We start from the raw sequence: 72,089 nt of genomic DNA, 5'->3' as shown, positions 1-72,089 counted from the left end.
GCAATAATGATAACAGAAAAAAATACCTCTTGATGCCTATCAAGTGTCCTTGCTTTCTTTTCATATTAAAAATGATCTTCCAATCCAAGCTAATAGAAAATGCTGATGATGATGAAAAACTCACACCGTAGTCTTCCAAGCCTACCTCAAGACTCAAGGATTAGTGTGGGCTAATAGGATTCACAAAATTATGTGTTCTTATTTTTGTCTCAACTCATGAGCAAGAATAATAATCAGAGAGGAGAGAAATAATTCGAATAATCTTTTTAGGTTTCCTTAATGTATCGATATATAGATTTAGTATTATACCGGTATAATTAAATTAACCCTATAAAATATTATTTGGGTTAAGATAATAAGATTTAATAAAGATATTTATTTATTTAAACATTAAATAATCTATTATAAAGATTTAAATAAATATCTTTAACTGATTCTGTTATAGATATTATTTCAAATTTAAATATTTAAATAATTAAATATCCACTAACCGAGTGAGAGAATATCTCAACCACTAGAAGAGAATCTCTCAACTACCTTTGAGAGAATATCTCAACCACATTAAAATATCTATAACTAGCTTTTAAATTTAAATTTAAATAAATATTCTATTTTTGAATTAAAATAATTATCGAAAATTAAATCCAGTGAGCTCCACCCTATGATTTAGGTGCCCAACATTATTCTTACATATTGGTTGGCACCAATGTTGTTCTCCAAACAGCATAGGTGGCGCACCACCTTGTCTAGACGGACATAGGTGGCGCCAACTTCTGTCTTGTCCAGACAATGGTGTTCTTCTAAGTTATTCAATATTAAAATAATTAATTACTATTTTCCCCTTGCAGTATAAATTCTCCTTTCTCTTTTATTTTGTGGCATTAATACCCTTGAAAGCGTGGTATAGAGGCGACTCAGGGACCATGGACCTATAACACTAAGCTTCAATAAACCAGATTATTTATTGAACTCAACAATACAATAATCTTATTTATTAATTCCATTATTATTCCACTATTAATATGGAACAACACTCTTAGTTATTATAGAATTATATTTACTAAGTTTATTAGTTGTAGTCCATTGTTATAATCAATACTAGTAGTTTGTCCTCTTGTCATCGGTTCATAATTACGATTGGTCAAAATTACCATTTTACCCTTCTAATTATCTCTTTATCCTTTATGTTGGCACAGTTTTTCGCCAACAGTAGATTTAGAAATATAACAAGAGTATTAGTGCTTATTTGCAAACCGTAATGAACTTATATGGACTCTTTCGCATACACACAATTTTACGTGGTTCACCGGTTAAAATCCACCTAGTCCAAGAGACAATATTATTGCTTTCTCTCACAATTTCTGCAGAGTTTCAGTATTACAAAAAGTTAGTCCCTTTTCCTGTCCATTATCCATGATATTTATAGTGGAATTTCCTAGACAAGTTTGGGTAACCATGTGCATAAATATGGTATACATTTAATACATATAATTCCCATTTACATAGGGATATGATTGCCTAATAGAATATACTCATGTTATCTCGGACAATAAATATGCAATACAGCCTGGTCATTAATGAGCGTATAGAGTGCCTCCGACTCTCTCGAGATCCTTCTGTATGCATCATCATTACCAGGTTTCCACGAGTTGAACATATTCAGAGTGCCCTAAAGGGGATAAGGCCGCTACATGTCTCAAACTGGGTTGTCATCCTAAGAGGTGACCTGCCAATTACCTGAATGTCGGGTTGTCAAGTCCTAACTCTGTACCCCTAGATGAGTGATTAAACTCGTGCTAATTTTTAGGATACAACATTTATCACCCGAGCTCCTGCCCGTGCTTGACGTCATCACTTTCTGACACACACAGTAGGGGCTTTTAGGCTTCTGTCATGTAAAATCATGGCTGCCTACTACTCGTGTGTTGAACACGTGGCCGTCTGTAATTGGGTTAAGTTCGGGTTTCAAGGACTTTGACAACTGTCCTGTTACATTTTTGCCCCTGCACGGATCATTTAATCTTGGCTTGTAATGCCCTGGATAACCCAGACCGTTACACAATGTATTTTAAATAGTGTAAGACTTGCTAAGATCAATTACTAGAAATGTGATCCTAAGATCATTTGAATAGTAATATGATCCTAAGGTCAATTACCAGGTTAGGTTTAAAAGATTTTGAACATAAACGATTAATTTTCATTAAAATATATGTTTGGTACATGGGATCCTAAAAACAAGGTTTAAGAGACAAATTTACAATTCTCAAAAGTTATATACAACCAGTGGCCACTATTATGGCAAAATAAAAATTTTAGGCTCTGTCCCTATACTTTCCCTCGGTCATGGCGGACAAGCATCTGACAATGTACACCTCGCCCCCAGAGCTCTCCAACTCATGGTTGGTCCAGCTTACCCTTGCATTTACCTGCACCACGTAGCACCCGTGAGCCAAGGCCCAGCAAGAAAACCATAACAGGAAATACATAACAAGTAATAGCATCCAATCAATCATAAGATAGTCATTGAAAAGGCCTACAAATCATAAGCATCAATACGACAATAGTAAACATGTACATTCAGTAATATATCTCAACCAATATACAAGTACTCATGGTCAGCATGCTTAGGTCGAGCCCTCTGTTTACTCAACTGACTCCCGTTCGCTTAGGGCGAGTCCTTTGTTTATCTAGCTGGCCCTGGCTCACAGTAGCCAAACCACGTCCTATGCGCAAATCATCAGCCCCGACTCTCTTAGGCAGTTCATTTCATGTTTCGAATAACATTATCACAGTTACACAACACATATACTAAGATACAGGGAATCTCAGTCCCAATATAGTCACACAAGGGTGCAGTTTTCTTACCTTGAATTCCATGCGAAGGATACAGAACGGCCCCGAGCACGATCCTTAGTTCTGAGACTTGGCGATAAACCTAGTAATAGTGGCCAATGAGTAATCATCAATTTCTAATCCAAATAAATACTTAGGAGGCAAAAACTAGCCTCCAGGACCTTGATTTCTACTAAGCTGGTAGTAGAAATCATCCCAAGCGCCTAGGTTCGAACCCTCGAGCCTTACCAATCCTAGAAACCAACCTAAGGCAAAAACCCCTAGGCGAGACGCGACCTGACCCTAAGGGTCGTGATGTGCCCCAAGTCAGAAGCTCAATCCTCAAGCTTCAGGGGTGGCGGGCCGTGATTTTCCCCCTAGGGTCGTAGCGCGCCCTCAAATCAGACAGCACACCCAGGCGTTCTGGGTATATGGGTCGCGGCGCGCCCCCTTTTGCCCAAAATTTCTGGGTTTCCCCAACATCTTTCCCAACCAAAACCGAATAATTTGACTTTAATAAACACTCTAACTGAAAACCAAGCTTAGCTATGAACTTAGGACATTTAAACACAAAACCTTAACAATCCTACTGAAATCACCATCCCAAATTAGTAGAAATTCATCACCCAATACTCAGCTTAACTTCAGCCTAATGATCTAAATTCTCTAACATAATCAAAGACATAAACTCACCTTAATTGGCTGATAGACTTCTCAGCTTCAATCTTCCAATCCCTGAGTTTAAGTTCCCAAGCTTTCCGCACTGAATTCCTTAGCCTTAACCTTCAGTTCAGCAAGAACTCTTCAAGCATGAGAGAGAGAATCGTATAGAAGGGGCGGGAGAGAGAGTGTTCAAAGCATCTTTGTGTCTAGTGGATTCTGACATCTTCTAGTACCTTTGCTGATCACATCCCCAACAACAAAATGACCAAAATGTCCTCCCCTAAACTACTTAGCCATTTAATTACTCTAAGGGTAAAATAGTGTTTTCTTTCCTGCTCCAGCTAACTCGTCAAATGTTTCTAATACCTACCAATTAATCTCGTCATTCAATTAACTACCAAATACCTATCCCATATTTAATTAATCCAAAAATCTTCTCCAAATTCCCAAATATACCCCTAGGCTCCCCTCGAGCCGGGTATTAAACCCCGCTGTGACTATTCGCTAATTCGCTCAATAGGATCCTCTCGAGCCAAATGCTGCAAATATATCCAGATTATAATGTGATCCCAACCATTTTTCACATATAATAACATTTATGCCCAAAACGGGCCAAAATTTCAAATATGCCCTTATAAGCTATAAAGGGCTCACATGCATATAACATATATTCCTATAATCATATTAATCATGCATGCCACATAATCACGCATGTAATGACCCAAAATCACTAATAAGTCTTAAGGTCCTTTATTAGCATGTCAAAAGGGCATAATTGGTATATGTATGATTAAATGGTTAAATGCATGATTATGTGGCATGCATGATTAATATGATCATATGGATATATTATATGCATGTTTATGAGTATTAAATATGCTCGGGGGCCTTTCTAGCTTTTATGGGCATATTTGTAATTTTGGCCTGTTGAACGCATAAATGTGATTATATGTGATAAATTGTTGAGAGCACATTATTATGTGGATATATTTGCAGTATATGGCTAGAGACGGCCCTAGTGAGCAGATTAGCGAAATAGTAACAGCGGGGTTTCGTACCCAGCTCGGGGGGAGCCTAGGGGTATTTTCTTATAATTTAGGGAATACTTGGGATTTATTGAGTAAAGAATAAGTATTTAGGAATTAACTTGTAAATATTAGGAACATTGGAGGAATTAGCGAGAACTGGGGAAATGATCATTTTATCCTTAGAGCAACTTAAGGGCTAAGTAATATATGGGAGGGCAAAATAGTCTTTTTCTAGGGGTTAAATGATATATCTCTTTTGATTCTAGACTTAGCCAAAAATTACTTGGAAGCTCTCAGCTCTTCCTTTCTCCCTCCCTCACGATTTTACTCTTTCTCTCTCTCTCTCTCACTTGTGTTTTGAAGCTAAGGGAAGGAAAGGGGTTGATTGAAGGTTAGAGCTTGAAGAAGTTCAGCTGGTGATTAAGCTGGTTTTGAGTTGGTTCAAGCTGAGGAAAATCTTAGGAAAAATCTGAGGGGGAAAGCCTTGAAAAAATTGAATCCACAACCCAGGGACTTTAGCTAGGGTATTCGAGAATTGAGCTGTGATTGAAGTAAAATTCTAGATCTTCATCTTTGAGTTTCTGGTTGGATTTAGATAGAATTATAGGTGCTTGGTTAGTTCTGATTTGGGTGTTGATTTCCACTGAATTGGGGTATTGATTTTAGTATAATTGTTAGGAATTTTATAAATAAAATATGTGATTAAAGGTCCTAACCTGTAGCTGGGCTTTGTTGTGGTTGGGAGGTTCTTTTGAGTTTGAATTATGGGAAAATTGGCTGTGAGAAGTTTGAAGAAAACCCAGTATTTCTGGGTTCGAAGGGGGCGCGCCACAGCGCGTGTGCCCATCAAGCCCTCGGTGTGCTCTTTGTTTGCGGGCGGGCCGTGACCTTGGGGAGCAAGTCGCGGCCCACCTCCCCTTGAGGCTTGGGGTTATAGCCTCTAACTTAGGGGTAAGTCGCAACCCTTGGGGCTAGGTCGTGGCTCGCCTAGGGATTTTTGCCTTAGATTGGTTTCTAGGTTTGGTAAGGCTCGAGGGCTCGAACATAGGCGCTCAGGATAGTTCCTAATACCCGGTTTAGTAGAAATTGAGGTCCCAGAGGCAAGTTTTTATCTCCTAAGTATTTATTTGGATTAGATGTTGATATTTACCCATTGACCACTATGACTAGGTTTATCGCCAAGGCTTAGGACTGAGGATCGTGCTCGGGACCGTTCTATTATCTTCGCTTGGAATAAGAAAACTGCACCATGCGTGGGTGTGAACGAGACTGAGATTCTCAATTATTGGTTGCTTGTAATATATGTTTGTAAGATTTGTTTGTCATAAAAGAATAACCAGCCTAAGGGATTCAGGGCTAATGGTAAGCATATTGAGCGCGACCCAGCCTAAGTGAGTTGGGGCCAGCTTGATCGTCAGGGGGCTCGGCCTAAGGGTGCCAACTTGATTTCTTGGGATTATGTGATTGACATTGATTAATTGAATATCCGTACTCTACTTTATGTTTATATGAGATAAGCTTGATTGAATATCCTTATTGCTACATGTGATTGTTGTTTTGGTTTTCTTGCTGGGCCTTGGCTCACAGGTGCTACGGGTGCAGGTGATAACTCTAAGATTTAGAGTTATTTTTATATCTTTAAACTTAATTTTCATACCAAACAAAAGAGTAATGCATTTGTATTTCGTGTAATTGTGTATAATTTAGTGTGCCTGTGTAGCTAGGGACCTTGTGTTTGCATTGTCATATTTTTTGAGTGATTTATGTAGTTTAGTGTATGTGTTAAACAGGAAAGGAGGCTGGAATAGGTGATCGGGAACTTTGGATCAAGAAGGGTAACAAATCTGGAAATAACATGTTGTTGTTCTATCAATGCTGTAGCAACCACAACGTAGCAATCGGCAGGGACCAGTGAAGAAACGTGACAAATTCCAGCTGGACTTAATGAAGAATAAGTGATGCCTAGGTGGCGAGAATGTTGTACAATGAGTCAGCTGGATGGTGTGGCAGAGGACAAGAGGGCACAATTGACTTTGACATACTAATTAGGGTAAACCAAGTACCCTAAAAAGGAGGCAGCCCAAATATTGAAGGACACCCATCATCATTGAAGTATTCTGGATATTTTTCTAGAGAGAAGTACAGAGAGAAGAAAGAAAAAAAATAGAAGAAAAAGTACCAAACAGAGGAGAAGAAGGCAGACGCTCTAAAGGGGGACTTGAGCTCATCACTCATCTTTCTCTCTAATCTTCACCTCTCATTTTGTATTAATTTCCTATCTAGTTTTTCTGCTCATACTCTATGGAACTTCTAAGTTCTAGTTATGTCTTTATAATTTCAGTTATGAACTAAGCTTTTGAGGATTTGGGTGGTTATGAACCCTTTGTATGAATTAATATTTTGAATGCATGGTTAAGGCTTTGATATCACTGTTCAATTGAATGTGCTGGAATGTTAATTGAATGTTAATTACTGGCCATATTTAGCATTTATTGAGCTGGATATTACTTGGAAAAGGGATATCCAGCTGAACCCATTCAATTGATGCAAGAACTACCTAGTTTTAGGTAATGTTGAGTAGTGGAATAGGAATATTTTGCTGCCTTGTATAACTGAAGATTTGGTGCTTGATAGATTGTTTATAGCCTGATTTAATGCAGGAATATGTTGAGGGGGTTATAGATAATAGAGTGTAAGTTTTGGGAAAAACTTGCTGGGCATTTATGAAATCTGTTAACTGTGATATAATTGCTGAGCCATTGCTGTAACAACTAGAACGAAACAGAGGGGAATTAACCACCCAGATCTATTTTTCTCGTATCTGAAATCTACACAGAATTCCTTCATTTTGATCTCTGATTTTTAGTTTAATTAAATTGCTCATTTACATTTATTTTCATAATTAATCACTCAAATTTTCTCTTGATTTGGTCACTGAATTGTAAACTGTTTTTGGTTGATATTTCATTTATTTAGTTTAAAAGTCCCTGTGGAGACGAACTTTGATACTCTATCACTGTATTACTTGTTGTCGATTGTGTATACTTGCGCATATTTTAATCGTTAGAAAATTCACAACAAGTTTTTGGCGCCGTTGCCGGGGACTGTAAAATTAAATTCTGTTTTATCAACTATTTTACAGTTTATTTTCATTGTTTTTAACCTTGTTGGTTCAGGTTGTGCAATCTCAAGTACCTACAGTGTATGAACCAGCAAGAGGACATTGAACTTGCTCTTATTGACCCCGAGATCGAACGCACTTTCAGAAAAAGGAGGAAGGCTAAAAAGGCTAACAGCCGAGGCACTATGGCTGAGCAAGTTGATGAAGAGGGGGATGGCCAGCAAGTCACTAATCCCATTGTTTTGGTGGATGACAGAGCCAGAGCAATACGGGAATACGCTGCCCCCATGTTTAATGAGCTAAATCCAGGCATTGTGAGGCCAGAAATACAAGCAGCTCAATTCGAGCTCAAGCCAGTGATGTTTCAAATGCTCCAAACCGTGGGGCAGTTTAGTGGGATGCCAACGGAAGATCCTCAGCTCCATCTTCGTTCATTTTTGGAGGTGAGCAATTCTTTCAAGCTACAAGGAGTGAGTGAAGAAGCATTGAGGCTGAAGCTATTTCCGTTCTCTTTAAGGGACCGAGCTAGATCATGGCTCAACACCCTTCCTCCCGATTCGGTTACAAATTGGAATGACTTGGCTGAGAAATTTCTAAGAAAATACTTCCCTCCCACTAGAAATGCAAAGTTTAAAAGTGAGATTATCTCGTTTCAGCAGCTGGAAGATGAGTCCACTAGTGACGTGTGGGAAAGATTCAAAGAGCTTTTAAGAAAATGTCCACACCACGATATCCCACATTGTATACAAATGGAGACATTCTACAATGGTCTCAATGCAGCCTCTCGAATGGTCTTGGACGCTTCAGCCAATGGAGCCATTCTTTCCAAGTCTTACAACGAAGCATTTGAGATTTTGGAAAGGATTGCAAGTAATAACTATCAATGGTCAAACACTAGAGCTCCTACAAGTAGAAAGGTGGCGGGAGTTCTTGAAGTAGATGCATTAACGGCTCTAACAGCTCAAATGGCCTCAATGACCAACATCTTGAAGAATATGAGTTTGGGAGGAAATATTCAGCCAGCTGCTGCCATTCAAAGTGCAGAAGTATCATACTGTGGGGACGGGCATACTTTTGAGAATTGTCCTTCAAATCCAGCCTCGGTTTGCTATGTGGGTAATCAGAATTTCAACCGCAACAACAACCCATATTCTAACACTTACAATCGAGCGTGGAAGAATCATCCTAATCTGTCATGGGGGGGTCAAGGAGCAAGTTCAAGCACAGCACCAGCACAAGGAAGACAAGCATATCCACCAGGTTTTTCACAGCAGTCGAGACCTTCACAACATGTTCAAAACTCCCAGCCGAACTCTTTGGAGAATCTAATGGGGGAGTATATGGCTAAGAACGATGCAGTAATACAGAGCCAAGCAACTTCTCTTCGTAATCTTGAGATGCAGCTCGGCCAGCTAGCCAATGAAATGAAAACTAGGCCGCAAGGATCTTTGCCTAGTGATACAGAAAACCCAAGGAGAGATGGGAAATAACACTGTAAAGCTATTCAGCTGAGGAATGGTAAAAATCTGGGAAATTCTGAGGAAATACAGGGTAGTGGAGAGCCCACTTGAATCCAAAGCGAAGGAGAAACAAGTAACAAAACTGCCCAGGAAATTGCTGAAACTGGCCCAGTTGCTACAGCAAAGGGTCAGCAAACTGCTCCAGTAAACTCTGGTCCTAAACCTCCCCTTCCATTTCCGCAGTGATTTCGCAAACAACAATAGGATGGTCAGTTCAGAAAGTTTTTGGATGTACTGAAACAGTTGCATATTAATATCCCCTTAGTCGAAGCATTGGAGCAAATGCCGAATTATGTCAAGTTCTTAAAGGATATCTTGACAAAGAAAAGGCGATTGGGGGAGTTTGAGACTGTAGCTCTCTCAGAAGGATGTAGCGCGATGTTGAAAAGCAAGATCCCTCCTAAGTTAAAAGATCCTGGCAGTTTCACGATTCCGTGTTCTATTGGAGGTAGAGATGTTGGAAGAGCATTATGCGATTTGGGCACTAGCATCAACCTTATGCCTATGTCAATCTTTAAAAAGTTGGGTATTGGTGAAGCAAGACCCACGACCGTTACATTACAGCTTGCCGACAGATCCATGGCTCATCCCGAGGGCAAAATCGAGGATGTTCTAGTCCAATTTGATAAGTTTATCTTTCCGGCCGACTTCATCATTCTAGACTACGAAGCGGATAGAGAAGTGCCTATAATATTGGGTCGGCCCTTTCTTGCTACAGGGCGTACTCTCATTGATGTACAGAACGGAGAACTTACTATGCGGGTGAATGACCAGCAAGTCACTTTTAGTGTATTCAAAGCCATGAAGTTTCCGGATGAAGTTGAAGAATGCTCTAGAGTTGATGTTATTGACACTTTAGTGGCTGAAATAATCAGTAGAAGTGTGGAAAAAGCTGCTATGGGTACCCAGATTTTTGTAGATGAGGAGGATTATAGTAGTGAGGAAGAGCAGATTATTACATGGGTGGATTCTTATCAACCAGTAAAGAAATTCAATAAAGTCTTTGAAGCTCTAAATCTGCCAGAAAAGCACTTCCAGCCACCCAAACCATCTGTTGAAGAGCCACCCCAGCTGGAGTTAAAGCCACTGCCTAGTCATTTAAAGTATGTGTACTTGGGCGACAATGATACTTTGCCTGTAATAATTTCAAGCTGTCTGGAGTCTGTTGCTGAGGAGTCATTGCTGAGATTATTGAAGCAGCATAAAAGGGCAATTGGATGGACAATGGCTGATATTCAAGGGATTAGTCCAACATTGTGTATGCACAAGATCTTGCTGGAAGCTGATTGTACTCACTCTATGGAGTAGCAAAGGAGGTTGAGTCCAGTGATGAAGGACGTGGTTAGAAAAGATGTCATTAAGTGGCTTGATTATGGGATAATCTATCCGATTTCCGATAGCACTTGGGTTAGTCCTGTCCAATGTGTTCCGAAGTAGGGGGGTGTTACAGTAGTTACAAATGACAGCAACTAACTTATTCCTACTTGCACAGTTACTGGGTGGCGGGTTTGTATGGATTATAGAAAACTGAACAAAGCCACTAGAAAGGACCATTTCCCTTTGCCCTTCATCGACCAAATGTTGGACCGCTTGGCGGGTAAGGAGTTCTTTTGTTTTCTTGACGGGTATTCTGGGTATAATCAGATATCTATCGCGCCTGAAGACCAAGAGAAGACTACTTTCACCTGCCCATACCGCACATTCGCTTTTAGGAGGATGCCCTTTGGGTTATGTAATGCACCAGCCACATTTCAGCGGTGCATGATGGCTATTTTCTCGGATATGGCTGAGAGTATCTTGGAGATATTCATGGACGATTTCTCTGTCTATGGGGATTCTTTTGAAGTTTGCTTGGAGAACTTAGAAAAGGTCTTAAAGAGGTGCGAAGAAACCCATCTAGTGTTGAACTGGGAAAAATGCCATTTCATGGTGCAAGAGGGCATTGTATTGGGGCATAAAGTGTCTAGCAAGGGGATAGAGGTTGACAAAGCTAAACTGGAAGTTATTGAGAAACTACCAGCCCCTACCACGGTAAAAGGAATTAGAAGTTTCCTCGGCCATGCTGGCTTTTACAAGCGTTTTATAAAGGATTTTTCAAAGGTGTCCAAACCCTTATGGCGCTTGATGGAGCAAAATAGGCCTTTTGAGTTTACTGATGAATGTCAAGAGGCATTTTTGAGATTGAAGTCAGCCTTTGTTACAGCACCAGTGATCACAGCACCCGACTGGTCATTACCTTTTGAACTTATGTGTGACGCCAGTGACTTCGCGATTGGAGCTGTTCTTGGGCAGCGAAAGAACAAAATTTTTCATTCTATTTACTATGCAAGCAAAACATTGGTGGACGCCCAGATTAATTACACTACAACTGAAAAAGAGCTGCTGGCCGTGATTTTTGCCTTTGAAAAATTTCGATCCTATCTTGTGGGGACTAAGGTTATTGTGTACACGGACCACTCTGCTATCAAGTATTTGATAGCCAAAAAGGATTCTAAACCGAGGCTTATACGTTGGGTTCTATTGCTGCAAGAATTCGATTTAGAAATCCGAGATAGGAAAGGCACTGAAAATCAAGTAGTGGACCATTTATCAAGGCTGGAAACTCACAATAGCAGCAGCAAATCAGAGGCAGAATTGCAGATTCAAGACTCCTTTCCTGATGAACAATTACTAGTTGTGGAACAAGAGCAGGTACCATGGTATGCAGACATTGTAAACTTTTTAGTTGGGGGCGTACATCCACCAGATTTCAACAAACAGCAGCTAAAAAGATTCTTACATGATGCCAGATTTTATTTCTGGGATGAGCCATACCTGTATAAGCAATGCCCAGACCATATAATGAGAAGATGTGTCTCAGCAAATGAAGTTTCCAGCATCCTAGAACACTGCCATTCAGCTCCTTATGGCGGTCATTTTAGTGGGCAACGCACCGCTGCCAAAGTATTTCAGTCAGGGTACTATTGGCCTTCTATCTTTAAGGATGCCCACGATTTTGTTCAAAGATGTGATCGCTGCCAGCGAGTGGGAAATATCTCAGCAAGGAATGAAATGCCACTTAATTACATTTTGGAGGTGGAGTTGTTTGACGTATGGGGCATTGACTTCATGGGGCCTTTCCCTCAATCTTTTGGGAACCTCTACATTTTAGTGGCTGTGGACTATGTATCGAAATGGGTGGAGGCAGTAGCTAGTCCAACGAATGATGCCAAAGTGGTAATGAAATTTCTGCATAAAAATGTTTTTACATGATTTGGGACGCCAAGAGCACTAATCAGTGATGAGGGGACGCACTTTGTCAACAAGGTCTTGGCTGCCTTATTAGCTAAGTACAGTGTAAAGCATAAAATAGCCACTGCATATCACCCACAGACTAACGGGCAAGCGGAGATTTCGAACAGAGAAATTAAGGGAATTCTTGAAAAAGTGGTGCATCCCAGCAGGAAGGATTGGTCCCAACGATTAGATGATGCACTCTGGGCTTACCGTACAGCTTTTAAAACTCCTTTAGGCATGTCTCCTTATCGCCTAGTTTATGGGAAGGTGTGTCATCTTCCTGTAGAATTAGAACATAAGGCATTTTGGGCGTTGAAGAAGTTAAATTTGGATATTGTAGTTGCTGGAGAAGCAAGAAAGCTGCAGCTGAATGAACTGGACGAGATGCGGCTGTTTGCTTACGAAAATGCAAAGCTGTACAAAGAAAAGATGAAGAAATGGCATGACAGCAGGATCAAGGAAAGAGTATTTGAGAAAAATCAGCAAGTGTTACTGTTTAACTCCAGGTTGAAGCTATTTCCTGGAAAGCTTAAGTCTCGTTGGTCTGGACCATTTACTGTGATGGAAGTGTATCCATTTGGAGCTGTCCTGGTGAAAGATGAAAAATCGGGAAGAGAATTCACGGTTAATGGACAGCGGCTGAAACGTTATTTGGGTGGGGTGGTTGACAGAGAAAAGACCTCCGTCAGTCTGAAGGATGCTTGAAAGAGAAAGACTATGGGTTGCCATGCATTTCTTGTGTCACACTTGGGCAACCCATGAGTGAAAGAGACAGTTGTAAATAAATAATGTATGTAACTAAGTTTGGGGTGTATTACCCCTTGAAAAAAAAAAAGGAGAGCATAAAGAAACAGGTCAGCCAGGAGTTGGTGAAGCTGGGAATAGGCTAAGAATAGAAGTCTGGGCAGAGGCGTTATTTTTCTGGAATGGTGGATTGCTATATCATTGCTTCAGCATTTAGCAGGGTCGCAGGGGAAGAATGTTATGCTATAGCATTGCTATATCAACTGGGAGCAGTTTTCTTCTTATCAATTTGGAGGCCTTTTATGAAGAAAAGGACAAAAGCTAAAATAGATATACCTACCCCCAAGCTTATTAGCTTCTTCCCAGTCTCGATCCTTACCTCAGCCGAATTACCCAGAGCCCTCGCTCTCACAAGTCAACCTCTCATCACATCATTAATGGTGTACTTTATATATGTATATATATATCTCTTTATAGCTAAAAACAAAAACCCCTTTTGTCATATAAAAAAAAAAACAAAACAGAGAGAAATTTATTATTTCGGTTATATTTATATATTATATATTTACTGTTTTTTTATTTTACTTTTTCGTTTATTATATATCTATATATATATATATCTTTTCCTTTTCTTATATATATTTTAGTATATTCCGTTTATGATATATATATATATGTCTCTAAATTTAATTATATATATATCGTACACCCTCACAACACTCTCCAGACCCCTCGTCGACCCAAGCCCCTGAAACCCCAGAACTCCCTCAGCCGACACTCGCGACCCACCCTCGTTGAGACACCAGTCACCGCCGTACCACTTTGAGCCTTCTCCATTTCACCTAGCCTCGCCCAAACCACCCAGCTCCGCCCCACACCGCCTCTCCACCTCCAGCAAGCCCACGGCCGAGCCACTTCCCTACCATCACGCAGCGACCCAGCACAACCGAGTGAGCCACGACCCCTTCGTGTGTCTCCCCAAGTGCATCTGACAGTCCCTGCCTCATATTTGGTCAGCCGAGAGCCATCTTTCTCCAGCACCCCTGCTCCGTGTATCCTAGTCGAGCGCCGCTTCTCTCCGCCAAGGCACTCTCGGCTAAGTGCAACCATTTGGGGTACTAATCCTTTCTTCAGATATACATTTGTGGCTGTTGTTGCTCTTGTTGGGGGCTTTTGGTTTCTCTATTCGGGTATATTTTTGGTTTCTCTTCTTGCTGTCATCCAGAAATTTGCACTCCAGATTTCAACCATGCCAAGAACCAAGAAAGTGGCACATAAAGTGAAGAAGAAGCCCTTCCATGAGGTGAAGAAATTCTATTGTCCAACGGCAGAGGCTAAATACAACAATACAGTGGTCAATCGAGATTTGTACATGGAGCGGGGTTTGGTGGCTGATAAAGCTGGACTGGATGAGTTGCCCGAGTGGTTGAGTACCAGAATACGTGATCGGCATTGGGAGAACTTCATGGTGCAACCCGAGCCAGCAGTCATTGAGCTTGTCCGAGAGTTCTATGCGAACTTTCTCTCTCATGAATGGCCCACCGAAGTCCTTGTGCGAGAAGTTGAGGTGCCCTTCAATACTGAAGCAATTAATCATTTGTTTGAGCTGGAATCAGTTGAGTGCTCTTTTACCCCAAGCAAAGGGCAGGTGACAGAGGAAGCACTAGCCGATATTATGGAATCAATAGCTCAGGCCGACTCTACCTGGGATGTGGATGACCATGACAACTTGCGTTTTCGGAGGACGGAATTGGAGCATGACCTTAAGTGTCTGTATTCGTTTGTCCAGACCACTCTCTGCCCCACCTCGTATGATTCCACCGTGAGTCGCGATCGTGCGTACATGCTCTTCTGCTTGCAGCGAGGACTACCTGTTGATGTTGGGACCGTATTGGCCCACGAGATCTTTGACTGTGCCCACCGAGGCAAGGGAAAGTTGTTCTTGCCTGCCACCATCACTGCCCTTTGCCGCAATGCTGGAGTTCCTGTGTGGCCTGAGGAGGGATTGCTCCATGCTAAGGCGCCTGTCAGTTTTGGCCCATCCTGAGCTGCCAAGGCCACTCGAGCCCCTGCCTTCTCCTCGGCATATGCTTCTGCCCCAGTTAATGATGCCCTCTTGGAGCGGTTTACTCAGTTCGAAGTGATACAGCAACAAATGCATCACCGACAAGCAGAGATGTGTAGCCGTTTGCAATCCTTCTGGCAGTATGAGCAGCAGCGCGATGGCATCATGGAGCGCTCCTTCAAGAAGTTCACTCCGAGAGTTGTTCCCCAATTCCCACCGTTCCTGCAGCAGATTCTTGATCCTTGGACTGCGTAACCAGCGCCTGAGCCTAATCCGGATGCTCCTAACGAGGACTCCGAGTGAAGGGGGTTTCCTTGTCCTGTTAACTATTTTAATTCCTGTTCTGTTTTATGTTATTGTTGTTAGTTTTTTTTTATGTTATGTTTTAGACTATGTTTTTCGTTATTTGTTTCTGTGTGGTTCTGTTGTTGTTTGTTTGTTTGAGTGTGTCGTTGAGAGATTTGAAAATATATTCCTGTGGCCTAGTGTTCTGCTCGATGAGGATATTTTTTCCATTCGCTCCTTTCATGTAACTGCCTGGCTTTATATGTTGCTTCTGCCTGTTTAATTGCTGGATATTATGGATGTTTCTCTTTAGTCTCTTTTCAATAGTGTATAATGTTGTTTTCCCACCATACTTTGAATTTTTTCCAATGATTGCTGAGTATATGCTATTAGCATCTAGAATTGGTTAGTGCATTTCCTTGAGGCGAAATCCTAGCTAGACTTATCCCTAAGACATAATTTAGGCCATCTTTGGACATTTGAGCCTTTCTAGCCTTCCTTATACGAATATTTTCCCTTAGTCACCCAATTTTTGAGCCGATTAGCCTATTGTTGTTGTTCAACCCGATCTTGCATACCCATTACCCCTTTAATACACTTTCCATGCATGTCCCAACTTAATTGCTCTCACTTGTCAAGAACCGATTCTTTGCACTAAGTTTGGGGTGAGTGTGGTGAGTGTAGCTTGTGGCGAGCTAATTCATGATTACCATTTTAGCCACATATAATATCAAGCATAGTCTCTTGCTATTTATCATATAGTTTTCTCTTTTTATTGTGAATTTGTGTAGTTCTAAAAAAAAAAACATATATATATAATGGTAGTAAATGAAATATCAGAAAAAAAAAAAAACAAAAAGAGATCAGAAGAAACAATAGCAAGAGAATTACAGTACAATAACATGTCCTTGTGAGTAGAAATAATTATAGGGAAGTGAATCAAGAGAGATAAATCATGAGGGAGAGGCTCGGTTTTTGACAAGTGAGGTGATTAGGTTTAAGCTAGTAAAATATATCCTTTACCATACCCTAGCCCAAGCCTTACATTACAAGCTCAGTAAAGTCCTATTGATCAAGGGGATAAGTTTAGACTACATTAGTGGAGAGGAGTGCACTAATCCAACTTATGGAGCTATAATGAATGTCAAAATCAAAGGGTAGTTGTAGAGAAATTCAAGTTTTTGGTGGGATGCACTTGTATACACTATTGATTAGGTGACTTTGAGGAGATATTAGTGATATCCAGTGAGCTAAATTTGAAAGGGCAGCATATACGGTTAAGGCAGAAACATTTCTCTATTCCGCTTAATTCCATTTTTCTGAGAGTAACATGTTCACTAGGCCATTTTGAATCTTTTGGATCTCTCATCGGTTAAGTTGTGTATTTTATTTTGTTTATTGTGTTTATTTTTGTGTCATCATTATTCGAGGACGAGCAATAGGCTATGTTTGGGGTGTTGATAACTCTAAGATTTAGAGTTATTTTTATATCTTTAAACTTAATTTTCATACCAAACAAAAGAGTAATGTGTTTGTATTTCGTGTAATTGTGTATAATTTAGTGTGTCTGTGTAGCTAGGGACCTTGTGTTTGCATTGTCATATTTTTTGAGTGATTTATGTAGTTTAGTGTATGTGTTAAACAGGAAAGGAGGCTGGAATAGGTGATCGGGAACTTTGGATCAAGAAGGGTAAAAAATCTAGAAATAGCATGTTGTTGTTCTATCAATGCTGTAGCAACCACAACGTAGCAATCGGCAGGGACCAGTGAAGAAATGTGACAAATTCCAGCTGGACTTAATGAAGAATAAGTGATGCCTAGGTGGCGAGAATGTTGTACAATGAGTCAGCTGGATGGTGTGGCAGAGGACAAGAGGGAACAATTGACTTTGACATACTAATTAGGGTAAACCAAGTACTGTAAAAAGGAGGCAGCCCAAATATTGAAGGACACCCATTATCATTGAAGTATTCTGGATATTTTTCTAGAGAGAAGTACAGAGAGAAGAAAGAAAAAAAATAGAAGAAAAAGTACCAAACAGAGGAGAAGAAGGCAGACGCTCTAAAGGGGGACTTGAGCTCATCACTCATCTTTCTCTCTAATCTTCACCTCTCATTTTGTATTAATTTCCTATCTAGTTTTTCTGCTCATACTCTATGGAACTTCTAAGTTCTAGTTATGTTTTTATAATTTCAGTTATGAACTAAGCTTTTGAGGATTTGGGTGGTTATGAACCCTTTGTATGAATTAATATTTTGAATGCATGGTTAAGGTTTTGATATCACTGTTCAATTGAATGTGCTGGAATGTTAATTGAATGTTAATTACTGGCCATATTTAGCATTTATTGAGCTGGATATAACTTGGAAAAGGGATATCCAGCTAAACCCATTCAATTGATGCAAGAACTACCTAGTTTTAGGTAATGTTGAGTAGTGGAATAGGAATATTTTGCTGCCTTGTATAACTGAAGATTTGGTGCTTGATGGATTGTTTATAGCCTGATTTAATGCAGGAATGTGTTGAGGGGGTTATAGATAATAGAGTGTAAGTTTTGGGAAAAACTTGCTGGGCATTTATGAAATCTATTAACTGTGATATAATTGCTGAGCCATTGCTGTAACAACTGGAACGAAACAGAGGGGAATTAACCACCCAGATCTATTTTTCTCGTATCTGAAATCTACACAGAATTCCTTCATTTTGATCTCTGATTTTTAGTTTAATTAAATTGCTCATTTACATTTATTTTCAGAATTAATCACTCAAATTTTCTCTTGATTTGGTCACTGAATTGTAAACTGTTTTTGGTTTATATTTCATTTATTTAGTTTAAAAGTCCCTGTGGAGACGAACTTTGATACTCTATCACTGTATTACTTGTTGTCGATTGTGTATACTTGAGCATATTTTAATCGTTAGAAAATTCACAACAGCAGGTAAAGGCAAGGGTAAGTTGGATCAACCATGAGTTGGAGAGCTCTGGGGGAGAGGTGTACATTGTCAGCTACTCTTCCACCACGGCCGAGGGAAAGTACAGGGACATAAGCCTAAAAATTATATTTTTCCATTAGAGTGGCCACTGGTTGTATATAACTTTTGAGAGTTTGTAAATTGACACTCAAACCATGTTTTTGGGATCCCATGTACCAAATATCTATTTTAATGAAAAATTAACCGTTTATGATCAAAAACCTTTAACCCTAATCCAATTGTTGACTTAGGATCACATTTTGAATAAAATGACTTGATTAGCAAGTCTTGCACTATTTTAACTACACACTGTAACGATCTTGGTTATCAAGGGCGTTACAACTTGGTATCAGAGCGGTCTAGGTTTAAGGGTTCCTGAAGACTGGGTGGACATGTACACTCGCCGCTAAAGACAAGCTTAACTTAGGGTTTGATAATTGTATACATGCGATTATATGCATAAATGTTTGAATTAAATATAAATGTATTACTACATGATTAATAGGGAGCATGAGATACTGATAGGGCCTAGCCCTTGACTATTGTGTGATGATATTAAGGCGTGCTTATTTGCATTTCTGTTGCATGTGAATGAATATTTGATTAATTTTTTGCATCTTGACTATTTGTGGTTGGTTAAGTTCCAATGGTGGACTATGGAAAGATTGTTACCCTGACATCATTGTTTGACCGCTGATTTGTTGATTACAGATAAACTTGGATAGTTATGCGCCCTACGACTAGCCGACACAGGGTCTGAGGCTAGAGATGATGACCAGGGCCAAAACCCTCTGCCAATCCCTGAGAACTGGCAATAGATACTTACAAACATGCAAGCCTGGTTACAGTGGATGAGTATGATTACTTCTATCTAGGATTTTATGAGGGTGGAAGGTAATGACAGGGTGGCCTGTGCCACCTATATGCTTAGAGATGATGTCTGTATTTGGTGGGAAGTGGCATCATAGACTAGAGATATTTTTACTTTGAGTTAGGATGGGTTCAGAGATATGTTCAACCAGAATTATTACAATGTTGTCGTCAGGGTTGCGAAGATAAATGAATTCACAGGACTAGTACAGGGCAGCATGACTGTTACAAAGTATGCCCTAAAGTTTGATAGGCTAGCGAAGTTTACATCGGACATGGTGCCTACAGATGAGGCCAGGAAAGACAGATTCGTCCGAGGGCACAATGCTATGATAGCCCGGGATGTGAGGATTACTTCGGTACCAGGGCAAACCACCTATGCCCAGGAATTTGAGAAGGCACTTACTGCTGAAGAGGCATAAAACAAGATCTGGAGGGAGAGCGCTGTGAGACGGGTTGTTCGTAGGGCAATGCCTCCATCCACAGGGTTCGGTAGGGGTGGAGGCCCCAGTGATTTGAAGAGGAAGAACCCAACACTTCGACCACTACTGGTCCTAATAAGAGGGGTCGGGTATTCAGGGTGGCCGCCAGGGAGGCGGTGACACATGGAGGAGTTACCCTGAGTGCAAGAGGTGCAGGAAGCGCCATCTGGGCGAATTTCAGGCAAAGCCTTGCTATCTGTGTGGGGTGGTGGGACACCTCAAGAAGGACTGCCCAACAGTGTAGAAGAAGGAATCAATGAAGATGGAAAACTTGACTCTAGCTCGAGAGTTCACCTTGACGCAGGCGGAGGCCGAGGCTAGTCCCTCGGTAGTGACATGTTAGCTTTCTAGCGCTGGCTCTTCTTATACTATATTGATTGACTCTGGTGCTACACATTCATTCGTTTCTAGTAAGGTAATTGATAGATTGTGTATACCTAGTGAGTGTTATGTTGCGAGGTTTGAAACTATACTGCCTACAGGGGAACTGGTAGTTTCTAGGAGATGGATTAGAGCACTGCCAGTGATGGTAGATAGTAGGGAACTATCAGTAGACTTGATCGAGTTGAGTATGGATGATTTTGATATGATCTTGGGGATTGATTGGCTGGTCAGATATGGGGCTACTATAGGCTGCAAGAAGAAGATGGTGACTTTTGAGCCTAAGGGAGAGGATCCCTTTGTTTTCGTGGGTGTTGTGCATGGACCCCGCATTCCCATGACATCAGTATTGAGGGCTAGGTATCTATTGCAGGGAGGTTGTATAGGTTTTCTATCCAATGTGGTGGATACTACTAGAGTCTTGCCAGCAGGGCCGACAGACACCAGATTTGTACGTGAGTTAGCACCGGGGACAGAGCCAGTGTTGAGGGCGCCATATAGGATGGCTCTAGCAGAATTCAAAGAGTTGAAGATACACATGCAATAGCTTCTTGATTTGCGGTTTATTAGACCTAGCTATTCGCCATGTGGTTCTCCGGTTCTATTTGTGAAGAAGAAGGACGGGACTCTGAGAATGTGTATCGACTACAGGGTACTGAACAAGTTGATCATAAAGAAAAAAATACCCTTTACCAAGGATCAATGACCTGTTCAATCAGCTGCAGGGAAATACGATGTTCTTAAAGATGATCTTCGATCTGGTTATCACCAGCTGAGGATCAAGGATGAGGATATACCAAAGACGACCTTCCGAACAAGGTATAGGCATTATGAGTTTCTGGTCATGTCGTTTGGTTTGACCAATGCCCATCAGCATTCATGGATTTGATGAACAGGTTGTTCAAGGACTTCCTAGACCAGTTTGTGATTGTCTTCATCGATGATATCTTAGTTTACTCCAGTTCGTAGGCAGAGCATGAACAGCATCTCTGACAGGTCTTGTAGAGATTGAGGGAGCATCAGTTTTATGCCAATTTTAAGAAGTGTGAATGTTGGCTATCAGAGGTAACATTTCTTGGACATATTGTCGGTGAAGATGGAATTAAAGTGGATCTAGCAAAGGTGGAGGCAGTGAGAGATTGGCTAAGACCAAGGAATGCCTCAGAGGTTAGAAGCTTCCTTAGGTTAGCAGGTTATTACAGATGGTTTGTGGAAGGGTTTTCAAAGATTGCTGCACTGATGATAGAATTGACACGGAAGAATCTGAAGTTCGTCTAGTCAGACAAGTGTGAGAATAGCTTCCAGGAATTGAAGCGACGGTTGATTACTGCTCCGATATTGAGCCTTCCTTCGGAGGGAGGGAAGTTTGTAGTATACCGTGATGCCTCGAGGTTGAGTTTGGGATGCGTGTTGATGTAGAATGAGAAGGTGATTGCTTATGCGTCACGACAGCTGAAGGAGTATGAGCAGCGGTGGTATTCGCACTAAAGGTTTGGCGACACTATCTATATGGGGAGAAGTGCGAGATATACACCAATCATAAGATTTTGAAGTACTTCTTCACACAGAATGATTTAAATATGAGGCAGATTCGTTGGCTGGAGCTGGTAAAGGACTATGACTGTGATATCCTTTACCACCCAGGGAAAGACAACGTAGTGGCGGATGTGCTGAGCCGGAGGGGCCCGAGCAGTTGTTTAGCTCTGCACAGATAACGAGAAAATGGGTAAAGGAGATGACTAAAGCGAGTATAGAGTTTGTTGTAGGCCGGTTGGCCAATATCACTTTGCACTCGACCCTTCTGGAAAATGGTTGGAGCTATCATCAACGTCTCTAGCTCATGCTGTAATGTTGGCGAATATGCTCATATATGCTTTCAGGGACTCACCAGGTTGTTGTTTTATGTTGGCCAATGAGTCAGCCTCTACACGAGTTTTCTTTGAAGCTCAGAACGCTCTCTTGAACTCGGAGGACAACTTCTTCCAATAACTCATCGAATGTTTTTTTTACTTTTTGAACAACTCGCTGGCAGGTTCGATCAGAGTCGTGGGGAACAAAATACATCTTAGGTCGAACCCGACATTAAGGGCCATCACCAACGTATTTAACATCCCGAGGTGGTCGGATGGATTTGCGTTTCCATAAAATGTTGGCATATTCGGCATCTTGAAGCCAATAGGATACGTAGCTGCTACAATGTTTGGGGTGAAAGGCTCAAGCTCCTCATCGGAGTCACAATCATCAATCCCATTTCCAGACAATAGCTTCTTCATTTGCTCTTCCATCAAGTCCAATCACTTGAGGGTTGGGTCTTTCGCCTCTAGGTTAGCTGGAAGCTGCTCACCAGCTCCCACCCTATTGTACGCATTTGATGGGTTGTTTTCCCTCCAAGTTTGAGCTTCATTAGGAGAGACATTCCCATTGTCGTGTACGATAGATGGACCTCCCTCATGTTGACTATAACTCATATCATTAATGCGAGCTGGATACCTCCTTTGTGAATTTAGATGATCACACAAGTCGGGATATGGATCGAAATGAGGACTTTGTGCTGAACTAAGATGATTCCTTAGGTCCCTCTCAGACCTGCCTCCACATTGGCTCCCTGTTCAGTAACTTCCATTTGTGAAACTTTCATTTCGCAACTGAGGTCGAGGACCTGGATTATCAGCATGTGCCCGTGAGACGTAAGTGTCTACTGATGCAAGAGGATTTCTCCTACTATTTCCACGAGCTGGAGCGTCTCTTTGTGGGCATAGTGGTGTAGGGTGTCTAACATGCGATGGTGGATGTCTTATCAGTGAGGCTATCCTCGTTCCATCAGGACGAACTAAATTAACCTGCCTCGGTTCTACCCCGATGTCCCGAGTTCTCTATGATTGGGGTTCCGATCGCGATGTAGGAGGATTTGCTAGGGTGTTTTGTCTCCGTGAATTTGTCTCTGCTCACCCTGGTGGGTTGTTATGGGCATTCCTGGGAATCTATGTGGAAGGCACGAAGCTGGGGGTCGCAGTTCTGACCGACCAACTGACATGCGAATGATGGTTCCTGTGATGGTTAGTGGGCTTAACACTTTGGTGATTTCACTCTAAAGGTACAGAGCTCGAAGTTCTGATAAAATTACTGAGATTGGACCGGTTGTTCCTGTGGGACTTATTGGACCCACTTTGCCTCTTCCGACAGTAACATCGGTTGCAAGAGGGGGTAACCGAGCCAGGACCTCCTTGATCTGTCTATTTTCCCTAGAGATATGGCTCTTTAATTGGGCATTCTCCATCTTGATGGCTATTAGATATCCTGAATTAGGATTTGGTGGGCGTGACGTTGAACTCCCGGTGTCATCTTGGTCCAGCGGTTGCTTCCCAGGACGTTGCTAAACATATGTGCTCTTTTCAGTGGGAACAGTTGTATGATGCACCTCCTGCCCACTAGGTTGTTCCATTTTTTGTCATGCATCAATCGAGTAACCACCATGATGACTTTCGAATGAAACTTGTAAAGGATTAAGCACTAATAAGCTCTCAACAAAAGCACCAAACTATTGACGCGGTTTGTCGCCAATAGTAGATTTAGAAAACCTTAATGAACTTATACGAACCTTTTTGTGCACACACAATTTTACGTGGTTTAGTGGTTAAAATCCACCGAGTCCATGAGACAATATTATTGCTTTCTCTCATAATTTCTACAGAGTTTCAGTTTTACAAAAAGGTTGTCCCTTTTCCTGTCCATTATCCATAATATTTATAGTGGAATTTCCTGGACAGTTTTGGGTAACTGTGTGCATAAATATGGTATACTTTAATACAGATAATTCTCATTTACATAAGGATATGATTGCCTAATAGAATATATTCCTGTTATCTCGAACAATAAATGTGTAATACAGCTTGGGAATTAATGAGTGTATAGAGTGCCTTCGAGTCTCTCGGGATCCTTCTGTATGCATCATGACCAGGTTTCCACGAGTTGAACATATTCAGAGCGCCCTGAAGGGAATCAGGCTGCTAAAATGTCTCGAACTGGGCCGTCATCCTAAGAGGCGACTTGCCAATTACCTGAATGTTGTGTTGTCAAGTCCTAACTCTGTACCCTTAGCTGAGTGATTAAACTCATGCTAATTTTTAGGGTACAACACTTTAGTACAATTAATTAACCAGCGAAAGTTAATTTAGATCAAATCTAAATTTGTTCACAACTTTTCAGTTCCAGAATTAACACTGTAAGGGAACCAATATTTGATCTGTTAGGAACGTAAGGATTTCATCTTGTAAATCATGTTCCCAGCCATCCATGTTACTCAATTCCCGAAACAAAAGTTGCAAGCTTCATTAATAAAGAAACTTTAACAAGTGAATCAAAGAACTTAGTAAACATGAACACAAGTTCATGAATACTCGGGATTTAGACTGATATACTAATTGATCATCTAAGTGATATTAATTAAGTCTTTATAATAAACGACAATTTCTATAAAGAGATTAATTCATATCGGTCCAATCATATATAATCGTAATTATATACAAAACTTTTACTAAGATGTCTATCTACATCAGCAATCTGAATCTAAATTGCTTGCATTGAATAACGTGCTTAGTAGACCGTACTAACAACCATTGATTAAAGATTACATACTTTAATATGTTGCTCACAATTTTATTCATTGTGTATGATCTTAATTCTATCGTACTCATACAAGATCATACCCTCATAAGTGAATATGGAATTTTCTGATATTCATATACTATAAATTATTTCAATAATAATTTAATAATCAAACATATTTAAAATTTTCACATTATTTAATATTGAAAATGTCTAATACAGCTTTTTAGGGCATGACCCCTAATAGATGCATGAATTGTCACGCTCTGTTAATGACAAATTCAATATCAGGTCACATCAAGGTCACATATTGCAAGGATCCAACTACCCTGCGATACTCCAAAGGATCATATAGAGGATCACCATTAAACTGAGATAAAATATTGCCAACAGAACCAGGAATGGGAGCTTGTTTTGAATCTGTCATATTAGTTTGAGTAAGGATATCCTTGATATATTTCTAGTGAGCAAGATGAATATGTCTAGTTGACCCATATCACATATAGCAAACTGTGAGTGAAGCAATGAAACAAACTTATCAATAGAGGTTGAGTTGTTGCCCGTGGCAATAATGCAATCCACATATACCAAAATATAGATGCAAACGCCATTAGATTGAATAGTGAAAATGGAATTGTCAGATCTAGAACACTAGAATCCCCAACTTAGTAAGGTAGTACTTAGCTTGGAGAACCAAGCTCTTGGGGCTTGTTTCAGTCCGTATAAAGCCTTTGAGAGTTTACAAACATGAGATGGATTAGAAGGATCACTGAAACTAGGGGGTTGTGCCATATATATGTCTTCGGATATTTCACCATTTAGAAATGTATTGTGGGCATCCACCTGTCTAAGAGACCACTTGTTGGATAGAGCGAGAGAAATGATGACCCAAATAGTACCTGGTTTTACAACTGGACTGGACATATCAAAATAGTCCACAACCGTTGTTTAAGTGAAGCCTCTAGTAACCAGGCGTGCCTTATGCCTATCAATGAAGCCATCCGGGTGATATTTAATTTTGAATAGCCACTTGCAGTCAATAATGTGAGTAGTGTGCGGTTTAGGTAAAAGCTTCCAAGTTGCATTCTACTTGAGGGCAGATAATTCAGATTCCATGGCTGATTTCCAATGAGGAGATTGAAGAGCCTGTTTGTATAAGGTAGGAGTCAATGCAAAAGAAGGAGTGCACTTGGCAGCAAGGGCTCTTGGCTTGCGAATCCCACATTTGGCTCTACTGAGTATCAGATGGACATTAGCACTAGTAACATTCTATACAACATCATGGTTGCTAACACTTGAATGCTCAACTAGTGTAGGGATCGATATAGAGGTAGGTGTAGGTATAGGTGAGGTTAAATTGTGATCTAAATGTGTAGAGGTATCTAATGTGATGAAGAAGAAGTACATAGTGTAGGTGATGGTAAAGTTTGAGTGACTATGAGAGTGGGAAGGTTGGTTGATGGGAAGGTTGGAATGAGAGAAGGGATTATAGCTGGAGTGTGTGAGATTGATGGAGATGAGGATGCAGTAGATGAATGAGAAAATAATGGAAATGATGATTCATCAAAAATAACATGTCTATTGGTATATATTCTATGGTTTCATGGATCAAGACACAAGGAACCCTTGTGTTGTGTACTATATCCTAGAACAAGGCAAGAGGCAGATCTGTATTGCAATTTATTATTGTTGTAAGGCGTTAGACATGGGAAACATAGACAAATACAGGTGCAAAACAAAGAATAGTCAGGTGATTGATTGTAAAGAAGCTCATATGGTGATGTATTATGCAAGAGTTTACTAGGTAACCTATTGATGACATAGAATGCTCTCCTAAATGCAAATAACAAGTAATGCAAAGGTAAGGAAGCATAGGCTAATAATGCAAGACCTGTTTCGAAAATATGGCGATGCTTCCGTTTAGCTCAGCCATTATGAGCTGAGGTATATGGACAAGAGAAACATGGTTAATGCCACATTCTTCTAAAAAAAAGGTATGAAAGCTTTAATTCCCGACCATTATCAGATTGACCTTCTTTTATAGTTGTGGAAAATTGATTTTTAGTTAAAAGTTTAAACTTTTAAAATCCAGATAGAGCTTTTTAACGCTCTGAATAGTTAAGACCATTACACCATGTGTTAAAAATAGTGCTTAACTCGTTAAGCGAGTCATTTGGACTTAAAAGTGTGATTAAGGTTACACGATAGTCTAGTATTAAAAGATTTGGTCAAAAAGTTGAACTTTTCATTAAAAGGTTTGAATAATTCAAAGGGATACCAAAAGTGTCTAAAAAAATACAAGTTTAACACAAATTACAAACTTAGCCGACCTAAGCGGAAAATTTTCAACTAATGACTCTTGTTCCCCAATCTCGACCTTGGTGACCGAGCAGGCTGAGTATGTACAGGCCACCCCTACAGCTCTCCAACTCATGATTGGTCCAACTTTCTTTTGCCCTTACCTGCACCATGAAGCACCCTTGAACCGATGCTAAGCAAGAAAACCTAAACAATGATACAAATAATCAAATAACATTAACATGTATTCCATACTCTATAACCACAACCGATTTGCATAGATTTTCAATACAATATACTTTTCAAACAATATACAACTCATGTCGAGTAGATGGATGCCACATCTTTACAATTGCCTCACCACTATGGCGGATATCACATCCGCATTATGGCCCTGCCACTACGGCATACATTACACTTGTAATACTAGTAACAACCTCCCGACCGATCAATTAGTACAAACAAGTATATCAACATAAAATCAAACACAACAGACATTCAACTATTAACGGTTTCATGACACAGTCATTCCCTTGCCCTATAAGTGGGGCGCACGCCCTATACCCTGTGCAAGAGACGATTTTCTTACCTCAAGCCCTCTATGATAGGATAAGGCGACAAGGAGCACGATCCTTTCCTTCCCGAGCCTTGCGCTACCCCTAGCCACAACACAATAATGGATATCCATCGAGAACTAAACCAATTATAAGCTTCAAGATTGATTTCCTAGCCTTTGAGACCTCAAATTCTAGAAAATCGAGTAGTAGAATCCTTCCCTAGCCTTTAGGTTTGGGATCTCGTAATAAAAAATCCTATTTGGATAATTTTTCCAATTTGAGTTGCTGCGCCCCTCAATAAGGGTCACGACATTATACAAGTCAGAGAGCCCCCAAGCCATTTCCCTAGACAGGCGTCGCAGGAAAACCCACTAAGCGCGGAAGCACCAAGGCGATTTAGAGAACTGCCCCAACCTTTGAGTTCATGCGGGCTGCAGTGCACTAAGAAGAGCGCCGCGGCACAACCCCGTGAACCTAGAATTTCCAACACTTTCCTGCCATTTCCTCTGAACCAAAACCTCCAAAAATTGTCCCAAAGTTGCCAAATGAGCCTAGAACTCTACTAACACAACATAAGTAACATTTATACTCCAAAAACACAACCAATTGCTTACGAAAACTCAAAATCCATGCTAAAGTTAAAACTCAGCTAAAACTTAAACCAATTAAAAAATTCATCACAACAGAGGAGAATTCTTACCTCAATTAACTAGCTATGACCTTAAGCTTCCTTTAACCCAATCCTAACTCCAATTCACAGTTATTCTCTTCAAAATTCAAAAAACCTCCACCAAGCTTCAAGAGGGAGAGAAACGAAAGAAGAGAGAGAGTTGAGCTGCTGAGTTTGTTTCCCTTAGTTTCTAAGGGGTTCCAAGGCTAAGTCTATCTCCCTTGATACAAAAAGACTAAAAGGCCCCTAACATTTATTTAGTTTTTTATGGCCCCTAAGGGAAATATCGTCATTGCCACATTTTCCCGCTAAACCTCAAATTCCCCCAATTAATCTCACTAATCTTCCAAAAACTAATAATTTCCCCCAATTATAACTCATACTCTAATATCCGCGGTAATTCGCCAAATTACCAAAATACCCCTAGGCTTGCCCCGAGCCGAGTATAACTTCGTGTTGTGACTTTTCCACCAAATTTCTCACAAGGATCGCCTTGTGTTACACATCTCAAATATATCCACATAATAATGTGTTCCCACACACAAAGCACATATAATTTACAATTATACCCTCAACGGGTCAAAATTACGAAAATGCTTTTTTCGCCAAAACGGGCCCACAATCACATTTCATGCACATAAGCATGCATAAATAGTCATATCATCATACAACTCATATATTTCACATAATCAAACATATATTCAATTAAATTCACATATTAATCCATTCATGCCCTCTCGGCACACTAATCGAGACACTAAGCCTTATTAGCAAATTTGGGACATTACAAACTTGATCTTTAGTGTGTAAAGGGTAAATCCAAGAGAACCTAGAGAATTTATCAAGAAATAAGATAAAATATTTTGAAGCATTAGTTTCTGGGGTTGGTGAAGGATCCCAAAGGTTTATATGAATTAAAGCAAGCAGAGTAGAATCATGAGATGATGATATTGGAAATGGTAGAGATGACTTTTTGTTAGTTAACAAGAAGAACAAACTTTAGTTTTATTATATGAAATGGGAACATTACAATTGCTTGAAACTTGATTCACTACATTAGAATGTACATGTCCTAGACGAGCATGCGAAATGGCTGATTGAGTATGAGATACATGTTGAAACTGAATAGAGGAAATAAAAGCTAATAGATTAATGGGCGAGTGGAATGTGAGCTTGGAAGAAGGAGACCTGCTTTGAAGTGAAGAGACAGCTTGAAGGTTGTGAAGACCACAGTCAAGAGAGCCTTGGTGTAGAGTTTTCTTCGTGTGTAGGTCCTTAACACAGAAAAAATTAGACTGAAATTTAAGAAAGACCTAATTATCTAAACAAAATTTTGACAACGATAATAGATTAGCAGCCAAATGAGGAACATGGTAGACATTATTAAGATGAAATATAGAGTTAGGTGTATGAAGAGAAGATGAACCAATATATTGAATTGGTAATTTGTGGGCATTACCTAATGTAACCATATCAGACCCGTAATAGGTTGAAGTATCAAGATTCTGGGGATTTGGGGTGAGATGATGGGTAGCACCTGAGTCAAGCAACCAAGATTCATGAGCCACGATTGTAGTTTTCTACCATTGCTTGCATTGGAGGGGATGATGAGTGCTGGGCAGAGGCATTCAGTGCAGGGATATGAGGATCAAATCGTCTGTAGTAAGTCAGAGCATTATGACTAGGACGAGAGAAAAGCTGAAAAAATAATCCTTGAAATGATTGTTTAAGCCACCACGACTAGAAGAGGAAAAGGAGGCTAAGTTCTGACCACAACCTGGTGGAGGTATATTCCAGGAGGGATTTCCTGATTAGGGGTATGAACGATAGACAACATTAGCAGCTATGCCTATTGATTCATCAACTGAGTTGTATTGTTCCAATCTTGATTCATGCGCAAGAAGAAGACTGGTCACTTGCTCAAAAGAAATACGAGACTTGATACGAGACTTGATCATGATCTGAGACTTTCTCATCTATGGCTGCCAATTGATATGTGAGGCATTTAACTTTAAGGATGTAGTCCATCATCTGTAACGAACCTTTCTTAAGAGTTTGGAGTTGAAGACGCAATTGGATTACACGAGCATGAGAAGTAAAAAAAAGTAAATTTTTTGTAGAGCGGTCCAGGCAGTAGCACTAGTATTGTGACCCACAATTTGAGCCATGATTTCAGGAGAAATTGAAGAATAGAGACAAGAAAGTATAAGGCGATCTTTTCTACGCCATTGAACAAAGTCAGGGTTTAACCCAGTAGTACCAGTGATTTTTTGGAGAGGAGCTTCATTGGTGCCATCAAGAAAGTCATCAATGCCATTAGCTAGAATGATATTTTCCATTTGTGCATGCTAGAGAAGGAAATTGGAGCAATCCAGCTTAATAGGAAGACCATGCTTGAGGGCCTGAGACAGAGCTACGAATTGTTGCTATTAAGCTATGAGAGCAGAGTAAGTAGTCAGAGCCGGTGCCATGGGTGCAGGAGCTGGATTGCGAGAGTCATTAGAGGTTGCCATAGCAGGGAAATGAACGAAAAGAGAAGTAAGTTTCAGGGCAGAGGAAGTATGGGCGGGTTTGGCACTGATACCAAGTCAATGTAAAGAAGAGAGATTGAAAAATGAGCTCAGACAAAAGAGGCTCAAGACTTTGTTATTTATATCAGGGAGAAATAGAAAATACATGATAGGGAAATAAGAGTGGGAAACTAAAATAATTCAAAACAGACCAAGAAAACTAATATTCTTAATGATTAATTAATATGGTTTAAGTATCATGGTTAACACTAGGTGAGGAAGGTTGTATTGCGTGAGGAAGATGAGAGAAAGAAATGAAAAAAGTTTTTCTAAAATTTTCAATAGTATCAAAATTTTGTTTTAAAACATTAATAAATTTTAATTAAAATTATAAAATATAAAAAGTAAAATTAAATTATCGAACATGTTTTTCTCTTTTATTTTCACTTTTTTAATTATTTAATGATAAAATTGATTTAAAAAGGGTTACTAAACAACTCCTTAATTTACCCAAACAGGAATGGTATTATTTCAACATCACGAGACCAGATTGAGGCAGTTTCTAGAAGTTAATTTAGTTGTTGCTGCGAAACCCTAAGATGGTGGTGGTGGTGGATATCCTCATTGACATACGTTTTAAAATCTTGCTTAACAAAATTATTGCTCTCTCAACAAAAAATGTGAATGAAATTAAATTGAAGTATAATCATCTCTACTCCGCGTAGAACTAGTCGGGAAGTAAAAAAATAGCATAATAGAATTGTTTTATATATATATATATATACATATATATCATACCATAATAGACTTTGTAAAACAGGGAAAGAAAAAGTCTAATTTAATTTGTCTTATTAAATCAATGGTTTGCTAATCGGTCTTCATCAATGAAGTTGATTTGCTACTCCATATTTATAATCTAACCCCCGTTGTCTTTGGGTTAGGGGTAGAATAAAAGAATTTTTTTTCGTATGAGGTGTAGGACTAAAGAATGAAGTAGAAAGAAATAAAATATATGCCATATATACTAGTCAAAATTGTATATTATTATCTTAATAATATTTTATAACATTTAAATTTATATTAATATAATTATAAAATATCTAGTCTTGTATTATATAATGATATTTTATAACATTTGAATTTGAATTTATATCAATATAATAATTATATAGGTAGTCTTATATTAAATATTAATAAAATAATGATATTTTATAATATTTTAATTTTTATTAATATAATTAATAAATATCTATTTTAGCTAGTTTTAAACGTATATTCTGTTAAATATTTAGAATATTCTGTTAAAGTTAACAAAACAAACCATTAAAATTAAGAATTTTCGCTATCTACACATTTTTTATGTAGAAGAGATATATATTTATATATTATAAATATAAGTTTAATGGAAATTGTTGTTTTTTATTAGATTTAACAATTTTTTTATTATTTTCTAACACTAGTACTTTTAAAGTTATCTAAATAAATAAATTATATTAAAAGAGTAATAAAATAATCTAATAAAGGTAAATAAATTGAAAAATAATAAGTAATAAATGAGTCATAATAATTTTTCATCACATATTTTAAAATTTCATATTAAAGTATTTAAATTCATTTATGTTTTCAAAACTATAATCAGAAAATATTTATGTGCTTAAATTTTTTATTTATTTTATTAATTATTTATTTTGTAGCTTAACATGTTTTGTTTATCCAAACATATATGTAATAGTGAAGTAAGACATTATGTGCTTAATTTTTTTTTCTTTCATTTATTAATTATTTATTTTGTCATTTATCATCTTTTTGTTTATCCAAAGATATATGTAATAGTGAAGTAAGACATAAATATACATATTTTTATTTTTCCTTTAGTTTTTTTAATGAGAAATTGCTTATTTTAATTGCTCTAACTATTAACTAAATAATATATATTTAAATATAATTTTTTGTTTGCTTTAAAATTTTTTTAATTAAATAATTAAAATTTGATTAAATAAACTTTTTAAATTCATATTTTTAATTTAGACCTTTTTTTTTAAATTTCATTATATTGAAATTCGTAGATATTTTTTCTAAAATAAAATTAGAAAAAAAATACTTGATTTTTTAAACTAGAAAGCATCATATCTTTATATATAAAAAATGTGTATCAAATTTGATTTAATTTTTTTATTATTTCTATGTCATTATTTTATAATATACGCTATTATTTATTTCTTTGTTTAAAATTTATATTACAATAAAAGAAACATAATAAAATAAATTAATACATTTTTTAAATAAAATTAAGCAAACATTTATATATATAACTGAAGATAAGTAAGACAGTATAATAGACATTACTCAAACAAATATTTAATATAATTTAGTTTTTCAATTGAAAAAAATAAAAAAATAAGTTTATTTATGATATGAGTACAACTGTACAATGTCTATTAAATATTTGTTTAACTGATTATAAATAATTTTGATTTAAGTTGTGAAAATTTCAATTCCCATAATTTAAATTAAACTTTTAATTTTTCAAGGACTTCTAGCTCCTACGTGATTGCCTCAGTGACCAAAGTCATTGAGCGGATTGTAACTTGTACATCTTACACTACAAGAAAGAGGGGTTTTACCGACCTATACCGAGAACAGGTTCTCAGTAAAATCATTTAAGAACCACGCCAAGAGTATGCGGTATTTTTTTTTTTATTTTAGTTGCTATACTGAGAACATGTTCTTGGTATAGGTCCTATATATGTTGTCTTCTTCTCCGAGCAGAGGCCATTTTCTCTGAAACCCAAAAACCCCCCAAACCCATTTTCTTCTGTTTTCTCTCTCAAGAAACCCCCACTCTCTCACTATAAAACCAATTTATCCTCAATTTCGGCTCTCCTATGGTTAGATTTTGAGTTTCATTCCAAGATTTGAAGGTATGTTTGTGTTTTTCTTTGAATTTTTTTTTGTTATTGTGTTATTTCAAATCCGAGATTTATGTGTATTTTTTTGTTTTTATGAAGTGTTTTTGGTTGATTTGGTGTCTACAAAACCATTCCAAGATTGACCCGGCTCCTATATTGGTAAGATTTCAATTTTTTTTTTTTTTGGTTTTTTTTTTTCACCATTTTTGTTATTGTGTATAGGTATATATATATATATATAAATATTTGTTATTTAAATAATTTAATTAAAAAATCAGATTTGAGTTTAATTAATATGTATGAAAATGTGTTGTATAATTATAAATGAAAATATAATATTTGAGAGTTAATTTTTTAGTTTGGGATAATTAATTTGAGTGTTACATTTTTAGTTTGGGATAATTAATTTGAGTGTTACATTACTATAGAGATTGGGTTAATAAAGTTAGATTAATAGATTGGTTTTATTTATTTTAATAAAATTGGTATTTGTTGTTGTTGTTAATTTTTTTAATCTTAGTGTTGATGAATATTGATACTTTGTTTTTGTTTTTGTTTTTGGTGGTGTTGTTTTTAGTGAAATTACGATATGTTGCACTGTTCTGTGTACTGTTCTGGGTCTGGATATTTTTTATGTGTTATTTGCAGGATTTTAAATTTTGGGATAGATGAAAATATAGTCGTTATGGTGCTGAATTTTTTTATAGAATTGTAAAATTTAGAGATATTGTGAATATTAGTAGAAGTACTCAACAAAATTTCTAATTTAATAAATAGTGAATTGATAAGTAAAATAATATATTTTTTAATTATGATTAAAATTAACATTATGCAAGTAAATTTTAATAAAAATAAACATTAGTTAAATAATTTAAGTAATAATTAAATCCTAAAGTAATTAAATAGCTTTTAAACAAATCTTAGAAATTTTGTGTAAATTAATAAAACTATTAAATAAAGCATAAGTAAAATACGTAATTTAATAAATACTGAATTAATATGTAAAAAAATAATATTTGTTAGTTCTGATTAAATAAAATTAACAAATATATTATTGGAAAACCAATTTTAAACATAATCTTCATCATTATTAAAATTAAAATTAATATTTGAAGTTAGAAAAAAAATACGTCAAATTTAAATAATTTTAATAATATTTACACTCAAATATATTATAGTTAGATATCATAAAACAACATAATTAACTTCAAAGAGCATAAGACATTATAAAAACAATATTTAATTTTATTTGTTTTTTTCTTTGGTATCATAGGAGGAATTGCGTGAATATCGCGACACACAGCAGACACAAACAACTGATACTGAGAGTTCCACACCAGTTTTAAGTGCACCTAAAGATGACGACTTATCTTTGGTACAAACTATCTTCGAAAAATGACGTGGGCACCAGAAAGGATATGGACGTATCCTTAACATAAGGGAGCGAACTCCATTTACTATTGATCCTCCACAAACTAGAGATGAAGAGATGTCTGAGATGAGAGAGCGTGTTCGGAAATTAGATGAGCACATCCGGACTCATTGTATCACTCCGGGATCTCAATATGCCCTACCACCACCTGATGATCCCGATGTTGGAGCACCGAGTCAGTAGGACTTATGTGTGAATTTTATTACTATGGACTATTACATTTTCATGTTTAGGACAACTCTTTAATTTGATTCAGCAAATGTACTCTTATGTTTTGATTTATATGTTTAATATAATTGTTTTAATTTGATTCTATTGTTTTATACTTAATTCAAATTAAATAAATAAATAAGTGAATAAACATTACAAATATAAAAAAAATTATTGGTTAATTCTATACCGAGGACATTGTCCTCGGTATAGCCCACCAATATGAAAAATTTGGGCTGGGTGTGCTGAGGATATTGTCCACTCTCTGCCGACACTACAACAAAACCCCCTTTTCAATAACACATGATTATAAGACTATTAAAAAAGTATTATAGTATATATAAAGTAAATGAGGTAAAGTGAACACGCGGCAACTGAAAAAAAAGCGGCAAAAATGAATGTGTTATATTCTTTTCCCTGTTATGTGCAGTAGACTCCCCTTTTCCATCTCTTTCTCTCTCTGTCTCATTTTCCATCATATTTTCCTTCTCTCCTTTCTCTTCCTGCTATACCCATCTCTATTTTCCCGTCCCCTAACTGGAAAACAATTGGTAAAGACTCAACCTTTTATCACCACCTCCTCTCTCGGACGCAACCTCCTACTGGAGCCTTGACGAAGAAAAAAAAACGGAGACAAAGTAAATCTCAAGATATATGATAAATATAAAGTATGCTTCTCTATAATTTTTTATTTGAAATTTTGACTATATTTTTCTTGAGAATCACTTCATTCACGAGCCATTCTTTCTGATGATATATATATATATAAATATAATCTTTGACATTTCCCTCACTACTCTCCCTCATCACATTGTAGCTCCCTAAATCTCTCGTGACCTTCTCTAGGTTGGGATATGAAAATTTCTATTAACAAGCTTATTTTGAGTATGATGTTGTTAGGTTGAGGAGAACATTTGCAAGTTTGCAAAGAAGGGTCTTACTCCATCTCATATCAGTGTGATTCTTCATGACTCTCACGGTATTGCTCAGGTGAAGAGTGTTACTGGAAGCAAGATCTTGTGTGTTCTCAAGGCCGACGGTAATCATTCTCGGTGTTTTGTTTTATGAGCTCAAGAGTAGAACCTTATTTTCAGTCAATGTTGAGCCTTATCTTCGGTCATGGTTGACCCATTTCATTGCTTTTTTTTGTTGGAAGAACTTTAGGTCTAGTTAACTGTTTGCTAAATATTTGAATGAGCGAAGGGAATAATTAATTTTTATGGTTTTTATTTGTTTAATTTTGGGTAATTGGGATTATAGTGTAATTGAGCTTGTTGTTTTTCTTGTTTGAGTATCTTAAAACGGTTATTGAATGATAAGGGCATGTAGCCTTTGGTTGGGCGATGTCTTATCTGTATGTCTTGGTTGATTGGATTTCTTTGTTTTTATAAAATTTGTTTTGTTTGTTAGGTCTTGCCCCTGAAATTCCTGAAGATCTCTACCATCTTATTAAGAAGGAAATCTCTATTAGGAAGCATCTAGAGAGGAACAGGAAGGACAAGGATTCTAAGTTTTGATTGATTTTGGTTGAGAGCAAGATTCACAGACTTGCATGTTACTACAAGAAGACCAAGAAGCTTCCCTCCATTTAGAAGTAGTAAGTACTTTTGTTTCTCCATGTCTACCAGTCTATAACTTGTTAACAGAAATGATATTCTTTGTATCCATTCATTTATTAGAGAATTGAACTGTGTCTTTTATTTTATTAGATAAAATAGAAGCGAATAGAATATCTGAGTAGTATCTGCTGAAGCTTTTATTAAGTAGGCGAACTTTTTATGTACTAAGGAAGGCTTATGTAGAAAATTTGTTTGTGTTCTTTTCTAATATATATACATACATACATACATACGTATATATGTACATGTTGTATAGTTTTTTTACACTGCATAAAATCTCTCACGCTAATTTCCTTTTGTTAGAGTTTTTGCAATTTTTCTCTCTTCTAAACTTGTATTTGGTGACCTCTAGTAGCCTAGTGTTTTGTGTTTTGATTAACTGTATGTCTTAGTTGATTATTTTTGTAATGCCCCAAATTTTCTAATAAGGTCTAGGACCTTGATTAGGAGGCCGGGAGGGCCATAATTGCTTTATTATGCTATTTAATGATAATATGCATGTTTAGGTGTATTAAATATGCATGTGAACCCATTTGTGATTAATTGGGTGATTTTTATATTTTGGCCATTTCGGGCATTTTTGGCATATATGTGAAATGGGCGTGGTGCTTTGTTATTATCTGGTTATGCCAGGGTTACCCAGCACAAGACGATCCTAGGAGGTAAGCTAGTGGGAAAGTCACAACGGGATTTAACCTTGACTTGGAGTAAGTCAAGGGGTATTTAGAGCATTACCGGGTTATTGGGTAATGGGATTTAACATTTGGTGATAAATTGGGAGTTAGTAAGACCAGGGGGAAATTCTGGAAGTTTTGACTATAATGTCCCCGGGGGTGTTTTCGGGACCCCGAGCATTAGGTTTTATTGGAAGCTACTTAAGCTTGAAGTAACCTTTTAAGAAAATAAAAAGGACGTTCTGTACGTTCTCTCTCCCTAAAGTTCCCTTTTCGTTCCCGATAGCATTTTCGAAGGTAACTTGAGTTCTAGGACTCGGAATCAAGCGAGGATCGAGGCATAGCAATCCTAAGGAAGATTAGAAGCTTATTAGCCGGAGGATTTAGTTGGAAACAACTCAATCGGAGGTAATTCAAGTTTAAGTTTTAAGTTTTTAAAAGTTTTTAAGCTTGAATTGGACTTTGTGAATCGTTGAGTTTTTAGTTTGTTTGAACCTTGGGTTTTGGTTGTTTTGGACCATTGGGGAGTTTGGGAACTTTGATTTAATGATTTGGGAATGTTTAGACATGTTTTTAGGAGGTTTTAAAAGGTTAAAGCGAAGGAAAAATGGCTTCCCCGAAGTTGGGCTGCGGCCCTGTTCTTGGGCGCTGCGGCCCTTGCTCGATGAAGCAGGTGTCTTCTCTGTCTTGCTGGGCGCCGCGACCCTTGGGTTGGGCGCCGCGGCGCTTGCTTCTGGTGGTGCTGGGGGCCGCGGCTCAGGCAGGCTTTTGAGGCCGTTTGGGTGTTTTGACCCCGGGAACATGGTTTTAGGCCTCGGGATCATTCCTACTACCCGGATTAGTGAGGATTGATGTCTTGGAGGCTAAGTTTTAGTTCAAGGGTTGGTTTTAGAACTTGAACTCATTGGATCACCATTTGTGGTTGTGACTAGGTTAACACTAGAGGCTTGGATCAGGATCGTGCTTGTGGCTCATTTTTTGGTAACCTGTGCTTGGACCTAAGGTAAGAGAACTGCACCCAATGTGTGACATGCATGGTTATGATTGATGCATGTTGAATGTTTAAATGTAAACATTGATAGCATAATGAATGCTTGGCAATCTTGCCCATTTGCATATGATTATTGTCGAGGCATGCTGAATGATTAAGTGTGATGCGTGTGATGCACGAGAAACATGTGATTAGGGCATGCCATGAATGATGAGTATGAGATTGGTCAGAGTTTGAGTCTCTGAGTTTGTGCATGATCATAATTATGCTAGCAACTGTTTAGTAAGCATGCTGAATGCCCTGTTCTTGGATAATCGGCATATGAGACACATTGATAGCATTGCTTACTTATGCATGGTACTGACTAATTAGTCAGAATTGGAAAAGGTGTTAGTATCAACTGTGAAGTTGTGACTCATTAGTCAGGTTCGGCAGTGGTACTGGGCACTAGTCACGTTGCACTGACTCATTAGTCAGAATGGTCTTAGCGTGTATCACGCAAGCCATCAAAAATGAGGTCTATTTGACTAGCAGCATTGAATGACTCAAAGAGCATTAATGCCAGACCGACCTCGAGGGTCGATGAATGAAATAAGCGCTTGGAGGCTAGTGGCTTACTCAGCAGCCACTCCCCCATTTGAATCAGTGACGTGCTTGTCAGTCACTCAGTATGGTTTACCAGAACCTATTGAAGGTTAGAGGCTTACCCAACAGCCACCCTTCCATTTGAATTAGTGACTTTCTTGTCAGTCACTCAGTATGGTTTATCAGAACCTATTGAAGGCTAGAGGCTTACCCAACAGCCACCCTTCCATTTGAGTTAGTGACTCGCTTGTCGGTCACTCAGCATGGTTTATCGGAATCTCAGGTGTTGCGACACTTACTTGATGAATATTATAAGCGCTTGAAGGCTAGTGGCTTACCTAGCAGCCACTCTTCCATTTGGTTAGTGACTTGTTTGGCAGTCACTCATCTGATTAGGATTGACTTGATAGTCCTCCAATCAGAAGGCCAGGATCTCTTATCCTGGATACCCCAGCATCTGTTTAAATACATTTGCATGCTGAATAGAGCTATGATAGCTAGGCATGCCAGATATGGTTTGATATCATGAAATGACTGTTTATGAGCATATGAGTTTTCTTGCTGGGCTTCGGCTCACGGGTGCTTTGTGGTTCAGGTAAAGGCAAAAGAAAGCTGGGCCATCCTTGAGTTGGAGAGCTTATGTGATGACGTGTACATATGCAGCTGCTCGACCAATACTTGGGCGAGGTTTGAAAGTGGAATTAGGGCTGAACCTTGTTTTGCCGCTTAGAACGGCCTGTTGTAAACACTTTCTTGTAATAAACTCTGAAATTATATTTTTGGGATCCCAATGTATACAGTAAACGTTCTAGTGAAACGTTATATCTTAACCAAAGTTTTTAACCCCTAAACCGCCAATCACACTTAGTTACACGTTTATGGCCAAATGACTCGATTAGCGAGTTTAGCACTGTTTGCAATGTGCACTGTAGCGGTCCCTGGAGTTGGGGCGTTACAATTTTGATTACGGTTTTTTTAGTTGCTGAGATTGTGTGAAGAGCTTTTCAAGCGTGTTTCTTTCTAATATGATATCTCTTTTTTTTTTTTAAACCAGTTTATTATTTCCATTAATGTTTTCTGAACGGCTCGTATTTCTTGTTCTCTAGCTAGCTTCCTTTAGTGTTGGTTACACATTTGTTCTACCATGAGCAACAAGTGTAGTTTAGGTGTATACTATACATATATGTAGTTACAGCCTTACAGGCAGACTATTTGGTACCATGAGTGACAATTATTTTGGACTTCTCTATTCATCATCTGGTGGTGGTTGGTCAAGTTTGGTCTTATTATTTATTCTTTGGTGGGCATACTTAGATACAAGAAAACTAAAACATTACAATGGTAGTTATTTAAATTAACTATTCTACAATTATTATCATATTCTTAAAACTAGTTATGATGGCTATGGTTCGTTATGATGGTTTGAATTTCGAAGTGAGTTGTCATTTTGTTCATATCACTCTTAAGGATGTTCTGTTCTGGTTTATTGTGATTCATTTTGTACCATTCTCTTTATAAGTTTTCATTATTCAGTACGTTAATAATGTTAATATTTCTCTGATAATCCAATATTATGTAAGTTCACTTGCTGATGGTAATTAATATTCTGCATTTTTTTTATTATTTCCTGTACTGGTTGTTCTTAGCCGGTTGATATTCTTTTCTGTTATTTATTCATTCCATCTAGTTTTAATTGCTTAAGTAGCATATAAATTAAGTTAGTTATTGTAACTTTTCAAAAAAATTGTTAGTTATTTATTTATCTTTTAATTATTATTATTTTATTTATTTAGTTGTTGGTTGGATTATAAATAAAATTTAGTTCAGAATTCGCCAAGGTTTAAAATGACTAGTTTGGGTACTAAGCCTTTTTTATTTGGTGAGGTTAGTTGTAAGCATCAACATTTATATCAAAGCTACTTGTAAAATGTTAGGCCACTAATTGGGCTAACATATTCTAGGTGTAATTAGAGATGAGATGTTTTAAGTGTAAACTGGCTGAGGTGTTTCAAATGTAAAATCTGATTGGTTGGGAAGCAAGTAATGTTGAATTGTTTAGGAAGTTTGTTAAGGTAGTTTGTGGGCTGAGTATAAATATACCAACAGCTGCCTTAATAAGGCATCTAATTATTGTGTTTGGATTGTGGATGAGTAATAACTCTTTGGGAGATATCCAGTTGTCTTGAAGACTTGGATATTTGTAACTCTTTTGGGTGCCACCATTGGGGTTTTGTTTTAATATTTTTATGTGCAAGACATAAATGGTGTTTTGATTAGAATTTTGAACTTAGGTCACTTGGCTTGAAGCCTTTTTCATTTTCAGTTGTCCGAATTTTGTACCCACAAATATTGGCAACTTAGGTTGAAATTTTCTCTTTCTTTTCTGACAGTTCATGTTTTAAGGCATCAGTGGGCATATTCCTGTGAGAAGGCCAAAGTAGAGTTGGATTACAATCCAGAAGCTTGAAAGAAGGGTTGGAAGAGGTTCTGCCATTAGCTCAACTACATTAGCTTTCACCAGGTACAGTTTGGGCATTTTGAGTTTTTGAGTTTTTTCAACTTTTTTTTTTTTTTATCGAAAAAAGGAGTATATTAAAAATACAGAAACAAATTACAACTGCCAGATTTGAAACACCACCAAACTTACAACAAACTCAAAACAGAGACTAAAATACAAGCCAAATCATAAACTCCTAACCAACTCAGCAATTGATCTATTCTTAGCCAAACACTGTTGACTCAAACAGCCAAAAAATCTAGCTTTCAAACTCAAACTTCTCATTTTAACTAAACAAAGAGGAGTGCTGGAGCAAAGAGAAAAATAGCATGCATTTGTGTTGCACCAGATGCCATAAACCGCAACAGCCAATTTTTTGGCTTCCCTTCTAACCACAACTTCCATTGAACAAAATTCTTGGGCCAAATGGCAGTGCCTAACCAGTCTTTAGTCAGCTCCCAAACCTGATGAGAAAATCTACAGTCAAAAAACAAGTGTTGATGAACTGTTCTTGAGTTCATTTATCAACTTTACCAGTTTATTTTGAGTTTTTATTTGGGCATTTACCAGTTTATTTAAAGATCATATTTTGATTGCTATTTTGAACTGTTCTTGAGACAAGATACTTTGATTGATTTTTGGCTCTGAAATATACTGGTATAAATGTTGGGAATGCCAAGTTTCATTAAAATGTCATTCTTTCCTTACCAAAACTACTGTGACAAGCTAGGGTGAGATGGGGGGCCAATGTTTTAGAATGGTGCCACTACAGTAGAAAAGCATGTTTGTTAAAAAAAACCATTTGGGGTTGTAATAAGATAGTTTTATTTTTGAAAAATAATTTGACTTAAAAGAAGAGAAAGCAGAATGGAGAATAAAAGAACATCAACTATCCAAGAATGAAAACATATACAAGTTAAGCTAAAAATCAAGTCAGAATTTAGATCTGAAAAAATGCTAAGTAATTAGCTATTAAATGTTGTATGGCTCTTGTCAATCATAAATGATAAACAAGTAATTGCTAGCCGGGGTTAAGCAAGTTTGGACTAGTTAAAACAGATGACATGTATAACAAGAGCCAATCACAACACAAGACTTCTGTAGTTGCTAAAAGATCATCACACTATCATGCATGTCTTTTGCCAATTATTAAAATTAGTTTCCTTTTCAATTTTTCAATAGCTCTCCTGTAAATATTTGTCTTTGTATGGTTCAGATTAATAAGACAGATTATATTCATTCCTATTGCTCTTTGTAATTAGTTGGTCAATCCACATTTTCCCATTAGTGCCACCTAGAATTGAAACCATGTCATTGATATTACTTTTTACTACTCAATTTCTCTATCAATAGTAATTAATGCTCTACTATTTATTTAATTTATATATCAATTAGTGGTGGGAATTGTATAAAGTTGAACCCAGATTTCCCAGCATGATGCATATAGTTCACTATATAATTAACTTGAATCTCTCTCTCTCCAGTGGTACATATATACACTTTAACACTATTATTTGGTAATTAAACTTTGATCACATGATTCATTATCAACTTGCAAGGCAGGAACTAAATTTTAATATAATAGTACAACAACACTCCATATTGGTTAATTTATGATTTTAAATTTTGAAAAAGAAAAAGAGAAAAGAATGTGGTATAACCTGTAAGTGATTTTCTAATTTCTAGACAGCATGCAAAATATGAGTCAACAAAACCTTCTATAGCAGCTGTACTATATTCGTTTCCAACTCCACCATAAACCAGAAATCTATACCCAAAATTAGTTTTGCAGCACCCAAATCTTTCATCTCAATAGCATTACTTTGTTAGTGTTTGTGTTTTTACTTTGCTATTGTTTGAAGTGGATGGCCAAAATGACAATTTGGAAAAGTACGGTGAAAAGGGCAATTTAGTGTTAAATATTGTCACTCAAGCTACCATGAAGTTCATTTTGTAAACATTTTTCTTGAAAGTTAGTTTACAAATAAATATTTCATCAAAGTCATTTTACCAATGACTGGATCTGTAGCACTGTCCTTTTGGCCCTCAATATGACAGAAAACTGAATTTCACCATCGATAGTGTTGTATTATACATGGTTAGTGAGTGGTAATGACAGTTGTAGGGAATTATTTTTTTGAAAGTTGCATGGATTAGATTGAAACATACAAGTTTGATTGGAAATATGAATCCATATTAATGAACGTTAACAATGCATATAAAATTTTGATCCTAATTGATGTTTTGAAAGAATATCAGCTCCCAATTTTTATAGTTTGGGTTCTTACAATCTTTATATCTGTACTTTGCCTAGAAAGAATATCACTTCTAAGTTCTTTTTTTTACTGCTTATATTCTGCTGCTTATTTCTCATTTTTAGCTACGCTTGATGAATTTATGTCTCATTTACTTTTCCTAGAAAGAATATCACTTCTAAGTTTTTTTTTTACTGCTTATATTATGTTGGTTATTTCTCATTTTCAATCATTAGCTACGCTTGATGAACTCATTTTCCCTGCTGGTCATTTCTCATTTACTTTGCCTAGAAAGAATATCACTTCTAAATTTCAGTTTAGCCTTTACCCTTTCAATTTCTCTCTGTAATTTCAGCCAGAGTATATTCAGTATATACTCTGTAATTTATATTAGAGTATAAATGTCCCCTAGAAAAAAAATTATTGGATAATAACATCTTAATCATCCCCGGAAAGAAACAATTCAATTATGGAAAAATTACCATTTAATCCCATATATTTAGAAAACGATCAAAACTTACTGTTGTATTGTGTGAAATAGGTACACTCTCCTATCCATTTTGTCAAAATTTACTAAGTCATACTTAAAATGCCTTTAAAGTAAATGTGTGTATATATTTTATCCCCAAATTTTAAGATCGAATTAGATAAATTTTGGATTTCAAAGGCTGTTTTAATATCTATTGACAAATTTTAATTTTGTATTAATCTTTTAGATATTGATTATATTCTTTAGGTTGTGGGTCGAATTGGCAAGGAGCATTGCAAAGTTAATTTGCATGAGGTACAAAATTTGTTCTTTTAACTCTTATTATTAATATCTTAAAAATGTTAGAGGAGTTTGAATATCTTAAATATTCATCCATAGAGAAGTAGGTTCTGAGATTAAAATTGTGTGCTGCGGTGATAACGGAAGGTTGAAAACTTGTGTGCATTAGAGAAGTAGGTTCTGGAAAATTTGTTTGTGTGCTGTGTGCTGCGGTGATATAAGGAAGAAAACTTATTGTGTGTTGTTTGAATTTTTTGACTTGGTATTGATAGAAGGTTAGGTAAGCTTTTATATGTATAGATTAGATTTTTCATTATATGTATAGACTAGATTTTTCATTTAGTCATATTGTTTTCATTATTTCCCTATGTATAGATTAGATTTAATTGCCATAACCTAAGCTAAAATCTTGTCTTTGATCCAAACCCAATTAGTTAGTGGCTACCATTTTAGAATTTGATTTTTAAATTAAAAACAACACTAGAATCTCTTGAACTAGAGACTATTAAATAAATAGAAAATAAACCAGCAGAATTAACAAAAAATGGTGGTCAAGGCACAACATAGACCAGTGCCAAGTTACTTGTAGGGCTGGAAAACTAAGATCTAATAATTTTGCATGTAAATATGGTTGTTGCTCACATGCAGTCTATCATAAAAAAACAATGAAATTCAGCCAAAACTTGAAACTGTATGGTTCGTGCATAGATAAGAGAGTAGAGTGAAGCTTCTATTTCCTGTCTTAAATATATATTAACAGCCAGTTTGAGCAAATATTCAGTAGAATGCGAAGACAAATGGCAGGTGCTCATGCTGTCCAGCTAATTTTGCAGAGCCAACACAAGTTCAGAAAAACATTAACTAGATAAGCATTTAGATAAGCCTCCAATAAGAAAGACTTGTGTTAGAAGTTGTCTGGACTGTTAGGTTAGGAAGATATTGTAGATAGAGAGTGAGATTTACATAGAGAATAATTTGGCAATCTTTGGGAAAGGGGAGCCTCTCAATCTAACTCAACCTTGTAATGTTTAGGGTTTTGGTCTATACCAGCATTGTCTATTAATTAATAATGAGGAATTTCAATAGTTCTCTCTAGTTTTTGGTTCATCAAAAATTACTATAAGGTTTTCAATCAAAGGAAAATCTATCTAAAATAAGTGACACTCACTCTGCCTTACTGATTTCAACAGAAATCTCCATAATAAAATGCAAACAAGCTTTTCAAGCCACAAAAACAAAAGTAATTACACATTCAGAAATTGTACACAATATTTTACTATTTATTATCTTTAATATTGATCTCAAAATGAATCCTTCTCTAATTCTTTAGTGCAGCTGAAGGAGAGCATTAACTAAACTATTTGTATAGCTTTTAGTTAAAATAAACTGAATACAAAACTAAGACTTAGAGCAGGATTCATTCAGAGATCAATACTACAAAACTAACATAATAAGAAGACCAAAATCATCAGCAATCCCTTACAATCATTTATAGACAGAGAATATAATATAAAATCTGACTCAAAATTACAAATCTATGAAACAAGTATTAGATAGTGTACCCCACGGAACCCCTTTGCTAGCTTGAAAATCTTACCCTTGTTCATTGTTGAAACTTCCTTTTACTGCAGAATCAAACACACAAGCACTTCCTACAAATTAAAATCAGTCAAAAAGTCTGAAATTCCTTAAGCAAGAACTTTGAGGCAGTTTTGCAATAGACTGCCAAACCAAACCAAAATGTATTATGATGATCTATATAGCCTATAAGTAGGTCCAAACAAAGTGAGTACAATAGATTGAATTTATAATGTATACTAATAGAAAATAGTCACACTAACAAACAGATGGCTATGTATGCTTCTTAAATTGGCCCTGAATTGTGAGATATATGACACTTGTTTTGTTAAAAATGATGTTTAAATGCATGCTCATTTGGTAATGTTTTGTTAAAAACAATATATCTTTGAAAGTTTTTGTATTTAAAAGCAGTCCAATATTTGGTAATGTTTAGGGTTAGGAACGTTTTTCTTTTTCTAAAGATTACTTCTTATTCATTGAAAGGAAAATAATTTCAACAAGTTTCTGGGTCAGCCATTACTTTTTATTTGAAACAAGTAAATAATAATATGCTAAAATTAGTACATATGTAAGAAAATAGGTTCACCATAATCCAAGTAAAACTTTACCCACCAATTATATTCTTGCTCATAAAAATAAAAAATAGGAAGAGAAATCAGAGATCATAGATGGAATATTATACAAAGACAAAAATCTAAGTCTGACCATTGATGATACTGAAAGGTTAAATATTTTTGTTTATAAAAGAAAAGACGGTGATGAGGCTGACATTCTCATCCTTCAAGTGATCTATTCTATCATACAAAAATAGTACTCCACACTACACACTCCACACTCCACACTCCACAAGCTGCTAACATGGCAATGGAATTTTAGAGGGGACCACTCTAAATACTAAGAAATATAATAATAATAATAATCTTAAGCAAAAAAATAATAATAAAAAAAAACAAAAGATATCAATGTCTTTTCCTTTTCTTTCCTTTTGGTTGGTTACCACCATTTGAATCATATAACCAATTGTTTTTACAGATTTAAAAGACTGAATTAATCATATTATACTCTCAAGGAACAAGTTCTTAAGAGCACGTGATGTAGAGTCTGCTGCCCACTAGACATAATATCCCTTTTTTCTTAATCAAATTAAAAGGGCCAGTGCCCACTAGGCCTTTTCATTGATATATTTACAACCCACGAAACAATTGAGGTCGAAAATAACAATATGGTCAACTTCTCCATTAAACAACATTGACTTAATGGCCTTTCTTTTCTTCTTCTTCTTCGGAAACTAACCCCAAAACAATAAAGGAATTCTTCCATTTTTAATCATTCATAGGATAAATAGCAAATATAGGATATTTAACTGAAGAAAATGATCTTTTTAACTGGTATGACCTGAAATTCTCTTTTAAGATGACCTGAAATTCAACCAAGGCATGTTTTCTTTTAAAAGCATGTGTGTTAATGACCTTGTCATGACCCTGAAATTACAACCGCAAATAATGTGATTGTCTTGTCTAACAGTTGTTAAACCCAGACAAAAAATAAGATTTTATTAAGAGAACAACATCAAATTCAAATTCATTGGAGATGGATAAAAGTTGGATCCATCTTAACAGGTTAGTAACCAAAATAATATAGTTTATTTTGGGTATAAGTTTAAGTGTCAGTGCTTGATTATTGACGTATGCTCTAAAATTGTAGAGCAACGGTGGAATATGAGCAAAAAGCTAGGGAGTTTGTTAAGACAGCCATGACGAATCTTGGATTTCCAGCCAAGATTCTTTGTCCATGCAACAAATGTCACAATCTAAGACATCAACTTTCAGACGAAGTTGTCGAACACTTAGTTTTGTGGGGCATGGACCAATCTTACAAAATGTGGTTTCATCATGGGGAAGATCCAGTCCAAAGCAGCATGACAAACACAAGTTTTGAATATGATTTATTTCGGGCAGCGGGAGTATTTTCAAGTAACGCCAATGATTTTGGTTACGATAACAATGATGCTGATTTTCAGAGTCTATTAGCAGATGCTGAATCTCCATTGTATGAAGGTTGTTCAAAGTATACATAAATTTCGTCTATCATTGGGCTGTATAATCTAAAAACAAAGCATGGAATCTCAGATGTTGGCTTTAGTGAGATGTTGAAGATGATCAAAGAAATGTTGCCGAAAGATAATCTCCTACTGACATCAATGTATGCAGTAAAAAAGTTTCTAAAGATGTTTGATTTGAGCTATAAGCATATCCATGCTTGTGTCAACGATTGTTGTTTGTATACAAAAGAGAATGCTGATGCCCAAGTATGTCCCACTTGTCAATATCCAAGATGGAAGCAAAATTAGCAGACAAAAGAGATTCTATAAGGGCAGCCTGCAAAATTGTTGAGATATTTTCCTATTATACCAAGGTTTCAAAGGATGTTTAGAAAAGAAGAGACGACTTTAAGCTTAAAATGGCATTCAACCAATAAAAGAACAGACGGGAAAATGCGGCACCCGGTAGATTCAGAGGCTTAGGATTGAGTTTATGAGAGATTGCCAGATTTTCAACTTGAACCTAACAACCTTCGATTAGGACTTCCTGCTGATGGGATCAATCCTTACAAAAATATGAGTTCTACGTATAGTTGTTGGCCTATAATGCTCGTTGTATATAATCTGCCACCTGCGTTGTGCATGAAGGATGAATTTACCTTTCTATCTATGTTGATTCCTGGATCTAAACAACCCGAGAATGACATAGATGTTTACTTAGAGCCCTTAATAGATGAGTTACCTGAATTATGGAATGGTGATTATACATATGATATTTCTACAAAGAAGTTTTTTAATTTAAGGGCCATGTTGCTATGGACCATAAATGATTTTCTAGCTTATGGAAACTTTGCTGGATGTGCGACTAAAGGGAAGTATGGTTGTCCTGTTTGTGGCGAGCACTCAAATGTTGTTTGGTTGAAGTATAGCAAAAATATGTCATTTTGCAATCATATTTGATTTCTACCACAAGAACACCGTTATAGAAAGAAGAAATATACAACAGCTAGGGCAAGGGAAAGAGCACCACAATGTCCAATTATATTGACAGGTGTTGAAGTAGCTGAGCAGTTAAGCAAAGTGACTAATGACTTTGGAAAGGGAAAAAAGAGGAGTCGTGGTGTGGACACAGAACAAATCTGGAAGAAGCATTCTATTTTTTTAGGCTGCCTTATTGGGAAATATTAGTTGTTCGTCATAACCTTGATGTTATGCATATTGAAAAGAATGTTTGTGAAAGCATACTTAACACATTGCTCGATTGCAAAGGAAAATCTAAAGATCACTACAACTCGAGATTAGATTCGACAGAGATGGGCATTATCCCTCATCTCCATCAGTATGAAGAAAATGGTGTTACTCATCTTCCTGCTGCAGCTTATACTCTATCAAAATCTAATAAGAAGTTGCTTTGTGAGAGGCTATTTGACTTGAAATTGCCTTATGGATATAGCTCTAACAAAAGAAACTGTGTAGATGTGGAGAAACAGAAGCTGACAGGACTTAAGTCTCATGATTGTCATGTGATTATGCAACAACTATTGCCTATTGCTATAAGGGGTTTAATGGAAGAAGGTTGTAGAGAGACAATTCTTCGGCTCTCTAAGTTTTTCCATGGATTGTGTCTGCATGTGGTTGATAAGGAGGAAATTATGAAATTGGAACTAGAAGCCTTTGAAATTCTTTGTCAACTAGAAGAATATTTCCCTCCTTCTTTCTTTGATCCAATAATTCACTTGATTGTTCATTTAGCACGAGAAGTTAGACTTTGTGGTCCGGTGCAATTTCAATGGATGTACCATTTTGAGAGATATATGAAAGTATTGAAAGGATTTGTAGCAAATTATGCACAGCCAGAAGGTTGTATTGCAAATCGCTATCTTGCTGTTGAATGTGTACGCTTTTGTGAAACATGTTTAAAGCAAAATGATAATCATGATAGTACACTACTAGAAGAAAATCCACTATCAGCAGTAGAGTGCTTTGAGCTTGACCGATTGAACTTGTCAGTAGCGCATCAGTATGTGTTGTTTACCTCGGATATTGTAGAACCACTTCTCAATGTCCATATTGATGAGTTGAAAGAAAGACACTCAAATCTTAATAACAATCAAACTTTGTTGTGGAATCGACATTCTGAAGGGTTCCCGTTATGGTTTTATGAAAAGGTTGTATTCTATTGCCAAGATAAAAGTTTACGTTTTGTTTTAGTGTACAAATTTCTTACAAGTACATTTTTATTTTCAGATTTCTAGCATGAACAAAGTAGATGACATGTTAGCTCAATTGGCTGAAGGTCCAAGTCGCAGTGTCACTTCCTACAAAGGGTACATGATTAATGGAATTCGATTCCGTAAAAAAGGAGCTGAAAAAACAACTCAAAACAGCAGTGTATACTTGGAAGCACATGACAGTGGGCAATTGAATGATAAAGAAGAGTATTTTGGTGTTATCAAGGATATAATTATGCTTGATTATCGTACTTTTAAGGTGCCATTGTTTTGGTGCGATTGGGCGAATCTTCGAATGGGTGTTAAGAAGTCGGAGTTCTATACGCTTGTAAATTTTTATATAGGACAAGCTCAATCCATTAGGGATCCATTTGTATTAGCTTCACAAGTGAAAAAAGCTTTTTATGCAAGGGTGAATGAGTCAAGTAATTGGTATATAGCTTTAAAGGATTCAAATAGAGGGTGTTTTGGACTTGAATCCAATGAAGAAAATTGAGTTTCCTGTTGTTTCTTATGTACTTTGAATTAAACAAATCTGCTTACACTTTTTGTATGTAATTTTGGTTTATTATTACTCTTTTGTTGAATGAAACAAATCTTGTTTTATTACTCTCTATGGTGTACTTTATGATTTTATTTTAATTTGAATGAAATAATTCTGGTTTTATGGTTTTGGTGTATGTTTATTACTCTTTGGTGATCCACATTTCTGATTATATTCTTATGTTATCTTTCTTTTTATATTGCAGCAATTTTAACTTGAAAAATGAGTACATTACAAAGATCTCCAAAAAAACACCTTCGTCTAGGTGCTTTATGCAATTTTGTGGCCAAAAAGCGAAAAGCATCATTGAAGACTCAAACTGATTGTGACGATATGTTGCTTGGAAGCCCTATTTTAAAGAAAAAGAGTGCTCTTCGTAGGTTTTTTGCACCTGTTAGAGTTGTAATTGACTCACCACCTGCTCTTCGTACTAGAGCAACAACTCGTCGTATGGTCTATAATACAGAGCCAGATCCAAATGATGATGTGGAAGACATGGAGATGTCACTTGGAAGTTCAAAAACTAGACGATCTCTTAATTATGAAGTAGATAAGGTAGTTGATAGTGTTTGTGAAAAGGGAGTAAGGGAAGAACATGAAGAGATAGGTGATGAGGAAAGGGTTGGTGTAGAATTTGAAGAAGGGGTTGTTGCGCAATGTGAAGAAGTGGCTGCTGCAGAATGTGAAGAAGTGGCTGAGATAGAACTTGAACAACCTCTTAGAAAATCTGTTAGATTACAAAAAACAATTGATGAGGCAAATCAAACTGAGATTGAAGAAATACCTCAAGATGTAGATGCGAATGTAATGAACTTAGCCAAGAAGACAAGGGGAAAAACTCTACTAGAAAATCTTACCAAGAGGAACAATGACTTAAGGATAATAAATTGGAATGATAAAGGGCAACCAGTTGGTACTAACTCAGTGCAATTTTCTTCTTTTGTGGGCGCTCTTATGCGAGAGGTTGTTCCTTACACTATTTCAGATTGGAGGAAAGTTTCACCAATTATGAGAGATGTTCTTTGGGCATCTATTCAGGTAGAATTACAAGTTTTATGAGTGTATTTTTTATATATATATTCAGCTCTACACTTAAACATATAATATGTTATTCTATATTCTATTGTAGGCACAATATGACTTACATGATGATTGGCAAAAAAAGATGTGCTTTGAAATGATGGCAGAACTATGGAGAGCTGGGAAATCTAGACTTGTAAAGGATATTATCAATGCAAAAAATGAGAGTGAACAACTAGCCTTAAAGCCGGATTGCAAAAAAGTGATGTAGAATGGAGAGCATTTGTTGCCAAAAAAATTAGTAAAGAACATTGGTAAGAAATATGATGTAAGAAGTGATGTTGCTGCCTCTTTTATCTCTGTTGGTGTTAAATTAAATATAGTTATGCCTCTTTTACTTATTTATTAAATAGGATATAAGGGCCAAATACCAAGAGAGAAGAAAGAAAGCTGTTCCACACACCTTAAGTCGAAGAGGATATGCTCGAACAATCGATGATATGCTAATAATTAAGTTTTATACTGTTTGTATTTTTGCTTCCATTATTGTAGTCTCTATTTTATAATCTCTATTGATGTATTGTGTAGAAGAAAGAAAATGAGGATGTTAAAATATCTAGAATCGATGCTTTTCGGAGAGCCCATACCAAGAAGAATGGTGAACCTGTAAACCCAACGGCATCTGATATTTTTGTGAGTATTAGTCATTTAATTTTTGTGAATTTTTACTTATTTTCCATAATGCATACATTAGTTATACTAATTTATATGCATGGTTCATTGAATGAGATTCTCCTTGAAGACCCAAAATCTGGAACTACAGACAACGCTGATGAGGATGCCTTGACAAAATTGTTTGGTAACCCAAAATCTGGTCGTTTAATTGGACATGGAAGAGGCATAACAAGGTCAAAGCTAACTGTTGTTAATATGTGTAATAGCAAGATCTCCAAGTTAGAAGAAGAGCAACATAATATGAAGCTCAAAATGACTGAAATGATGAATCTACTTAAAGAACACTTGGTGGTATTTCTATCTTGCACTTATAAACCTTAGTTTTCTTTTCTTCCAATGAAACTTATCTTGGTTTTATATTGAGGTTGCTGGTAAAGTGACACCAGGCGAAGGACAGTCTCGCAATGTACCGCAATCAAACAATATTCAGTCCCCTAAGGTAAATTATTAAAGTTGTTATTGTTTTAAATTTTGCATTTTAGAAGAACAAATACAGAAACTAATATTTGTCTTTAAAATAAATTTGGTAGAGTATTGCACTAGAAAAAAGACATAACTTTACAGAAGGGAAGAATGCTTGCTACTTGCTTGACTGGGCAGATGTAATTGTTGCTGAAGGTCGTTGGGATTCTAGTGATCCAAAGATAACTGTACATGGAAAGCCTCTTGGACCAGACTTTATGCGAGTATGGGTTGATGTTGATATTGTACCAGAATCTTACTTATTTCGTCATAATCATGCGATGCTTACAATACAAGAAGCAGTTGGTTCCACAGCTGCATGGCCTTCTAAATAAGTTATTCCAAGAGGTACATTTTCATACTCAAAAAATAACCAATGTCTTATAATTTAGTGTTTGGTTTCTTTTTTCTTTGGAGTAGTTGTGAATTCATTATTTTGTATGTGGTGTCCTTTCTTGGATATAATTTCCATAGAATTTTTCTTGAAGTAATTTGTGATGCTAGATAATAACAATAAAATATTTCTTTCTTTATTTTGCAGATGTGACAAGTGAAGTAGAAAATGATACTTAAGACTCCTTGAAAGTAGTAACTTTGTTTATTTCTTTGTGTTGAAAGTAGTAACTTTTAACTATGTTGAATATTTAAGACTCCTTGAATACTTAAAGAACATTTTGTTGTTGATGACAGTGTTGAATGTTTTAAAATAATTTGTGGATTGTTAATACAATGTTGAATGTTCTTACTTTTTGTTATTTGAAAATCAAGTTCATTTGCTGATGCTAGTATATATATTAGAAAGTTAATTTTAATTATATAAAAAAAATTAAAATATAATAGAATAAATTAGTGTTATATAAATAAAATATATAATGAGAATTTAAACATATCTAAATATAACAATAATACGAAAATTGTGTTATAATATCTATTACAATAACACTTTTTATACAAAGAATTGTGTTATGCAAACTTCATTATATAACACAAATAATGTGTTATACTAAAGTGTAGTATAACACAAATTTATAAGTATTGAAATGTGTTATATAATCGACTATAAATAACATAATTAGACACTTATCTATATATTAAAATAACATAGAAAGTGTGTTATCGTTGACAGTATAATAACACATCTGTATAACAATGATAAAGTGTTATGTAAAGTACCCTGACCTACGATAACATAGTCGGTCTTAACACATAAAAAAATGTTATGATATGTTTTGATAACACATTTTCGGTGTTATTAAAAGCATTTTTTCTTGTAGTGCGACGACATGTCCTCGGTAAAACTTATACCGAGAACATATTGAATGTTGTCGGTAGAAGTTTACCTCTACCGACGCGACGCGGCTATACCGAGGACTTAGTGCCGAGAACATCTTCTCGGTAGAAGCTATACTGAGAACATTCAGGCTTATGCCGACGACTATTGTTCTCGGTATAGGTCTTGTTTTTTGTAGTGTTACATTTTGTCATCACAAAATTTGGGATTAAAAGTATAAAAATTATGATTAAAAGACTATCATTATACAGATGTGATTCCTAAAAAGTTCTTAGTTATAAGTATATGTCATAAGAGTTACAATTTGTTGTTAAACAAATTTATCACTGTCTACATTATAATTTGTGTGACTAAATTACATTAGTGATAAATTTTAAAAATTAAATGTTAATTTTAGTTAGGAGTAAAAGTGACATTAGTGATCACAAAATATTTACGTTGTTACTAAATGGTAACTTTTTGTAGTCATCTTTGAATATAGGATCTCTCTCCCGGAAATATGTCAGGCAATATTTAAATTCAAGTTTTGTGAGTTGACTTGCCAAGTTGCAATATGGGGTTCTCCGTGTTCGACCGAATTGGTCAACTTTATTCAACTTAATTGTTTGTTTCAGCTTTCTTTTTTTTATCAATACGTCTTGACATGATCAACGTTCATTGCCCTCTTGATCGATACTTATAAGTACGTACCTTGAATAATTTCATATAAGTCAGTGTTCGTTAGCTTGAACCTCCAGGCAACAAAAATTCTTCATAGTATTTTCAGTATTCACTAGCCAGGCACACAACAGCAAGTGAACCAGTATCAAAGGTAAGCTCTAAGCATATATTTGGTTAAAAGTTGAAAAAAAAATAAGGGGCTTTATTTATATTGTTTCTTTTTTCAACATGTATATTTTAATGTTTAACTACGTCTAATATATATCTTAATTTGCTTATATATACAGAAGTTGAAAAATATATATTTACATAATTCTATTTACTAATTTTTTTTTCTCTAAAACATAAAGATAGGATAGGTTATAATGGCGGCCAGGAAGATTGGAGAAGATGATGTCAAAATTAATGTTGACATAGTTGCAACTAAGCTAGCAAGTATGATGTACGGTGAAGATTTGTGCTCGTCAACTCGATGCTGCATCTTCAGAGTTCCAAACATTTTGCTAAGACACAATCCCAAAGCTTATGAACCCAATGCATTTTCAGTTGGGCCCTTCAACTTCAAAAAATCACATCTACATGGCACTCATAAAATAAAATTGAAGTACTTACGTGATCTCATTTCTCGTTCTTCGTCCTGTATAACTCATGAAATGAAATTAGTGAATCTCACAAAAGCCATTAGTGAGGTTTGGAAAGAGGCTCGTGAATGTTATGCAGGACCTATTGATGATGATGATGATGATGAACTTACTAATGATGAGTTTGTACAGATGTTGGTTCTTGATGGTTGCTTCCTCATCGAGTTATTCCGCAGAAACGCATACAAGAATTTTAGAGAAAGAGATGACCCAATATTCAGTGTGACTTGCATGATTGAACATCTACACCATGACTTGATATTGTTGGAGAATCAATTACCTTGGTTTGTGCTTGACCTGTTGTTCAATATGACCATGGTAGCAGATGAAAACCACTCGTTGAATATAATAGCAATATTTTTTATGAATAATGTATTCTCTAGAACAGTAAGCTTACTGGATGGCCGAAATAACACACATCAATCACTACTTGAGCAACATGAACACAAGCACTTTCTTGATTTGTTGAGGAACTCAATTGTTTTGCCTTCAAGTATAAGAGAACAACATTCTTCCTCCAATCCTATGATGGAATGGCAACAACTGCCGTCTGCTACAAGTCTACAAGAGGCTGGAATTAAGTTCAAGAAGGCTAAAAGCCCTACTAGCCTCTTGGATATTCGATTCGAAAAAGGGTTCCTGGAAATTCCTCAACTACTGATTCAAGAGACCACAGAATCACTCTTCCGGAACATAATTTGCTTGGAGCAATGTCTCCCTAATTGTGATGGAGTAATCACTTCTTATGCTATACTGTTGGACAACCTCATTAACACTGGCAAAGATATGGAAATACTTGGCAAAAGTGAGGTCATTGATAACTGGTTGAATAATGAAGAGGCCACTGAATTTTTCAACCAACTTTACAATGACACTGTTGTCAATGATTTTTATTATACTGAGCTTATAAATAAGGTGACGTTGGCCGAAATATCGAAGAGTGCTTATGCATGATTATTTCAAACATCCATGGGCTCTAATTTCAGTCATCGTTGCAGCTATCTTACTCATTCTTACCTTCTTGCAGACATTTTTTACCATCATCAAATAGCATATATAAAATGAGTGTATTTATATATATATATATATAGTTGCATTTTAACTGTCCAACATGTAAAGTTGTACTCTGTTTTTTGAGTCTTGAGTATGTGCGTATCTGAGTCAATTAATAACAAGTTTCACTTTTAAAATATTCTGAATGAAATTTCTAATGGGTTAATATTATTGTTTAATTTAATAATTGTGGCACCAATGATTTAAGACCTTATTTCGGTCATTGACCCATTCTCAACTTCATTGACTGAAGAAGGATGAAGACAAAAAATGTAAAAAATGCCAAATCATGAATTGAGAAAAAGAAAATCAATTACTCATCAATTTTTATGTCTTTCTAAATGATACTAAAGACATGTTGCTTGATGTGAAACTTCCTAAAATTTTTAAAGTTCTGACTTTTATAAATTACCAAATGATTATTTAACAACTTATTTAAAATGCAGAATTCTGTAGAAGTCGTTAAGCCAAATGTATAATATATTATCATAGTTTTTACCTCTATTAAGATAGATTAACAAACTTCTATAACAAAATGTACTGTACAAATAAAACCCTTTTACATGGTTCGAAATCACCTAACTCATAGAAGCATGCTCAGACATGAAATTAATTAGTATAGTATAATAAAGTATAAAATCACAAATGACTTGCACACATATAAACTCCCAATATACTTATGTTGCAAGCGTTTGCACACCCTTCTTCTAATCTAGCTTCTCAAATATCAGCTTCACACTTGAACTCTCTTCAATATTTGAAGACAAGTTTTGTCCCGAGGATATTGTTTCATTCCTCCCAAAAGCAATGACAACTCATTTGCAATCTCTGTCGCATTCTTTCTTCCAAAGTAAATATGGTTACAGAAAGATGCTACATAACACTTTCACACTTGACTAAGAAATTCACTCTCACACAAATCAACTCTCTCAAATATTACAAGAAATTACAAAATGAAGGAATGGAAAAGGTGAAGATCGCTGGGTGATTAGGTTGTTATTTATAGCTAAATGGTTGTCCAAAGTTGATCACAAAATTTGCAAGCAATCAAAAAAACATATGCCACGATCCTTAAACAGAATATTCTGTCAATCAACTTTCAATCTGTCAAGATAGATACCCAAATTGTTAAGAGAGGATATAGTGAATATAGACAGAATGCAAGTCCAGAGGGTACGAAAATGTTTTCCATCATGATCTAAATCCTTTACAGGCCAGCTCATGCATTAAAGACCATTTTATCACATTATATTGAATAAATAAATTTACCATAATATCTTGATCAATTTGTTCATAAAAAAGGAAATAAAATATTTATATTAAGGAGCATATTTCTATTATATAAAATACTGTTTTATCTATATCAAATATGTATTTGAGAACAAAAATAATCTTAGAATATTATCATGTTTAATAACCATGAAGTAATAACAGGACCAGACACATTGAGAGGGGATGTGATTGTTCAAAATATAGAATGAGTAAACAACCATGCTGACAAATTTACTAAGATGCTAGCGACATACAAGGTTTAGGAACATTACTTAGGCTTAAGATTACGTGCATTGTTTCACCTCCTTTAGGGCTCACCTCCTTTAGGGCAAGTAGAAGATTATTGGGATATATGCCCTTAAAACGTTTTTTAGTAACACATTTACAAATGATTTAAATAAAGATAATTTATTATATTCATATTTGTATTTATTTAAGTTACATGTTATTTATTTGGAAATATCAAATATTGTTAAGTGCAATCTTGAATTAAGTATATATATATATATGTCTATATATATATATACAAGATGATAATATAAAATTGTTCCTAATTACTAAATAAATTGGGATCTATATTTAATCAAAATTTATGACATTCTATCTTTTGGTTAAGACACAACAGTTTATCTGAATTGTTACGTGTAGTAGACACAAAAAGATATGGGTGTCATATACAATATAGATTGTGTAGGACAAAGAGACAATAAAAGAAAGAACTTCTAACAATCTCTCTCTGTGAAAATATAGAAGATCATCATTCAAAACTCGATGGTCGTTTAAGACTTGACCTTAATCCTAAAGTAAGTAATGAAACCTTATTTGTGGACCTATGACTTTTGACCTATCGAGCACATTCTATTAAGAAAACATAGACCTAATTCGTGATGTCTATAGGCTTGTTTGGTAAACAATAAAAAATAAACTTATTAAATAAATTATGCAAAAGCTAAAATCTGCTTTTTGAAAAAACTCTACAATAATTGTGTTTTCTTTTTTGAAATATATTTACTTGTTTATAATATATTACTCAAAATAAAAATATTTAAAATAAATTAATGTGATAATAAAATAAAGAATATTTAAATCTTATATATTCTTTATTTTATTCTAAAATCATTTCATATTTATTAGATATTGTTAAATATTTTTTATTTTAGTAATTTTATATTAACAATCCACGTTAATATAGAGTTAATTATCAACTATAATTTTCCTTTTGCATCTCATTGTACTTTTAAATCATAATTTATCAAAGACATATTAATTTCATATGCTTTTGGAAATAAATAAAATGGGAAATAATTGAATACATAGAAAGTGAGAGCTTTGCCTAACTTAAGTTTTACATATTTGTGATTATATCATGAATTAGATTTTAATATCCTAATCATTATAATTTTAATCTTAGCTACACTTACTTGTTATAATATATATACAAAATTATTTGTGTATATTATATAATATAATATTTTTGTTGATGATCACTTTAGTAGTGTCTTATTAAAATTTGTTGATGCGATTTTTTGCCAACATTAGATTTAGAAATCTAATAAGGATATTAGTGCTTATTTACAAACTATAATGAACTTATAAGAACCATTTCGTACACACACAATTTTATGTGGTTCAGTGGTTAAAATCTACCTAGTCCACTAGACAATATTATTGTTTTTCTCTCACAATTTCTGCAGAGTTTCAGTAATACAAAAGGGTCGTCCCCTTCCCTGTCCATTACCCATGATATTTATAATGAAATTTCCTGGACAGGTTTGGGTAACTTTGTGCATAAATATAGTATACATTTAATACATATTATTCCCATTTACACTGGGATACGATTGCATAATAGAATATCCTCATACAATCTCATATAATAAATGATAAATGCGCAATACAGCCTGGGCATTAATGAGCGTATAAAGAGCCTCCAAGCCTCTCGGGATCCTTCAGTGTGCATTCTGACCAGGTTTTCACGAGCTGACTATCTTCCCTGAGTTGGTGATAAAAGATTATCCGAACCTTAGCTCTGATTAACTTCAGAGCGCCCATCAGAGGATCTAGCCACTATATATCTCGAACTGGAGTGTTATCCTAAGAGGCAGCCTAATAATAACCTGAAGATCGTATTGCCAAGTCCCAACTCGAGCTGCTCACATCATCATTAACCAGAGGTTCTACTTGGCTTCTTTTCCATATATCCATCTGCCAGCTGTACCCCTAACTAAGTGATTAAACTCATACTAATTTTTAGGGTACAACATTTGACCCCAAGCTCCTGTTCGTGCTTGATGTCATCACTTTCTGACATCCACAGTAGGGGCTTTTAGGCTTCTGTCATGTAAAATCGTGCTTGTCTACTACTCGAGTGTTGGACACGTGGTCGTCTGTAATTGGCATCTGTTCGGGTTTTGAGGACTGTGACAACTATCCTATCAACTTTTTCCCGTCGTATGGCTCATTTAACCTTGACCTTTGGATGTCGAGATGTCCCAATCAGATGACCAGAATTAACTCTCAAACCTTGACCTTTGCATTCAAAAACTTTCCTTTCAAAAGCAAAATTTCCTTTTTTCTCCCAAACTTTTCCCAAAATCCTTTATTGCCCTTCAGACTTTCTGAATCTTTCAGGGAGCTTTCTATGGACGTATATTGACATTCTCTTTGAACAAACGTATAAACTGTAAGTATTTCCACATCTGGTTTGAATCTTTCATTTCTATATTTTACAGTGAGTTTTTTTACTTCAGAAACATTCTTTGTTCAATATTGTTTCATGTTGTGGTCATGTCAAAGTTTAAATAGGGTTTGGTTTATGCTAAATGGATGAGACTAGACTTCTTTAGAAATAAGGTATTAATAAAACTGGGCAAATTTTATGGGTTTTACAAAGAAAATGTCACTGGTAAATCGATTAGAATACCTGTTTGGATGTAGAAGCCGAGAGGGTTTTAGGTTTGGTTCTGGGTAGCTTAAGGGTCACGATTCCTTAAGCAGTTTTTCATTAAACCGCTTTCAAAAGAAAAATAGTGGGTTTGACGAGTCTGACACATGAATCCCGAAGTATCAGGGAATTTCACGAATTCAAAGCACGTGGCCTAGGACCACGCGTTGATGCTAGGACACATCCTAGCTCGTGTAAATTTTAAATCACTAAAAGTAAACCATTTAATCCCTCAGATCACCGTCCCTTTATCACTGTAGCTAGTAATTGTCTTAGGTCGCCACTAATAGGTCGTTTTGTCATCAGGCGAGCTAGATCATGGGCCCCCCAATAAGAAACATCGCGAGCTCCTCTACTCAGAGAAAGAATAAGGGCAAGCAGGTCATGTTTGACTCTCCAATTCCTCGTTTCGGCCCTGTGGTGGAGAAGGACCTTGTTTTCGACCCCAATGCTTTCTTCGAGGTTGAGGACATAAGGTCCCCAATAACGACACAAGGGAAAGTTAATAAGATCTTGTTGAGCCATGTGATTGAGGTGGGAGTTGATGGCCTTCTTGCTTGACCTCCATGGGAAGGAGAGTGGAGCTGCACCCCTCTCCAAGATGACTATGGGGCTTGGAGTGATGAGCACCTGAAGGCAGGTGCATTCCTCTCACTGGACCAGTACTTCGTAGATTTCCTTAACTACGTCAAACTGGCTCCATTCTAGCTTCCGCCAAACTCGTATCAACTTTTGGCGGGGTTAAAATATTTGTTTCTGAGGCACGAGTAGGAAGTCCCCACTCCAGAAAATATTATGTAGTTCTTCTTCCTTAAGGCCAATCCTAACCAGAAGGGGTGAGGTGATGAATTTTACTAACTCACTCGCTTCCCCAAATCGGCATCTGTCATCGATCTCCCCAGCCACCCAAATGACTATAAAGATTAGTTCTTTATGTTAAATGAGTTAAGAACAATGAGCACCGATACTTCAACCATCGTCGTAAGTCCTCTAACTTTATGAATTCAACACGTGAACTCTCTTATCACTTTCAATTTTTTTTTGTTTAATTATTCTAAGTTTGTTCCTTGTGCAACTATATTCGCGATAACATAGCAGTCTAAGACCCTTGGGGGTCAATACGAGACACTGTCTATTCTTCCTTCAAATGAGAAAGACTTCCGTCAGGTTGTGAATGACGCCACCATGGTGGCATGCAACCTGATCAGCTAGTGTCAGACGATGGCTCTCAGGACCCGAGGTCCACTTCTAGTCATTCCTGAGCTCCCTCCTCCTCAAGGAGTCTTGTCCGTCATTGAAAAGACCGAGGAGGAAGAGGATGTGGCACCGCTGGTGCGCAAGAGATGAGATCCTAAAGACGATGAAGGTCCTGATCTAAAGCGGGTTGCATCCAAGGCAGCATCCGGCCCCTCCGGCCAAGGTAACCCATATAGAAAATTAGATCAGGATGCTTCCAGTTTTAGGCTAGTTCGCTTCAACCCCAACCAACTCATTAGTTTCCATCCTACTGACTCGGACCTAAACACAAAAATCCTTCAGTGTGTGGATCATCTAGTAGTACGCTATGACCATAGCTTCCCCAAATATACCATTGTGGTTGACAACACTCTCCATTTTAGGTCCTCCATTTTTGAGGAATATGGGATAAACAGCAGGACATGGCCTTCCTTGCATCGGGGTGTATACACCTCTGGTTTTAGGCAGTATGTAGATGAGTCCAACCTAGAGGAAGAACCTGAACCCCTTAGGACCTAGGAAGTAATAATTCTAGACTCTCCCCCACCTCCGGTAATCCATGAGTTAGAGGTTATGCCTAGCCCAATTCATAACCCCGAGTTGATTGTAGTGGACTCCTCCCCTAGCTCGGAGGGTAGGGTTCTTGTTCTTGTCTTTGCATTACTTTGACTAATTATCTCTTTTATATGAATCTTCTGCCCGTTGTTTTTCAGGTGAAGAGATGGACTTACCAAATGCCTCAGACTTAAGGGTTGCCTTTAAGGTTGATAGGGTCGGAGCTGTTCCTGTGGTGAAGAGGCTTAGACTAACAAAGAAACACGCTCCCAAGACTGGGACTTCCATAGAGTCTCCTGTCAAAGATAAAGGTGCCAGCTCCACTCGGAAGCATCCACAAAAGACTCAACCAGCTCCAGTGACAGTAGTCACAGTTCTCCAGGCTTTGCCTCCTCTTCCTTGGCATGTACCTCCCTCGGTTCCTCAAGTGATCCAAGGTGAGGCTCCCACCATTCAAATCGCTGTTAAAGCACTTGACCTGGCAAGGATCCCTGAGGTGTTTTGGGGTACTGTATAGGAGATGGAGAGCCATATGATCGTCCATGCCTATAATGCCAAAGATGTGAGGGCCATGGAGGGGCGTACTCCTGAAGATGTCCTCGAGTTCACCATGGGGATGAATCTCACTGTGAGCCCTTCTCATTCTTCTAACTTTTCTCTTTAGTTTGTTTTTACCTAACCTTGACTTGCCTTATCCTTTTGCAGTCTGTCCTGGCTCAACTCCACGAACTTCCTCGGGTTAAAGCTAGGGATGAGGAGTTTCGAGCCACCCAGAACGCATCCCAAGAGAGCGAGCTGTCTGCCAAAGCCGCCCTGGTTTCCTCCCAGGAGAGTGAGAGAGCTGCAACGGAAGGCGAGCAGATGGCTAAGAACCAGGTCGCAGAAGTGAGTCGTCGCTTGGACTAGCTGCAGGCCGAGAATGAGGGGCTCCAGAAGTAACTTGACGAGGTCGAGGCCAAAGCCAAGGAGGAGGCTCAAAGGGCAAGGTCAGAGATTGTGAAGTCATCAAATCAAATGGAGGACATGTGTTTTGTTGGGTTTTATGCCCTTATAAAACCATGTCGGACATGTAGCACGATTTCATATTATCAATAAAAGTAGTAGAAATTATTTAGTTTGACAAGCGTGTTGCTTGCTTGTTTTATTACATGATTATTGATATAATACAAACATTTATAAAATCTCAAACATATGGTTAGTTACAATTATAGTGACTAGGTCACAGTAGATTATAGTTGTAATTATATGTTCAAAAGAACGAGTCCTAAGATTAGATCAGTGCATTGGATTTTCACTGATTAGGCAATCTATGATATGATCTACTTACACATTCAGGGTGTGATGTCTTGTCCAAGGCATCGACCAAGTAGATAAGATCAGATGTATTTAGTTACATCGGACTAGGACCGATATTGATTATTTATTGATAAATAATTATCGTTGTTATCAAATCTAATCAATGTCACAATGTTGACCATATATTAAGTCGATCTTAATTTTGAGTGATAATATTCTGCTAATTATATTATTTAAATCTTTTGACTTGTTCGTTACTAGCTTACCCTACAGTCTAGCCCATACTTACATCTTGGAGATTTATTAGTGTAATTGAGTGGGAGTATAATTCATAGATACGAAATCTATAACTTCTGTATGGGAAGTGAAAATATGATTTCCTTAATTGCTTTGTTCAAAATGTCAAATGATTGAGATCTCATTTCTGTGATTAAGTTCACGGAAATATCATTTATAAGGAACTTAGTGGGAGTTAAGGATAAAATAATGATGAAGGGTAAAACGGTAATTTGTACCCAGCTCGTTAGTAAATCATCGATAGAGGATTGACTGATTGTAATGGTTATAACAATGCATAACGTATTTATGGTTTTGAATATACGTTCTATGAATTCAAGAGTTCAATTCCGAGTCTATAGTGGAGTCACGAGGAATTAATAAGGTAGTGAAATTATTCGTAAATAAATTCACGGTAACTTGTTGGAGCTTGATTTCATGGATCCATGGTCCCCGCATCACCTTTGAGTAAATCATCTAGAATGTCTCAATTGATTGATTTAATTATCAATTAGGATTTTTTAAAGTTGGCTAGGTCAATTTTAGAAAATTTATAGAGATATGAGATTTAGAGAATAAAATAGAATCTTTGGGTAAATTTATTAATATTGATAAATTGGTATCAATATAAATAAATAATATTAAATCAAGTTTCAAATTATAATTAGTTAATTTGAATAACGATTTAATTAATTAATTAAAAAAAATAAATGAATAAAATGTTTTGAATTTAGGCCTAGTTGGGATTTAAATTCAAAACAAAGAGATTGGGCCCAAGTCCATTTATGGCAGCCAAAGGCTTTTATTTTTGTTTATTATTTTTAATTAATTTAAATTTAAATAAATCTCATTAAGTTGCCTAAATAAGGAATATGATATCTAGGGTTTTCATAAGGAAGTGATTTTCAGTTGATTGGTAAGTGAAAACCTAGACAGTCTAACCTTTCTTGGCCACTCTCTCTTCTTCTTCTCTGCAAGATCTTTATCTCATGTGTTGAGAACCAGCCCACACTAGTTCTAGGTTGATCAAATGCTTGGTGAGAAAGACTATGTAGCTGATCTTGTTCAATCTCTTGATAATACTATGCTACAGAAAGGAATCAAGGGTTAGAGAGATTGAAGGATGGAGTTGTTCCAGTTCTGCTGCGTAATGTAAGTTTTTACTTTACTCTGTATTTGTATCAATTTCATAGGAGCATGTTCTAGGAATTTGCATGTTTGTTTGATAATATGTAAATTGCATGAAAATAAATAAAGATCTTGAAATGAGTTTTTCCAACAATTGGTATTAGAGCCATAGGTTGCTAGTTTATTTTCATGAATGAACATGCATGAAATTGATTGATATGTTAGGTATTAATTGGATGGTACATGTTATTAGTGCATGTGTTATGTTTTCTTATGTAAATTTAGCAATAATTTGGTTGTTTTTGGCTTGTTTTGGATTAAAAAACTGCACAGATTTAAAAAAAATAATAAAAAATTTTGGACTGCTTTTTGATGTGTGTGTGCTGGGCACACATGGAGCCGCCGCCGGGACCCGGGCGTTTGGACGCCGTACGGATCCGTACGGACGTCCGTACGATGCCAGTGCCGGAACCCGCGCGCGGCATTTTTTCGCAAAAAAAAAAAATTGTTTTTTTAAATTGGATATTTTGTGCAGTTAGGTTTAAAATATTTAAAATTGATTATCTGATAATTTTATAGATATTTTTTCTTTTTAAAATATTTTGAATTTGTTATCTCATAATCATGACATTTTAAGATATTTTTTTTTATTTTTGTTATAAATAAAATATTAAAATTAGTTATCTGATTATTCAAGATATTTTAAATTTTGTTAACAACTTGGGTTAAATTTGTTAAAATATTTAAAAATAAAATGTCTTGTCATTCCTAACAACTTAACAACCTTGGTTAAATTAATTATTTGAAATTGAATTTTGTTTGATAAATTCTATTTTAATTAATTTAATATTTTGTAACTTGTTTAATTAATTATATTGAATTTTGTCTGATGAATTCTATGTTAATTAATTATGGTATTTTACAAAATAGTGTATTGTTGTGGTATATTTGCATAAATTAATAATACATACTTATAGAATAACATGTTAGGCCCATCCAATTATTAACATATCAAACATCATTATTAAGTTATTTTTTGCATTTGGGCTTTAAATATATGTATAATGATGGCCCACTTTTTGCGTTTAAAAAATGTGGGAAAACTCAAATAAAACTTTCATAAAATGTTAGGTTTTATTTGGGCTCAATTGAACATGTAAAGTTTAAATTCCTCTCTTGTAGGTGGTTCCACTTGTGAAGGCCCATTTGCTTTGCATTACTAGATTAGGCCTAATCAATTGAATAACAATTAATAAAACAAAGGTTCAAATTCCTGTCTTTTTGGGCTTTGTGTGTAAGTTAGGGAGCCTTAGTAGTGGGTCCGACATACTGAACCCAGCTCTCCTCCATGCAAGCTCAAATTGTTAAGGCCCATTTACCTAAGTTGGACTTAATTGTATTAGGTTATTCTTTTTAGTTGGACCTAATAATTGATTAGAAACATATTAATTCTAATTTTTGGATTAATTTTCAATGGTAATTTTAGAATTAATGGAAAAATTATAAACTATGGTTTGTTGATTATTTTTATAATTTGGCGAACCTTAGTTGGTTTATTGATTATTTTGATAATTTGGAAAACCTAAGTTGAAATTTTTCAAAAAGAATAAAATACTAAAATATTTAATAATGAGATTTTAAAAAATTTCAATTCGATCTCCACCGTTGATTTAACAAGGTTAGAGTTCAGTGGGGCCGCATGACTCTTTGATTTCGTCTCCCTACGGAAGGTGTTCACTGGACTTCTTAACATAGTTAAATTTCTTAGGATAGATGGTTATAGATGGACCTTCTATAGACTCATCCCTACGGTGACTATAGGAATTAAGTCTATAATAATCGAAACCGTGGGTCAAACTCATAAAGTAAGAAATATTTGTGACTCTCGCTTACCGGGACACATGAGTTTCCGTTACTTTGATCGAATGGAATAGGTAGTTAATAAAAGTCTATGGATTTTTATTAATTGAGATGTTTCTCTATTTAACTACGTGAATATTTGTGACTCTCGCCTACCGGGACACATGGGTTCATGGCTAGCTAAAGTACCTAAGAAATAGAAGATAAGTGTTTTAGTATTGTGCTTATCTCGAAACATTTTGTATGTTATGCTACTTCTAAAATATTTAATGAATAAATGTTTGTCAAGCAATGCGTTGATTACTACTTAGTTGATAATAGAAGCTCTAGGTTTCCCACCTCATACTCTCTCTGATCTCTAAAATGTTACTCTATGGTGGGAACCTCAAGAAATGTTTGTCCAACATCAACATGGTGTTGATTTTAGACAACATCGAGTTCTTGATAATCAAAGATATTCCTATTTTTCCCATGCAACGATCACCAAATCCTTCAAAGAGGATTGATGATGGTAGTTCGAGCAAATGAAAGAATACTAATACTACTAAACAAGCTCAAGGAGAAGCTGCTTTGAGCTTCTTCTTCGAAGAGCAAGAGAGGAAAAAATTCATACAAAAAGAACAAGAAGTCAACTGGAAAGGCACCAAATGCTGCAAAGCATCTTGGAGCAAGGCCTGATTATAAGTACACAAAAAAGGGGAGTGTTTCCAAGTGCAAGGAGACTGGGAATTGGAACAAGATTACCCGGAACTCAAATCATATGGAACCCAAAATAATTAAATTTGTCTTGGATGCATGTGATTTTAGAGGATGATACTTCGGTTTTGGATCGCTGAATCACAATCTACTAAACATGCATGTACCTTTCTATACCTTTAGCATTGGGAAAGCCATGAAGGATAAAAAGCCACGGCTTGGTATCCATCAAGGGTTGTTCGTATCAAACAAGGCAAAAGGATAAGCTTGACTGAATTTTGAAAATAAATATATTTTTTTAAGACAATGTTTATTTTATTCCGATTTTCAATGGAAATTTTAATTTAAGTTTTTCTTATTACATCAACAACAATTTGTAGTTACTTTCACAAGTAATAAAATCCTATTTCTTTAAATGGGTGTGAATTGTGGGGTGGATGTGTGAAAAACAGGCTATACCTATTGCAACTAAACGAACCCTATGTTATAAATAATGAGTTGTTTAAGACAGCTAATTCTAGGACCGTTAAACGACAAAAGGTCAATAACGTTAGAAATGATGTACCTTTGGCATTTTCGCTTTGGTCATATTTGTTATGATAGGATTCAAAGACTAACAAAGGCTGGGCCTTTGAGGGAACTCACCTAGGGTGACCTACCTGTTTGTGAATCTAGTCTCGAGGGCAGAATGACAAAGCGTCCATTCTCTGTGATAGGAGAAAGGGCCAAAGAACCACTAAGGTTAGTATGTTCAAATGTCTGGGGACATATGAATGTTCAAGCGAGGGGTGGTTATGAGTATTTCGTCACCTTCATCGACGATTGCTCTAGAGACTCATGTAAGTACCTCAAGCATAGGAATTATGTGAATTTGTTAAGAAATTCAAAGAATTCATTGCTATGGATTTAAAACCAAATTAGGTAAAACGTTAAAGATCTTGCGATCTGATAGGGGTGGAGGATATTTGGATAATCAAAACCAAGATCATTTAATAGAACTTGAAGATTTGTCTAAAACAACTGCCCCAAGGACTCTACAACAGAACAGTGTTGATGAGCGGTGTGAATCGCACATTTATGAAAATGTGTGTTCTATGATAAGCTATTAAACTCTACCAACTTCTTACCCAGATCTTTTCTGGAGACATACTACCTAGACCGCATGTGATACTTTTTTTTAAATGTTGTGCTGTCTCAAAAGCTGTCTCCAAGACACCACTAGAATTATGAAATGGTCGTGAACCTGGTTTACGTCATTATGGAATTTGGTGGTGTCATGTTTTTGTCATGAGAAAAAAGGTAGAAAGCTAGAACAATGAGCCGAGGGTTTGCTTGTTTGATGGCTATTCTAAAGGTACTCAGGGTGGTTTGTTTCATAGTCCAGTAGACAAGAAAGTGTTTGGCTCTACAAATGCTACTTTTCTGGATAACGACTACATAATGAATTTCAAGTCTCATAGAAAAATAGTATTAGATGGAAAAATGATAAACTATTGTTTCATCCTTACCGATGCAAGTCGATGAAAACAAGGTACATTTAGAAACCACTAATCCAAGTCAGAAAGTTACGATGCCTCGTCATAGTGGGAGGATTTCTCAGAACCCGGTACCTATGGTATGGATAGTGAAACCCACAAGTTGGTTGGGGACACAAGTAACAATGATTTGTTGGCCTTTAAATAGGAAATGGGTAAGTCTGAAAGGGATTTTTTAACTCAAAGCCAAGTACCAGGTAATAAAGTCTAAGTACTCTTAATTTTTCTGAGATCTTGTAGATGTGCCATTGGACTTTAGGCCTATGGGGTGCAAGAGGATCTATAAGAAGATGAGAGGAGCTGATAGAAAGGTTGAGACATTAAAGGCTCAACTCGTGGCAGAAAGAGAAATTTGACTTAGAGAAAACTTTTTCTCCGGTAGCCATGTTAAAATTCATTTAGTATACTCTTATCCATAGCCACAACTCTTGATTAAGAGATAAGGAAAATGGACATCAAAGAAGCATTTTTAATTGCTATCTTGATAAGACAATTAACATGCATCAATAAGAAGGATTTAAAGTAGTTGGACAAGAAATTCGGCAAGCTGAGTAAGTCAATCTATGGACTTAAACAAGCTTTGCGCTCCTCAAACTTAAGGTTAAATGGAAACATTAAGACTTGAGTTTTTGAACAAAATGTAGTTGACCCTTGTGTTTGACAACTTAGGGAAAAAGACAATGTGGTGTTTTGAATCCTTTATGTAGATGATATCTTATTCATTGGAAACAATGTGAAGAAATTATCAAACATAAAGAACTGGCTACAAATGAAATTTCAAATTTCGTTGTAGCAAGTCGTGTTCTTGGTATCCAGAACATCAGGGAAATAAATAACTGAACTTTAGCTCTAACTCAAGCGACCTACTTTAGTGAGGTGCTTGGTCATTACTCTGTAACAAATTATGAGAAAGGATGTTTAGTGTCTTGACATGGAATTTATTTTTCTAAGCAGCAGTCTCCACAGACTCCTCAAGAGAAAGAAAAGATGTAATGAATTCCTTATTCATTTGAAATTAGAAGTCTAATGCATGCTATGTTGTGTGCTGTGATCGAAGATCTTCTATGTAGTGGGAGTGGTGAGCAAGTGTCAGTAAAACCTTGGAAATAAACAATAGATGGAAATCGGTATCTTTGATGGACTAGAGACTATATGTTAGTCTTTTCAGGTGGATCTTTGCACCTGTTAGGCTACACATATTCAGATTTTAGACTGATGTTGATGACAAGAAGTCTACTTCTAAAAAATGTGTTTACTCTTGGGGGTGGAGCTATGATTTGGAGAAGTGTTAAGCTATCTGCCATTTTAGAATCCATTTTGGAGGCTTAGTACATAGCTGCGTCTATGTCGGCTAAGGAAGTTCTATATGGATCTCGGTGTTATTCCAGAAATGGATAAACCACTCATTTTGTCTAGTGACAGTAATGAGGCAATAGCGAATTCGAAATAACCTCGAAGCTACAAAAGAGCAAACCATATAGAGAGAAAGTACCACATTATCGAAGATGTGTGGCGAAGGTGTGAAATGAAGGTGATGAAGATAGCATTGTAAGGCAATCTTTCATATCCCTTTACAAAGATATAAGCAGAAACCATAATTGTGAAGCATGTAGAATGCATGGTTTTGAGAAACATGTCTCATTTGTTTTAAAAGGGCAAGTGGGAGTTTGTTGGATTTTATGCCCTTATAAAACCATGTAGGACATGTAGCACGATTTCATATTATCAATAAAAGTAGTATAAATTATTTAGTTTTACAACCGTGTTGCTTGCTTGTTTTATTACATGATTATTGAAATAATACAAACATTTATAAAATCCAAAACATATGGAGAGTTACAATTATAGTGACTAGGTCACAGTGGATTATAGTTGTAATTATATGTTCAAAAGAACAAGTCCTAAGATTAGATTAGTGCATTGGATTTTCACTGATTAGGCAATCTACGATATGATCTACTTACACATTCAGGGTGTGATGTCTTGTCCAAGGCATCGAACAAGTAGATAAGATTAGATGTATTTAGTTACATCGGACTAGGAACGATATTGATTATTGATTGATAAATAAGTATCGTTATTATCAAATCTAATCAATGTCACAATGTTGACCATATATTAAGTCGATCTTAATTCTGAGTAATAATATTCTGCTAATTTTATTATTTAAATCTTTTGACTTGTTCGTTACCATCTTACCCTACGGTCTAG

The 72,089-nt window shown here is 36.2% G+C and overlaps 1 protein-coding gene, 1 non-coding gene and 1 pseudogene across 2 annotated transcripts; 2 read left to right on the top strand and 1 right to left on the bottom strand.

Moving 5' to 3' along the window:
* Positions 1 to 8,270: 8,270 nt before the first annotated feature.
* On the bottom strand, positions 8,271 to 8,377 carry LOC133802940 (small nucleolar RNA R71). The gene has a single exon (XR_009877683.1). It is a non-coding gene; the product is annotated as a small nucleolar RNA R71 (small nucleolar RNA).
* A 1,069-nt stretch (positions 8,378 to 9,446) lies between these two features.
* On the top strand, positions 9,447 to 10,472 carry LOC133799621 (uncharacterized). The gene has a single exon (XM_062237618.1). It carries the CDS (start codon positions 9,447 to 9,449, stop codon positions 10,470 to 10,472), a length of 1,026 nt encoding a protein of 341 aa, XP_062093602.1.
* Positions 10,473 to 55,751: 45,279 nt separating this feature from the next.
* On the top strand, positions 55,752 to 57,078 carry LOC133799619 (UPF0481 protein At3g47200-like; annotated as a pseudogene).
* The last annotated feature ends 15,011 nt before the right edge of the window (positions 57,079 to 72,089 follow it).

This window comes from Humulus lupulus, chromosome 9 (assembly GCF_963169125.1).
Source record: "Humulus lupulus chromosome 9, drHumLupu1.1, whole genome shotgun sequence".
Classification (NCBI taxonomy): Eukaryota; Viridiplantae; Streptophyta; class Magnoliopsida; order Rosales; family Cannabaceae; genus Humulus; species Humulus lupulus.
Note: the sequence above shows the minus strand (reverse complement) of the source record. Positions and strands in the feature narration are given on the sequence as shown.

Bases quoted from the DNA above. Each gene is read 5' to 3' on its own strand.
- LOC133799621 (XM_062237618.1), top strand. From the start codon at position 9,447: ATGCCGAATTATGTCAAGTTCTTAAAGGATATCTTGACAAAGAAAAGG.